Genomic DNA, 72,089 nt, shown 5'->3' with positions numbered 1-72,089 from the left:
TGAAGTCATCGGAGCTAGGCTGATTCATAGCACCTGTGGATCCAGCTCAGAGACTCACTGGTGAATCAAAATGAAAGGAAAACACAATTCTCAATACATACAGTTTCATCGATCATTTAGAGTTAATTATTGAAATTTGCATGTGAATATTTGGGGCCAAAATTCGAAAGTGACTTTCCACCTGAATGCAATCTCCAACAGAGAACTGGAATCCACCAGGTTTCCCACTAAACACATCACTCAACATGTTTATTAAAGGGAGACCAGGAAGTTGGTTTAAATTAAACTGTATACAAATATTTCAGACTGGAGTGCTGGAAAGTGTTGCCATTATTATTATTATCATCATCATAATTATTTGCATTACAGTAGTACCGAGGAACTGTCATCAAGATCAGGGTCCAACTGATCTAAGCGCTACATCGAGACAGTGAGACAAACTGAAAAACAATTCAGAATAAATGCATCTGATGAAGAAGAAATGCAGGAGATGCATCTGATGAAGTGGGTTTCTGCCCACGAAAGCTTATGCCCAAATAAATTTGTTAGTGTTTAAGGTGCCACAGAACTCTCATTGTTTAACGCAGAAAAGTGGAATGCATTGGACAAGTAAAGAACTCGGGGCCTAATTCACCACTAGAAAGCATCCACTGCAGTTTGGCTGTGAAAGCAGTTTTGCACAAGGACTGCTTAACATTTTAACTTTGTTGCTGCTTTATAAAATAACAAAGAAACAAACTGACCAAATGAACGAGAGTGAATGTCAAAAGATCAAAAACAAAACATTAATGACCTTATAATAATGACCTTCCAGCAGTATCCTGAACAAAACTCACCTTATTTAACTACATTCTCTTCTCAATAGGCTTCAATCTCTTTTTTAATTAAGATCCAATCAGGCAACAAAAGAAATTATGATAGCCACAATGATTGTTACTTATGCAAAAAGTCTATATTCATCTTTCAAAATTCTTCATTTGCTGGTTGTTGGCCTGGTTCTCCATTGGTTATGTACCCCTTATATTTGTATTGTTATTTTGTTTCTACTGAGATATCATAGGAAAAAGTTCAAGATGCTAATCTGTTTCATCTTTTCAGTTCCATTTCTTTATCTTCTAAGGGCTTATCCCTTAGCAAGCACTTGTTACCAGGCACAGTGCTAGTCCCTTGAGACCACTCACACGAACGATCTGGTGGTATTTGCAGGGCTGAGCCCTGCTTTAGTAACAATGATACCAGGATGGGTGAACCTTGTGGAGTTTGAGGCTTTGAAAACCTTACATGTTTCTTCCTTTCTGGATATCTGAATTTGCAAACTTTTATGTCCATGTGTCCATGGTCAGTTCAACACCCTGGGTCAGATCTCCATCTGGTGTAACTCATTCAGTGATACGCTTCTGTCTGGTGCCTGGCTCTCAGGTTTTATAGCTAATAGGAGTTTTGTGGCTTGGGTTATGGATAGAAGAATCTTCCTTAAGCTAGACAGTCTTAAGTGGATACACTGTGCATGGTGGGTGGAATCCTGGAGTTTTGCCATGGACTTCAATGGACCCAGGATTTCACCCAGTATAAATATACTTTATTTCCCCTCATTTGAATTTTTCCCTCTCTCCATCTCTGTTCCTTTTCTCATGGTCTCACTATATTTCCTTTTTCTTTCTCCCCACACTTTGCTGAGTTTTTAACCATTTCCCCCCCTTTCACTACTTCCCCCCCTCTCTTTCCCCCAAATGAAACATGAACACCATTTTTAGTTGAACTTTCAAACTTTGTCTTATTTAGGGCCTGATCATACTCCCTTTGGAATCACTGAAAACACTCCCTTTTTTAATTCAATAGGGGCTGAATCAGGTTTCTATACTTGTCTGAATCACATGTAATGCCACTGAAGACAGTGGAATAACACTGGTGAAAAAGCAGTACAAATAAAATCAGAATCATGCTCTTTATGTATGAGTGGGTTTGAAAATGAACAAAACAAGCTCACCTATCCCTCCTACGAACAAACTGTATACGTGACCTTCCTCATAAAGTGCACCATATTTTGAATTTCTCTCTCTAAGTAGTAGATCTTCCTCAAAGCCCTGTTTTAATAGCAGTGCAAAGTGGTAATGTAGGAGAGTTAATGCAGCTGCACCCTGAAGACCTGATTACTCACACTTATCTTAAAGCTCAGTATACACCTTCATTGTTCACATTTTACGGTGGTGATTTTGTGCTGCTGTACTTGAAACTGTATCAGCACTTCAGATGCAGCATAGATACCTCTATTTAAGACATTTAAAAAGCAACTGTACAAAAATGATCAGGGATGGATGAACCAGTAGGAATAAAACAAGAGGAGAACGAGCATTGTTGATTGGAACCAAAACTGTATATAATAAGGGGCAGTTCTCACCATTGAAAGAGACAAGACAGACAAGAAAGAAAGGAAGCATCTTCATCCCTACATTACAGATGGAGAATGGAGGCATAGAGAAATTAAATGACTTGTCGAAGGTCACACAGGAAGTCTATGGCAGAGCTGGGAATCAAACCCAGGTCACCTGAGTCAAAGTCCAATGACTCAAATGCTAGATCATCTTTCCTTTCTCATTTATGAATTAGAGTAAAATCTGGGTGACCAACAATGGGATTTGGGCCCATATCTATCCTTCAGACCGTCAGAATCCCAAATTCTTTCCAAAAAGTAGTTTTAGTGCAGAAGGCCTGCAAAGCCTATTTCACCTTGATCATCGTTTTTATTCCCAGTCCTGGAAGGCTGTTGCTTCTTGAAACTTTGTGAAATAAACCATTGTCCTAGATGTGCAAGCAGAATAAAATGAGGGAAATAATATTTTCTCATAGGATTTAATTGAAATCCAGATGCCGGTGAATTGGTATCCTGCATATTCCTGGATTAGAAATAGTAAAAGGCCCTTTTGATTCACGCTGGCAAAAAACTTTCAGATTCCTAAGGCCACCTCTGTTCTTTCCATCACAGCTTCAATGAAGAGGTTGATTTTCTTTTCCAGCTTCCCTTCCACTTACCAGAAAATGCTGTATTTTTCTGAAAGCTTTCATTACATCCAGGCTTTTCAAGTGATTGATTTTGTTTTCTCCACAACTTCATGTTTTTCATCAGATACCCAACACTTTACTAGATATACTAGTTGGAATTCTGCTCTCATTTACAGCAATGTAAATCCAGAGCGATTCCATTGCCTTCAGTGGAGTCACCTCAGTTTTAGGCCAGGTACAGCAAAAGCAAATTTCAGAATTCAGCCTGCTATTTTCTTGACTACAACAGTTTATTGATTGTTACTTTTTTTCAGCGCAATGGCATATTAGTAGCAAAAGCAATCGCGAAAGATAGGTAGCACTGCCTCTGTTGAATGAAAGATCACTGGGTCTTACAGAAGGAGGAACTGCCTGAACAACAAAACAAAACAAAGCAAACAAGATTCAATCTCTTTTTTTAAAATACTATCCTGATGATCTAACTTTATTGGGAGTAAAAGGGAGCTGCAGAGAACTGCACCAGTTCAATGACATTTACCTTTGTTGCTGGAGAAAATACTGACAGCTATATGGACATTCTTCCTTTTCACAAGGATTTGGGGCTTGTCAAGCTACATGTCGAGTGTTTTCTGCAATGTGCTAATAGTAATAAATAATAATATTAACCAGCTCCTAAACAGCACTTTTCAGCAGTGGATCTCAAAGTGCTTTACAAAGGAGGTCAGGATCATAAGCCAAGCACCTTTCACTGCTACTGATCTTACCATAACCATGTTGGATTTGACCCTTATCTTAGTTATAGCAGTGCAAATTAGGAATAACTCCTTTCACATTAGCTGAGTTACACTGGTTTAAGAGAGTGTAACATTAACGTGAATCACCAGATGGTGCTATTGCAGAGGGTCTTGCTAGCTCTGTTTATCTGGCTATACAGCAGTCAGCTCTAGTAGAAAATGCCTATTATCAGTTGTGGTGCAGGTCTTTTCAGGCGCTGAGTATGTGACTAGTAAAGTCTCTTGTCCCCACCCGAGGCCTTGTCTACACACAAATGTGTTAAAGTGGTTTGGTTAAGCCTGTGCAAATTCCTGCATGGATAATCTTATTTTGGTTTAGCTCAAATCTATCCATAATTTCTATATTCATAGATTTAAGGCCAGTAAGGATCATTATGATCCTCTAGTCTGACCACTCACATCATCTGCTGATCTAGTGTCATTCCTTCAAACAAAACAGAAATACGCCTGTTTTAAACTAATACAAGAGTGTTTACATAACCTTTTTCACTGGTTCAATCAAATCAATGTAAAATCACACCTCAGGTTAAACTATTTCATATAGACAAGCCCTGAGTCTCTCTCCCTCTGAATAATTCTTAGAGCAGGTCTACACTGCAGTGGGAGGTGTGATTGTCTCAGGGAATGGCAGATCTGCTCTAGCGTTAGTCTAGCATGGGTAAAAATAGCAGCGAAGACTCCATAATCCTGCAGTGGTTGCACAGGCTTCAGTCTAGACTAGCAATGTGCGTATGTACGCAGGGGTATTGGGTAGGCTCGTACAGCCCACAATGAAATATCTTCACTGCTATTTTTAGCCATGCTAGCTAGATTAAAGCTAGCATGGATATGCCTATCTAGCTGCAATCACACCTTCTACTGCAGTGCAGACAAGCCCGTGGTAATAGCCACAGGGGCTCATAAACAAGGGATCATATGTGCCAAAAACTCACCTGGTGTGAGAAGACGTGTATGTGCAGAAGCGGACTAAGAAAGGAGAAACTGTCCAGAATTATGGAATCTTCTGACATTCAGTTGCCCAAATTCAGCTCCATGTCTACTAAGTATGACACTGTACTGGTCATGAAAAGAAACATTGTTTGCTGATACCTCAAATAGCTTTTCCTCACAGAGCCACATGACAACCTGGAGGAGTCACATGAGGCATGACATCATCTTGCAGTGACCTATTTACCTGTGCCAGAAGAGAAATTAACAAAACTAAGGCCCAATCTTGCAAAGACTTCTTGTTTAACAGAATTAAGTGTTGCAACTTTGCAGATCCCCAGTTATCCACACTGCTGGATTTCCAAAAGAAAAATCTGTCTGTTTGCTACACGTGACAGAATTCTGGATAGCCTGTGAAGAATGAATGGTTTATGGATAATCTTATTTTAAAAGGTTAAATGGCTTGTGAGTCCACAATCACTGAGATAGAAAATTACAAAAATCATTCATTCGGGACACATGGGAGAAGAGTAGCATGAGGGCAGGACCAGATTTGATATTTTGGCTTGGTATGAATGCACACATTGAAGAACAGATTCACCAATCCAAATATTACAATAAGAACACTAAATCCTCCCCTCTTCTCCAGGAAGGAGAGTGAGAAAGGCAGAGCGCATGCAGAATTCTAATGGTTAGTGGCAGCCTGGCACTGCCAAAGCCAAGTTACACACATGAAGATCTTATCTGGTTGAAACAGCCAACTGAGGAACATTGAGACATAATCAAAGACATTTGCAGGGAGCTAATTTTAGTCTAGTTCATTCTGATTATGACTTAGGAACCTGTGGCTTGATCCTTAGCTGGTGTACATCATCATACCTACACTGAAGTCTCTGGAGCTGCACCAATTTATGGCGCAGGTGGATCCAGCCTCAGTTTCCAGATAGATAGCGGTTTTGTTTAACAAGGGGACTATATGACACCTTTGGACACACCAAGAGAGTGATTCTCATTTACATCAGGGCCAAATTATCCTGCCACATAGGTGTAAAGAGCCCTTAGTGAAAATGAGTCAGACCTCTCCAGTTTCCCTTCCCTTCTTCCTCCCCCCTCCCCCTCCCCTCCCCCCCCCCCGAGTCAACAGGGAATCAAAAAGACACAGACAGAGTTCTTATGTTACCCATGCTGGCTATGTGATATCACCCCCTCTGGGACTGAATTTTGGCCTGAAGTTAATATTTGAATATCGTGGTTTGACGTTAAATAGCAACGTTCCAAAATATTTCAATTCAGATCCTTATTTGCAAGAAACCCAATGGACAAAAATAACCGATCAGGTTGGCACGCTTGTAATTCCTGAACGGAAAAACAATAACGGTAAAGTTGTGAAGTAGCTGACGAACTTCACATTGTTCTTATAAACAGTACGTATCTTTCTAATGCATATTAGAAAAAGTCTCACCTGATTCAGATACAGAATACTGTTTGTGAGCTCAGTTCTCACCTCAGGTTTGTGGTCCTGCATCAATGTGCATCTTGAGAAATCTGAGGTGAGAATCAGGACCAATCATGTACATTATATGGGCCTGATCCTGAAGGATATTGAACATCTCCTGAGAAGATCAGAGCATCCTCCAATCACATGGGAAGCAGTGGGAATCAACACTTAAAAGGTGGTCAGCATCTTGCAGTGCAAGGCTCTGTGTTTTGGTAGATGGCCAAAATGACACTAGTGTTTGCTTCATTATTGTAAAGGGGCTTGTTAACATTTTCATCATGTTTCTTGTTAATATATCCAGAACCCGGTGAATGCAGACAGTGGAAATGTAGGATGCTATCCTGCAGCCCTTATGCAGTAAAAAAATCCCATTCAGCTCAGTTGAGGATAATGGGAATTTTGCCTAAGTAGGCACTATTGCATTGAGCCAGTAAAGCCAATACATAATATTTTGTATACAAAATCTCAGGAAAAGGTTGACGTCAGAATGGACTCATCACAACAGTGCTGAGATTTTCTATTGCAATAACTGACGTGTGAATTGGTCTTTGAGTTTGTGGGTTGTGGAATCCAAAACTTGAAGCACAACAACCAAAAAACTTCCAAAGATTTGTCTGTAGATTTGACAAAGCCATGCAAGAAGCACATTTTCCATCAAAACAATAGCACATCCCTGGGATCCATTCATAATTTGGAGCATATGCAGATTTGTTTAGGCAGCTTGTGAACCATGGGAAATCTTTTGTCAAAACTGAGCTGATATTTGGTTTTGTAATTAAAATTTAAAGTAGGTGATTTTTGCCTGCTTTTTCTTAAGAAAATTTCTTAAGACAATTTTGTCACATCTTTGCAAACAAAGTTGTGTATTGAGATTACTTACCTCTCCTCTACTTAGTTCACCAGCATACACTGGTGTAATTGCATTGACTGAGACACTGATTCAGAAAAGCACTTAAGCACTTACTTATTTTAAGCAAACTTAAAGATAAGCATCAACTTAAGGGTATGGTGGATTGGAAAATTATGGACACATCCCTGACTTACACCGGTGCAAGTGAGAAGAGAAGCCGCCTGATATTTCCATATATTAATTTTTTAAATCAGTTCAGAGTTACATTGCTAAATCACTTTGCTAATCTGCAAAGTCTGTAATTTGTTTTTTAAAACTGGAGGTCCCTCTGCATGTTTCCAGCCAAGCATTAACAGCAAGGCAACAGTTAGTTCTTGTAACTAAGCCCCAGAACATTTACTAGACTACTATGCAGCATTATCCAAAAAAATTAAAACCAAACTAAAGCTTGTCAAATCAAACACGTACATGTTTGTAATGCATCATCTTTGCTTTTTTAAAATGTGCTTTTTCACTTACTTACTAATTCACAAAATTGGCTACGCCACCAGTCTTTACTGTGACTTAAGGGGGCTGAGTGAGGGTTCAACACCTTTTCAGATACACAAGTGGACATTGCTATTTATTTGCTAAAATAAACTATAGCACAGGCCTCTTCCATGGTTTAAGGGTACAAAACACAGGATGTTATATACTTAGACTAGCCTGCATCTACTTTGCTATTCAAAATCCACAAACCCACTGTGCAATTGTAGCCCTGTCACTATGCTAAACCTCAGCAAATGTTTGATATGTTAATATCAGCAAATGGATTCTATCAGTTCAGTTTCACATCTTATCAAGTTGGAAGGACTGTCAGACTTTGTGTGAATGGTATAACTGTTAGAACCCCCTAATCTTCACTTCTTGAATTTCCACATTTGAAAGCAGGTGTTATTTTACAACAAATTGCAAATTTATTCATTGAGATAAAATTCACCTAAAGATTTTTATGGTAGAAAAAAATGGGCTCATCTTGTCATGGATAAATAGATGGATTTTGTCATTTTCATGGAGACAGTAAGTTATTTTTTGTATTATAATAGCCCTTAAAGGATTCAACCAAGCTTATTATGTACTGTACCTACACATAGTGAGAGACAGGACCTATCTTGAACAGCTTTCAATCAAAATAGACAAGACAGATCAAGAGTGGGAGGGTGCTCAGAGGTACAAAGAGGTAAAGTAACATTCCCATGGTCATACAGACACTCAGAGACAGAGCTGGGAATAGAACCCCGATCTCCTTGATCCCAGTCTAGTGCCATATCTACTACATCATGCTGCCACCCCAGATGTATAGAAATGCACAGAGAAACAGAAATTGACTTTACCTAGAAAAATGACCTTTGCTTTACACTGAAAACAAATACAAACTATACAACCAGGTCATCTGTTGCACGAGCTTCTGCTCAACACAGCTGGAGAGAGAGAAGAGGCCATTTTTCAGTTTCCCCAACGCTGAGGATGCCTGGGCCTAAAACATTCTTGACATAAATTTGAGCGGCTCAGGTGTGCTCTAAGAGATGCTGCTTAGAAAGGCCCAGCCTTGCCTTTCCCTGACCTACACACCAGAGAGGGAAAAGCTAAGGATATAAATCCAGCACAGCTGTCCTCATGACACCCGAGTATTTCCCAAAAGCATCTCCATTAGGCCCTGTCTAAGGGCCATTTGTGCCACTGCAACTCTGTAAAGGGACTTTAGCAGAGGCCGAGGATCTGGTCCACGAAGTGAAACCAACAGAAATGTGATTCTTTCTCTGGCTTTGCCATTTCTATAAATTGTTTTCCTGGGTGCAGTTGTTTGCTTTTTTAAAAAATAATCAAACAACCCAAACCATTAGTCTGAAAATAAATATTAACAAATATAAATCAAAGCCAAATAAGTACAGCACCAACCTGGTTTGCTAGAAGTGACCAAACAAGAGAGTTCCTGTGCCTAAATATTACAGCATAGTGGTGAAATTCCCCATTGCTGCAGAGAGCCAACACAAAATCTGTGTATCCCTGGAACACCTCTGGACAATATCTTGCAATATACTGCATAGAGACGAGCCCAAACCATAGCTCCAAAGTTCAGGTGTATTTGAAATCCAGAGCTGCATTAGGACTGGAATATTTTGCAAATGTTTATAATGAACAAACAAAACCATGGGTTTGATCACCCCTGAATTGTGTGCAGACTGCTATTCAGGTAGAAGTTGGCACCTTGAGCCTCTCTCTAATTCACAGACTCTGGGCAGGGTCTCAGGAGTCTTCTGCTGGAGTGATTTCTGCTCAAATAGCTCCACTGAAATTAATGGGGCTAGTCACAGAGTAAGGTAATAAGCAACATGAAGAGTGACAGAATCATACTCTAGGCAGCAGCTGAGATCTTGACTATTCTCTCTAATTAAAGTGACATGTAGCGTTGTTTGGCTTTTTTTTCTTGACTGGAGATGAGTGTGATCCAGTGTTACAAATCTGAACACCCAGCCTTTGAAGATAAGAGGTGGTATGGGTAATTTGAAATCCAGATCCAAAACTGGATCTGAATTTTGCACGTTAGGTCCACAGATATAATGGTCTGATCCAAACACACTAGAATTATGGAGGGTTCCAAATCCAGGTGCAGAGCTGAATTTTGAGCTCACTCCCCATCTCTCATATAACACAGGTGTTGTTTTAATACCATTTGAACAACCATACAAGGTGAAGATGATGTTGCTGATCAGTCAATCTTATGGACAGTGAGTGAACTGTCTTTCAGCTCTCACATTTATAAATAATTTACTTCCATCCAACCTGTGCCCTGAATAACAAACTTGGTGTCTGAAATCGCTGCACCTGTCTTGGAACAACTTCTGCAGAACCATCTACCCGGAATTCTCTCTCATCCGTTGGGAACGTGTCTAGGAAAAAGTGGTGCCAAAATAGATTTGATCCTAGTGGAAAAGAGGCATTGAAAAAAACCAAAAAAACATCCCTTCAGATAATAGCATTAGAACTTCTGCGCTGCGGATGATTAGATTTATTTGCCTTCCTGGACAGGGTCTGTAGCAGTCTATAGCTGTGAAGGGCTGCAGAGCTTTTCTATAAAACAAATGTGAGGGAGGGGAACTTTTACAGCTCACTTGAAAAGGAAAAGCAAAGCACACAGATCATGGCTGCTGATTTTGACACAGCACAACATATAGTGAATGTCATTACTTCCCTTCAATTTTATGTGCACAAGAGCCCGGGTTATTTCTCCCTGTTCAGCCCCCCCTCGCCCATGCTCTGCCTCCCCCCCAAAATACACCACAGCAAAAACAAACATCTCTGATATTTACAAATCCTAGCTCCTGTACCCTGGTCTAGTGAGTCACTAGGACCCTGGAGATCTCCCAGCTTGGCAGCTGTAAAGACTGGTGAGCAGTGAGCATGTGCAGACAGGATATGATCTCTTGCTGCTTGGTTAGTTACTGATATAAACAGCTGGAGGTATTGAAGTGCAGAGCTTAGATACAGGCAGAGCCGTGAGGGGATACTCAGGAGGATTACAGCCCTGTGTACTGAAATCTGGGAGACGGAAGAAGGTTTAGTGGGGAAGGGCAAAGAGAGCAGGATTTATCAGTTTTTCAAATATGCATTACAGCTTTTCCTAATATTTCACTGGATTGTCTGAGACTTTGCCTCACAATAATAGGAGTTCCTTGACCATAAAAGAAAGGTGAGTTTTTCTTCTTCTATTTCTTATATAGAGGCATTATCTTCTTCTGCAAGCTATTCATCTGCTGGCCCTCAGACAAATAATAGCCAGCCAACTTTTTGCAGGCACTGGGGCATTAACATACCGTACAGTCCCAAATGGCTGTTTGATTTATTAAATTTATCCATGCCATCTCAAGCATGTAGGGCTTAGCTGCATTGTTGATGAAGATTTCAGTTTGCTGCCGAGAGGCTCTTCCCAGAGCAGCTAGGAAATATTCCACTTCAAAAGTAGGAATGGATAGGATGTATGTGTGTGTGCTTTATTGCATGGCAAGGCAAATTAGGAAGCACTGTTTCTTTAAGCAGTTTCAGAAGCCCCACTCTATGGTATAAATAGAATCTAATAATGTTGGGTGTGCTACCCTTGCAACAGTTTGGATGCTTAGAGTTTTGTCAGTTCAATGTATTTTATTGCACAGAGAAACAGTTCTCATGTTTAGCTTCTGTGGGATGATGCAAATCAATACACAGTACATTTTCTACAACAGTCTCTTGGAAAACTTCCGCCTGTAGCAACAGAACCATATTGTTTTTCATAAATTTCATATAAAAGCATCATTTGCTGTGTCTTCATTTGAGTTTCTAACATCAAAGAGATGTATGTTATGCTAATGTTATTTACCATGTGCTAAGGACTTTCCAGCCTCCAGATGACTGTTTGCAGATATGTCTCTTTCTGTTGTTGTTTTTAAAGACATGGGACAGGTTACATGCACTCTATGTGTCTTTGCGGTACACATCACTCTGTAGACACGGCGCATATGTATGTGCATGTCTGTGTTTATTCCACAATGGTGTGGATTCATTCTATCTGCTAATCATGTTATTTAATCACTGACCTATAAAAGGTGTTGAGTGTTGTTTTTCATTAACCCAATATATCACTCTAGCACATTTAATGTTACAAACCTGTCATTTTAACACTTTCCAATTCACTATTCTATCTCAAGCTAAACATTCTTTAACTTATTGTAACCTTCTGTGTGATCTTCTGCCATTCCTTTCCACAGGGCAGGGTGATTGTTTGGACATTATTGCCTTGACCGACATTTACTTATAACAAATTAGCCTGGTGTAAGTGGAATATCCAATTGGAGACCTGTTATGATCAGATTTGCACAAGTTAAATGCTGGTTTCACAACCCAGTTGGGTTGTAGCTCCATGATATTTTTTAACATCACCATTTACTTTAAGTCAATGAATATGGTACCAATTGTAACACTGCTTGTGTTGTATACTACAGTATATACCACCTCCATACAGTGTGTAGCGTTTAAACACGTCTTTTAACACTGACGTGACAGGTTAGGGATTTTGTACATTTTTGCTCTCTTACATCTCTGCATCATTTTTTTCTGCTTTACTTAGATCAGAGTTCATAATTATTTAAAAGCTTTGACATGATACCGTGTTAAGGTAAACTTGGTGTGCAGATTAAATTATATCGCATGTTCACTTAAAAATATTAGGGAAAAAAAGGTAAAATCATGAGGCATTCTTCACCAGCTGCAGCATTTGCACTTGTATGTGTGGAAAAACTGGGTTGCTCCAATCTCACTTCTAGTTTGCTGATTGACATTATATTGTGTTTATAATACAATAATTCATGGGAGATCTATTCCTCACAAGACTTGCATGGGCATCTGTCACCCTTTAAAGTATCAACAGGACAGCGTCACTTGGGGATTAAACTTCATTAATGACTTGGGTAGGAGGGCCCTTTTACAAAAGAGGAAAGAAGTAATTACAGTTAAGGCGAAGACAGCCAGGTTAAGCCCACACGTGATGTGTTGCACCTGCAGCTTCCATTGGTTTCAACTGGAGTTATGGGTGCTCAGCGCCTTAATGTGAAGGCATGAAGGTCAGATCCTTACCTGGGATAAACTGACTTAGATCAGGGGAGTTGTACCATCTAACAGCAGAGGAGGATCTGGTTCTCTACAGTCACATCAATGCCTCTTTGAAAAAAAAAAAGATTTCCTGCCCAAAAGTTTGCAAAAGGAATTCATTGAGTGTTTCTTATTATCATTAGTTTCTTACTGGAAATACTCATCGGATACACTGATTTCTATGGAAAGGGGATGGCATAGTTAAAAATATCATATTTCTAAAAATATTGAAAATCAATATTTTGTTTTTATCTAACTCATGCTACTGGGGGTGACTTTGGGGGGGGGGGAACCCACCCCAATCTTAACTGGATCGTAAATAATTTTTTAAAAAAATACATGCATACTCAAGCAAAAATAAATGAAAAGATTTAGCAACTGTCAACTGTACACTGTGGTTGACAGACTGTGGTCCTAGGAGGCTGTATGAATGGTGCACTGTGACTAGTTGTTAGCCAGATATTTTTAAACTGGAATCGTTGCTTGAGCCACACGTGAAAATGATCTTGGTTTTCTGCTGTGCAAAAGGGAGGAGGACCTGGGTGAGAAAACCAACGAACAATGCAACCAAACTAATATGGAATGCACTGAGGTGCATTGGTAGAGCTGTGTGGGGATAGCTTTCATTGCACTTGTTTGCAACAAACCAGGCTCAAACCATTGCTGTTATTCTGTCTCATGAACACTGTATCCACTGGGATTAACTAAAGTGCATTCCTGGGAATGTTAATGAGTCCAATACTTAGTCTTAATGCAGGCAAAAAACCCTTTGACTTTAGGTGTGAACAGGAACTATAGAATTTAGCCCTATGGGGCTACACTGATTTGTACCAGCCAAGGATCTAGTCCTATGTTAGCTGATAAAGAAAAGTCCATTTGTCCCTGTATCACAATCCTTCCTTTTTGTTTATTCATGCTTATGGGACTTACAGTTTTCTGAGCTCCTGAGGCATGATCACCCCGCCCCGTAGCTCCCATTGACTGCAGAGAGAGTTGTACCCACAACTGACTGGATAGTCAAAGACCTGAACTTTAATTGTGAAGTTGAGACATTTTACATGCCTCCCTATATCACCACTTCCTCCCTCCATCTGATCAAGTAAAAGCCTCTCTGAGACTTTCCTTTGTTATTTTCTCAGTGTATAAACTTAGATTTATGCCTAGAACTGAGCCAACTACACAGCTTGTCATTAATGATTTAAGCCACGATCTTGCTCCCATTGAAGTGAATTGCAAAATGTTCACAATCTTAAGTGGTGTAGCACCAGATCCTTACTGGGCATCATCCTTTTGCCTGATGCTGTACCTTCAGGGTCTTTAACTTCTGGCATAAGTGCTCTGCCACCAGGTATGCTGCATGCTTGACCAAAATGCTTCAGTGAGAATACCAATCCTGCTTTAAGACATAACGATCACTTCTAGAAAGCCTCCTCCCATCGACTAAACCAAAATACACTGTAAAAGCCAATTTGCTGGATTCTAGATGAGTCATATTTGAACATAATATTGTAACTGCTGGAAAAGTCAATTATCAGCTTATCTCCTACAGACCTGTCTCTTAGATTGTTTCAAGTAAATGAGCTATTTCAATAACTCTTAGAAAACCTTTGTTTTTGTTTAAAAAAAAAAAAAAAAAAAAGAATAGCGGAAGGGGTGCTGGAGAAACCACCTGTTTTTCTTTCATTTGCATCAACCATCAGAGAATACTGTGCAACAGCTGGGACAGCTATGCTAACCCCTTCTTAAGAAGCTTGATCCAAAGTCCATCAAAGCCAATGAGAGTCTGTCTTTAGATCAGGCTTTGTAGTAGCAGGATTTTTCTTATAAGCACTCTTTGTCATGTTTGTGATTTTCTGCTCTAACATGAAATTCTCCATCAAAAGTATATTTCTGATCCTAGGCAGCCGCAAGCCTTTTTTACCCCCTCTGACTTGGCCACTGGGAGAATGTGGAATATTCCCAATGTCCCAAAGTGGGAGGGTGGGAGGCTGGAAACATCACCTCTGTGCTCTCCTTCATTTGATTTCTGACAACTCAAACGAAAACCCCACCCACACTGGAAACTATAGGATGAGCTTGCTATTCACTTTTGCAGCACTGGTAGTGCCAGATGTTCTGCGACGTAATTCAGTCATTTGGAGCTTTACTCCTGATGCAGCCACAAATTAAACTTAACTTTAGGCAGGAGGCTGAATCAACTTTGTGGCTTTTCCCTTTCTCACTAGTTTGTTTTCGGCCTTCTACGCTCTGTGTGAGTCTACACGGTGTTATATTAATCCTGACCCACCCCGCCCCAATAAAGCCTTCAGAAAATGACTGTCTATATCCAAAAGACAAGCTGCAAGCCAAAATCTATTTTTGTTAGCCTTGAAATCATTTCCAAGCTGACTACATTCATCTTCAAAGAGAGTTGACAAAGTAGAGGAAAAACATAGAAGAGAGACAGATTTTTTTTTCTAAAAATAATGTTCAGGCGCCCATTTCATTTAGTTTAGGATACAAAATAGAACCTCACCTTCATGCCAAGAACTCTGAATGTGTAATATCCAGATGTTCTTTACCTACATTATGGTATTTACCTTAGTCTGCGTTGTGCCACACACATATTTAGTGACAGCTCTGAACAGGGTACAAAATTCACCTGTCAGTCAATGACGCCTCTTCTTCAGGTTGTCTTCTCTGAAGCCTGGAAAAAAAGAAGTAGTATTCCCCTAAGGTTTCTGTGGTTACCGTTTGGCTGGGAAGATAGAATCTCCACTGTCTTTTTTTTCTGTTTTTTTAATGGTGCTAATTCAGTTGCCTAATGTGATTTTTTTTGCTTTGTGATCAATAAGAAAAGTGGCTAGCGCCTGTCAACTGAGGTCCTTTTAGAAGCATATTATCGACCTGCTTTTCCTTGTATCAAATTCTTTATGGCATGGCTATAAATCTGGTATTATATATGTGCTGAAAGAAAATCAGAACTGTAAATGCCTCAGGTCTGATTTTTAGCACTGTCAATGCACAATGGGATGCTAAGTGCTGAATGTTTTAGAGACGGTGGGGATTAAATGTGCTCTCATATTTCTTGACACTGTGTGGAACTTATCAGCATTGCAGAGACACTAACTACAAGGCAAATTTTCAAAGCTATTCAGGAAGAGCAGTACATACAAATCCTTCCAAAAAACCCCAGCCCTCACTGTGCACATGTTAATGATGTGTGGGTGTTAAAATATCTGTTACTCATGTCATTGCTATTAAACATTTATAGAGCACTATAGGACACTTTATAAGACAGAGGCCTACTGCTACCAGCACTAGGGAATTGGACTCATAGGGCTAGATCCTCATTACAGTGAATGGATCTACATTGATTTACACCCACTAAAGTTCTGGTCTACAGGTTGTGAACGCTCCAGGGCATAGAGTGTCTCATTCACATATTTCTATAATCACCACCAACTCTAGTATGTTACATTTTTTGGCATTACAGACCTAGAGGGAAATCTTGTCTCTTTGCACCATGGCTATGGAGGACTTGAAACTACATGGAGTTGTATAAGATTTCTAGTGACTGGGCTGGGGAACATGCCTCTTGGCTGCTACAGAGCCCAGGAGAGTAGGATATAGGGAGGGGGTGAGGTGGTCTTCAGAAGTCGGAGGGCTGGGTGATCCACTTTTTGCAAAGTAGAAGCGTAACACCAGCTGCAAGGGCTAATATGTCCTTTGGGTTTCAATAACCACCATTGTACTGCTGATGTAAGTGCTTTGTGGATTGTAAGGTTTTTAGGACAGGGTCTTTTTATTACATTTATGTACAGCACCTAGCATTATTGTAAAATAATAATTAATTAATTATCATGTTTGGAGGAGGATTCTTTCTCAACCATCCCCCACAAGCTCTCTTATGCCACCTCAGGCTGGGGTGGAGTGGGAGGACTTGACCTGTAACAAATTAACATATTTGGTATGATTTTGAGACATTTTCTTTTTTGAATTGCTGTTTTCAGGCCTGGTGGAAAGAAAAGTGACTTTACCTAGTTTAGGAACCAAATTTGAACCATATAAATTTTGAAGTTCTGAAGTGTTCTGATAGGGGGCATTTTCTTACTTCTGGTATCTTGCTAGGAAACATAGTGTTGTAAGATTCTCATGGTATTTCCACTGAGTGGCCAGAAGCAAGAAGTAACAGACAGCTCAATAGAAAAACTAATTGTTCTTGTGAAATTTCTATACAAAATTCTGCAGGCACAAGCTGTTAGAATAGGCTACAGCTGCCACAAGGGTTCAGACATGTTAGCAATCTGATCTGAATCTGACCTATGAATATTTGGAGATTCACCCATTACTAATGCAGTAAGTAAGGCTGTGGGTTTTTATATGTTAGGAACAGAGGAATTTTCATACTCGATCAGACCGAAGGTCCATTTGTCCAAAAACCTCTCTCTGACATTGGCTAAAATCAGAGTCTTCAGAGAGATATAAGATATCCTATAGTGGAAGATTATCCATAGAGGGAATTTCTTCCTAAATCCTGTCAGTTAATGCTTGGTTTAGGATCTAAATTATGGGGGGTTATATCCCTTCATATACCTTAATTAATGTCATGGTGGATGTTCTCATTAGGCACTTAAACGTTGATTGCTTTTTTCAATCCTACTAAGATCCTACCTTCAATGATATCTTCTGGCAATGAGTTTCACAGGTTAGTTATGCTTTGTGTACACGGGCATTTACTCTTTTAGATTGCACAGTCTTTCACTGTCATTGAATGTCCCTTTGTTTTTGTATTATGAGAAATAAGAGCACCCAATTTACCTTTCCTATACTATTCATTGTTTTTATGCCTCTATTATGTCACATCATTTGCTTTCTCTCTATCCTGAGCAGTCCCAGTCCTGTTCATTCTCTCTTCCTTAGGAAGTGTCTCTATCTCTTTAATCATTTTCACTGCCCATTTCTATCTCCCTTCTGTTTCTTATATAAGGTTTTGAGATTGGGGGATTAGAACAGATCCTGGTATTATAAGTGTGGGTGTACCCCAAGTACATAATCACTTATTTTCAACAGTATTCTCTATCCCATTCATTATACATCCTGAGAGTATGTTTGCCTTTTCTGACTGCCATGGGAATTGTAGCATTCCTCAAAAGGAATTCCAAATCCATGCAACCAAGCTGAGTTGTCAATTAATCTGGGGCTAATAGGCATAAAAAAGGATAAATCTCCTGTCACACGAAAACAGATACATAGGAGGAAAAAGACTCTCTACTAAGGAATGCCTTTTTCATATTGATGTTTTTTCCATTTAGATTTCAGTAGTTTAAAGTGAAAATTTATATAAACATAAGACATAAGTTTCCGATTAGCAGATCACACCATGTCTGTCTTATTCCTTACTTTCTAATATAATCATCAAAAGTGATGTACTTCAGTTTTAGACATGCTCTGGAAATACTGGGAAAGTTTATGGGGAAAAAATTAAATGGCATTTTTATAGGTCAGTGGCAATCTTTGCTAGTGGCACTCCTCTGTTTTCCATTAACAGAAAGGTTTAATTTTTGTCAGTTGTACATTTTCAGAAGTTGCTCCAGTGGAGTATTTTTGCAATTTGACCACACTGTACTTTCATGACAGCTGTATTGAGGGACGCTGGATTTGGGGATAATTTACACACATTTACATTGCCTGTGCTAAAATTCACAAACTTTTTAAACAAATGGACATGATTCACTCTTTATTCAGACATATGACTAGTGGAAAGGAAGCTAAAACAGACAGTATGTGAGTCTCCCATTTTATAGTAATCCAACCCTATTCAGGAAGATAGGATTTGATGTTAAAATTATTTTGCAGGGGAATGACTTAGTGTATCTCTTTTTCACCCCTCTGTGCCTCTCTGTGCCATGGAAGAGAGAGAAGAATGGGATTCATCTTGTAGTGCCTGTCAACTGATGGCTGGACGTGAGCAGTGTCGTCAACCCCAGACATTAAAAAATGGTGTCATTCCTGCAAAAATCATGAGATTATTTTAAAATCATGAGAGTAATGCATTTTGGGTCAATTTTATTTATCTTCTGATTTCTAAGCCGCTAGATCAGACTTGTGTCACGTTTCTAAGATTTTCTCTACAGCTGTGCGGGCTAGAAACTGGCTGTTGTTTTTTTTTTTAAATGAAAGCTGAGATTCTCTTGTAATCACCAGACTTGAACTGAGGCTTTATGAAAAATATAATAGATTGAGAAGGCTCATGATGAAATCACAAGAGTTGGCAACAGTATGGGAGAGTGGATGTAATCAATATAGCTGAGCTCCCCCTCAGTACCCGCTCCTCTCCACTCCCCAGTCCACCTACCAAATCTGGCCTACGGGATAAATGTTTGTGAAACTCTTGGGAAGTCCCTTGACGGTAAATAAATAACAATAATAAGAAAGAGCTTCCCTCTTAGTCAACTCAGTGGGAGCTGTGCTAAGCTTCTTTTAGAAAGAAGTTGTTCTTCTGCATATGTTAGAGGTCTTGAGTGTTCTTTGCATGCTCAATAACCAGGTGGCAAACATGAGGCTAACCAGGCCCTCACATGGGGGGTGGAGGAAGGGTACACTTTACCAGGGCCCAGAGGCCTTGGGGGAGCCCAGTCCAGGCTGCAACCCCCATTACCATGAGGAAAAAATGAAGGCTAAATAGTAGATCATGCCTGAGGATATTTATAGAAACTTATTTCCCTGTAGCTATGTATTTATTGTCCAGATCTTGTGAGATTTGCTGGAGCCAATCAGAAGCAATGTTAGAGCAATCTCAAGCAGCATTGTGAACAGGGAGTTGCTGGGCCTGCTGGAGCAGCCCAGTCCTGTCTCTAGACTAGAGAGTGTGCGCTTGTGCAGTTAAAGTAGGACAGGGGTGGCCAACCAGTCAGAGACGAAGAGTCAAAAAATAGATGTAGATATCGCAAAGAACCACACATCTCTTACCCTCCCCCGAAAATTCAGGCTGCTGTGTCTATTTCGGTGGCAGCTGGTCAATTTCACTTACAGTGTCAAAGAGCCGCAAAGACCAAAGATCCGCATGCAAAGAGCCGCTTGCGAGCCGCATTTGTATAAGCAAAGAGCTGCATGCTGCTCGCGAGCCGCGGGTTGGCCACCCCTGAAATAGGACTTGTGGTTTGAGGCTGAGAGAGATTTGTGCTCCTCTCTGTGACATGGTCTATCGTTTCAAGAACTACCAGTCCCAGAGTTCCTTGTGCATAGGCAAGACGGGGGGACAGCTGGTGGGAGGGGCAAAGCAAAGCACCTTAAGAGAGCGGGAGCCAGTGATGCTGCTTCTTCTGGTAGGATTTTCAGGCCCAAAATATATGTGAATAAGCGTCTAATTCACTCACAGTCACACACACACACCCCATACTGCCATGTCTGGTGGTGGCTATAAATACAAATCAGGCAGCCAGAAACGTAAGGAGGTAAAAGAAAGGGAACTAAAAGAAGCTAAAGGACACCAGTCTCTCCTCCAGTTTTTCAAATCAGACAAGGCCTTTCTGCAGGCAGGCAAAATATTAACTAGGGAAGCAGATGAACAAAATCAAGATGAACATGATGATTTTGATATAGAGAGTGTGTCTGTGCCACTGGCAATTGATGACAAAGAAAAGTTGCCAGAACATGCATCATGTGACTCCAATCTAATGCTTGAAGATAGTCAGGTAGTATCACCATTAGCACCACCACGTTCAGAAGGTTTACAAGAAGCAAGAGAGAGTAGTGCTACACTGTCTGATTCTTGTCTTTTCAAAGATCCAGGCTTGTGGCCTGAAAACGTAACAGATTCTATCTGGTGTCCACACTGTTGAAGAAATGCAGAAGCTAGCACAGTCAATGCCAAAAGATGTTGATGGGCATAATTTTCCTGAATTTCTTCTCAAATGTAAGACTTCCAACAAGAGAGAAAAGATACCAAGAGACTGGCTTGTTTGGAGTGCTACCAACCGAGCACTGTATTGTTTTCCATGTCTGCTGTTTCCTGAAAGGAGACTTAAATAATGCAGTATGCTGGCAAAAAATGAAGGATATTCACCGATTGTGAAAAAATGCCGTAAACTATATACTAAACTTCCTGAACATGAAATGAGCCTAGAACATAAAACTTGCTAGCGATTACAGCGGTCACTGTCAGGTGGACATGGAGTGGACAGTGAGATTCAAAAACAAATATTAACAGAAGCTACATGGTGAAAAAAAATATTGGAAAGATTGTTGGATATTACCTCATTTCTTGCTTCACGAGGTTTAGCATTCCAAGGAGATAATAATCTGATCGGTGACCCACACAATGGCAACGTTCTTGGAACTCTTGAGATTATAGCGTTGGGGAACTAATTCATGATTTTGCAATGAAAAAGGCCAGAAAAATAAAAGCTTTAAAGGGAATTGGCCTAATTATAAAATGTTTGCAGTCACATTGGTCCATTAGAATAAAAAAATCAAGACATTGACAGGATATAATATGTTTGTAATGACCAAAAAGTTACAAAATAGTCAGCAAACTTGTAGGACTCTCAGGCTGGGTGTTATGTTAAACAAAAATAGCAAGGGGGGGGGGGGGGCATAATTCAGAAATGTAGAATGTGTAACAGTAATTTCAGAATTCAAACTTTTGTCATGGCTCATGAGATTGTATGTATGGGATGAGAGATTGTGGTATGTGTGTGGGCGGGGGCCTGAGTTACAAGTTTGTACTGGGCCCGAAAAAATTATGCTTGGGCCCTGAGGCTAACTAGTGACTTTCTAATGGGTGGGTGGAAAGAGAGAGTGCCAGTAGCCCCTTTCTAACAGTGCCCTGACACAGGAGGTATCCATAATGTGGGTCTTTGTGCTCTGAGTGGAAGAGCAAGGCCTGCTAACACTACTGGTGGCACTGCGTAGCCCAAAGGGATTGTATCTGGGTGGACTAGAGATGGGGCTTTGGCCAGACCCTTCTCCCCAGACACGTGAAGGACATCACCAAGGAGCAAGCACTATGCCTTGTGGAGGCAGATGCAGCAGCTATCGCTGTTGAGTGAACCACCCTCAGTGCCCGTAGACATTGGACTTGCTCTGACTGTTTTACATGGTTTCCGTAAATATGGAGTCACTCCATTGAAATCAGTGGAAATACAGCAGAATCAGGCGCATTATTTTGAGTTTGGGCATAACGCCTCCCTCCACTATCATTCAGCTTCTACAGCTGCTTCTGGCCACCACAGTTTCCCACCGTTTCTCAGAGCCATCATTTAGCTCATAGTGCATTGCATTATTGCTATGCCACCATTACACACCTGTGGAGAGGAGAAGGCTGAAAAAAAAGAGGTGTACTCTGCCAGAAGGAGACTTTTCTGTGATCAGCTGACCCAGAGAAATGCAGGTGTTTACAGTTCTTCTGCTAAGGGCAGATGGGAGACCCTGTCACCACTATTCCATTAAATATGACTTCCCCTCCACCCATTACTAGTAATACCCTAACCTTTCAGAGTCATTGGTGTTTAGCACTATCTGCAGGTTATGTCCCCATTGACATCCATATAGTGGATAAAGCTTATAGTGTTGGGAGTAGGTGTTTTTTCCCTCTGCCCCATAAACAGAAGTGTGAATACCTGTGTGTAGATAGGGCCTTGAATTGGGAGACCTGGATTCTGCTTCTGGCTCTGCCATTGCTCTGCTTTGTGGTCTCGGCAAATCACTTCAGCCCAGGTCCACAAAAGGTATTTAAGCACTTAATTACCTTTGAGGATTCCTTCCCAACCCCAAATATGGCCAATCAGTTCAACACTGAGCATGTGGGCAAGTCCCACCAGCCAGACACCTGGGAAAGAATTCTCCGTAGTAACTCATAACCTTCTCCATCTAGTCTCCCATCTCCAACTACTGGAGAGATTTGCTAATAGCTGTCACAGATAGGCCATGTGCCACTGTAGGCAATCTCCATAAACTTATCAAGTTCAGTCTTGAAACAAGGTAGGTGTTTTTACCCACACTGCTCCCCTTGGAAGGTTGGTCCCCAACGTCATTCCTCTCCTGGTCAGAAACCTTTGTCTAATTTCAAGCCTAAGCTTGTGGCCAGTTTATATCCATTTGTTCTTTTGCCATCATTGGTCCTTAACTTAAATAACTCCTCTTTATCCCTCTCATGCATTTAGGATTGCATTAGCACTATTCATAGACAAGTCACACTGGCAGCTCATAGTCATCCTGTGAGGGACCCAAGTCTTTCTCCTCCTCTGTCACTTCCAACAGATCATTTTTGCCATAAGCTGGGCAGTTGTTGTTAGTCCCTAAGTGCACTTTGCACTATTCAATTTCATACCATTTCTATCATTCCAGTTTTCTAGGTCATCTACATCTTCCCGTATGATATTCTGGTCTCTCTCTGTATTGGCAATACCTTCCAACTTTGTGTCAAGTGATGATTTTTTTTTTCAAACACACTCCCACTTTTTGTGCCATGGTCATTATTGAAAATGTTAAATAAGATGGGTCCCAAAACTGATCCCTGAGGAACTACACTAGTAAACTCTCTCCAGCCTGACAATTCATCTTTCAGCATGACCTATTGTAGCCTCCCCTTTAACAAATGAAATGGTGAGGTGTGCTATCTGTTCACAAACTGGCCACAAGGGTGTGCCTTATCTGATTCTTCTACCTGCAAAGCCTTTATCTTGAATGCAATAAACTTCAAAGAGTCATAAGTTCCCCACAATTCATAGTTAATGAATAGTTAACATGTGTTCCCAGCTTCCTTTGGTCTCTTTAGGGAACAACAGAGACATTGGAAATGGCTGAATGTTATGCACAAATAATGAATCAAATGGTTCTTGTGTGATTTTACCTCAGCATAATTATAATAGCAGTAATCTGCAATATATAATTATTATAGATAATCTTCAATTCATCTAGCTCGGTATTTATATAACCCCATTATTTCATTTCTGAGAACTCAATATTAATAAAAGATTTTAAATATTAAGGGTCAGATCTGCATCTGGTATAATTCAGCACTGCTTAATGGAGCCATGCTGATTTCCACAAGTTGAGGATCTGGCCTTAAATAGTTTAATGAAACATGATATGTCTTTTGGAACACATTGAATCTCTCAGAAGTTTGTCAGCTGAACTGTGGATCTGAGATGCAAAGTTCCACATTACTATTGGTCAGAAGATGAGAATTGCTTGTTAAGTTTGATGTTTGAAGAAAATAGATTGGCAGATATGAACACAGCAAAATCTTACCACCTGTTTCAGATGCTACTCAGCCCTGTGGGATTAAGAATTGGATACTTTAGTTTTAAATTAAAAGGTCTCTAAATCAGGTTGTGAAAAACCAAGTCCGCCTTATCTGCAACTTTAGAATGTACTGAGCCTTCTCCTAAACCCAATCTGTTATTTAGGAAAAACAGACTAAAAGGGGATTGGACAAAGAGAAAAGCTGGTCAACTGAACTGTAATATATTTTTGAATGAGGAAGGTTAAAGCTTTTATTGATTGGGGATTAAGCAGCAAAGAGATTACAAAACTAAGAAAAAAGGAAATGTTAAAGAGAATGAAAGAGGAATTTTACATGATCACATTTATTTTAGCAAGAGGCATATAGAAGGATCCTCAGATATTTAATCAGGAACTGTAAAGAATGGAGGAATGCTATGAAAAGAATGGCAGATGAGTGGACAGCAAGTTTCCTTGTCTGGGTGCTTGTTTGAAGGGTGCTCTGAATGCAAGTTAAACAAGAGCCATAATATTTTCTTTTCCAGAACAAACTGCATCTTTTCTTAGTTCTTTCATGGTTCCACAGAGGAGCGATTGACCAGGATCTCAGGGAACTTATGGCAAGATGCCCATTTTTATTTGTTACAGGAGGTTAAAAGGTTACCTAGAACATAAAAGAGCTTTTTCTTGCTTGGACAATCCCATCACTGTGTAGCTCAGCAAAACTAACAGTTGGGCAAAGCCCAGAAATACTCTAGAGATATTTGACAAATTTGAAAAGAAAATATAAAATTCCATTAATTTTAATCTATATGTATATACATACCCCCCCCCTCCACTCACAAAAGGTGCACAGAAACATACCCTAGATTTAAATTAGTGGAATCTTTAGCTTCTTGTTAAGTTTGGCAAGTCTCTCTCCCACACACACGCACCACCCCTCTCCCCATATCCTCTATATCGGAACTAGAGATACATTCTCTCCTTCCAGCATAAAGCCTCATTTTATTGTAATTCATGGAGATTAATAATTCTCTTATCCTTTGAGAGCTGATGCCATTTCTTTTTTCTTTACCATACACCCACACTGCTGTTTTCTTCTGATCTAGATTTGTAGCTTAGCTACTGTAACACTGAAAAGAAAGTATCCAATAATACCGTCCTATAAAGATACCTATATTGTGAGTATATGATCCAGTCAGTAGCAACGACTGGAGATGTCAGCTATTTACAAAAGGAAAGAAAGGACTTGCTGTTCCAAATATCCTGAGGAGAATATCCTAATCATGAAGGTGTTTCTTGTACATTTCAAGTTAAAATAAAGAAAAATGTAAAATTAGAAATCTGTAACTTTTTAAATCTATCATTCGAATGGGATTATTGTCTTTAAAGTGTACAATTACAAACAACAGATGGGAGAAATGCCTAGCTAAAATAAAAGAAGGGGGAAAGGAACTCAACATGACAACAAGCGTCTGCTACTGGGATCTGAACCACCTTTTTTACTTTTCTTAATATTTCAGGTTTCCTCTCCTTTTGGAATCTGATGTTATGAAGTGCAACTGGCCACAGTCATGGAGCTGTTCATAAATTCACCTGAACCGGATCAATTGCCCAGAAACCCCATAGTTCTATGGACATAAAGCATGACGCCATTGTAGTTGCTGCTGGCCCTGGAAAAAGACCATTTTTGTGGGGAGGACACGTTAAAGTGATGGGATGAATTGATGGGAGGAACTAAAACAATTTCAAACGGTGATTCGGGGGCCGTTCTGAAGGCGTGAAGTGCCTAGTTTTAGTAAGGGCATGGCCAAAGCTTTTTTCAGACTACAGAAGTTTCTTCGGCGGACCCAGTTTCTGCTCTTCTTTCTCACAGCAGCTTACCTAATGGCTGGCAGCCTTCTCTTGTTGCAGCGGTCCCGCTTGGTTATCCAACAAGCCACACGGGGGACCTCGAATATTCAGGTCTCGCCGGTTTCAGATATGGTGATTGGAGTTGGAATCCTAGATACCAGAATAATGCAAAGTCCTCGTTTGAGCTCTAAGTTTCTGGTGGACATGGATGTGCTCCATGACCCCATGTCAGATCAGAGGTATGGGCCACGGTGGCTAATGTCCCGGAACTCAGAACTGAGACAGTTAAGAAGAAGATGGTTTCACAGGTTCATTAATGAACAAGAACCCGTGCAAGCAATGGGATCTAAGGTGATGAAACACACAGCTAAAAACAAAGGTAAGGGCTTTTCCCGACTTCCGTTTTCTGTCACGTAGGACTTGGTTTCAGGCAAAGATTGATACATTTCATAAGCGTGTGAGAAGCATTCTGGCTGCTTACAGGGATGTATTTCTGTTTACCTCTTGAGCATTTACAAACCTATTTGTACAAACTAAGTATATGTCCACCTGAAAATATTTAGGATTCTGCCATCCTCACTTTTTTGAGCAGTACCTTACTCCAAAAGTAGTCTCACTTAATGTAATTGAACTTCACATAGAGAAAAGTAATGCTTAATGTGCCGTTAAGGGTGTCAGAATCCGGCCATAAACGAGGAAACATTTACAAGCAGTTCACCAACCATATTCGTACTCTATGATTGAATATTCCTTCATGTATGTAAAGGTGTAGATTCTCCTCTCTATGTACAAGTGTTTTGCTGCCAATGCATCCTTCTGTGAATGGTTTCTCAGTGGGTTGGACTGTATAGCAAAGATTTATTTTGTTCTTCCTTCAAGCAAGTGGAGATGAAAATGATTAAATTGGACCATCACAAAACGACAACAAAATCCTGGAATTGACTGAACTCTTCCTGGGCATTAGAAGAGTGCGCTGGAACATAACAACATGAAAGCAAACTGTAAGGGAATGTACGCATCAAGGCATTCCAATGCTGTGAATTAGAAGCCAAAGCACAGGGCCCAAGACTGTGTGTTTTCACCTCATGATTTAATAGTAATTTAAATGGAATACCATCCAGGTTGCTATAGACTAAATTCGCCTCACTGTGAGCCTGATTCTGCCACCCTAACGCAAGCTGAGAAATGCAAGCGTGTGCTTCCCCATTGAACTCAATGGGGAAACTGGCATGACAAAAAGCTACTCAGCATGAGTTAAGACAGCAGAATCAGGCCTTATATTTTCTGTCTGTGTTTGTAAAACATAGGCTAGTCTCCTTGGGCTTGATTGTAACTCTAAGGCCGAGCCCGGCTTTTGGGTCAGTGCAGAGCTGCACCACCACTGTGGGGGTACTGGAAATTATCCTGCCTCTCTGAGCAAACTGGTGCAGGGAAGGGATGAGTGCAAACTGCTACTCCCCTTGAAGCGGTGCAGGATGCTCTGCCCACGTGACTGTCTGGCTACACAGGCTGGTGTGGCATGAGGGGAATGGAGCCTTGTCTCGCTGTTTTCTCAGCCCTTTCTTCCCCCCTTTTGGGCAGTGTGTGACCTTGAGGAAGCCCTACATTCCCTCAAGTGCATGATAGAAGCTGCCATTCTAGCCAGCCTTAAAGAAGGCATCACAGAGGGATGAAGGCTCTGTATTCCCTCCCCACACCTTACACAGCCAGAATCTCGTAATTCACGATCCTCATATTTTTAGGTCATCCCCAGCCAAACACTCAGGATGCTCCCTGAAAATCCATAGTAAAAAGTTACAACGATTTTATACAGAATATCAACAAGATGTCATAAAACATTCTTCTTGAATATCTGACAATGGGGGGGGGGGGGGGGGGGGGACACAATGGTTTAAACAAAGTGTCATACATAGAGCTGAGGAGAATTTTTCAGATGGAACTTGTTTTCACTGAAGAATGACCATTTGGGTGAACTGTAATATTTCGTGAATTCATGTTGAATTCACCAAAACATTTTGTCTGGAAAAAAAATCCCCAACATTTCATTTTGACCTTCTTGAAACAATATCTTTCAATTTTTCGATTCACAGTGACTTTTCATTTAAAAATTTACCTCACTTTTTTTTTGGGGCGGGGGGGGGGCGGGGAGGGGGGGAAGAAAGAGTTAAAAACAAACAAAAGGAAACCAAAAAAACAAAACAAACAAACCAAAAATCCCAGACCCCAGACCACATTGCAAAACCAAAATGAAATGTTTTATTTTGGGAGGAACTAAGCATTGAGTTTGATTTGAAACAAGTATTTTTTTCCCCTGCAATTTTTTTGGTTTTAGCGACCGAACTGGAGGGTGGGGGGGAAGTGATTCGCACTGCTCAGTGATTGGTACAGTCATACTAAAAAGAACTGGTTCAATGGGAGTTAGGCTCCTAACCCGCTGAGGCACTTTTGACAATCCTATTCGATGCCCATCTGCATCTTTTGGCACCTAAAGATCTTGGAAAAGCTGGCCTTAAAAGCCTATTAGAGTAAATGGAAAGACCCCCATTGATTTCAGTGGGAGCTGACTGTAATATAGCAAAGGTCTCTACAAAGCAGCAGTGTCAGATGTATTCAACCAGCCACATTAAAGACAGTCAGGATTAAAAGGAGGTAGGGCAGGAGTAATGTGACCAAACATGCTGCTTCACTCTGAACAAGCTGAAAGTGGTAGAGGAGCCATGTTCAAAAGCCCTACTATCAGGGATAAAATAATCGGAAGGATTTGAGTGGCTGTTGCCAGGTCACTACAGGATAAAAAAAGAGCACAGCCATTATGTGTACCAGTATATGCTGAGTCCTTTGTACCAAGTGCAAAGTCCACTAGGATTCTACAAAAGTGCACGTGAGTTTTCAACACCCATGGACAGGGAGCTGCATCTTGCCTAAGTATGTGAAAATAGTGGCAAAGGCTGCCCTAATAACATGACTGCTACAGATATGCAAGATGCTGATGACCCCATCTATCCTTTCCAAGGGTTCGGAACAAAACTTCACCATCTCTAGGCCTACTGAGAAAAGCTGTGTTCTTCTGGTATGTTCCCTGGTCAATAAAGACCTAGAGGAAAGGGACTCTGAATATAGACACCACATTACTAATATTAATCAGCAAAATGAAGAGCATGTAATCAAAAGAAATGATAATATTGTCTGAAATTTCCCACAAAAAGATGCCAACTGGCTATGCCCAAAGTGCACATTTTTGGAAACTGAGACAAGAAGTTAGGATTAATGGCGCATGATAGATGGATCGAAGTACTGCAGATGGAAATCCCAGGTTCACAGAGAACCAGCTTCTAGCAGTGTTCAGGGCTTTATTGAGTAAAACTTCACAGTTAACCAGTTTTGGCTGCAAAGACAAGAAGGTTTTTGCAATTTAAATACTGGGGAGCCTAAGTGAGATTCAGCAGACTGCATTGTGTCTGTAGACATTGGGTTTCAGACTCCAACAGTAACTCCTAGACTAGTAAAAAACACAAAGCCAAGCTATTCCTAACACATATTGTGGTTGACTCAAACTAATGACTGACCTTAGAATGTACCAAGACTTGTTGACACATAGGTATGAAACCATTTTTTCCCAGCTAATAATTCTTCCCTAACATTGGTTCCCAGATACTTTAATGTACTTTTGTCCAAAGGTTGATATTTGGTAAGAACCAGCAGAATCACCTGGGCTATCACTTTTCTACTTATACTCTGCATAAGGTTAGTATTTAACAAGTTCATAGGATCTCTTTTTTGATTGTAAAGACAGTACACGCCCTGTTTTTGCTCACCCAATAGATGACTAGTGATTTATCAAGGCAAGGGCACATCCAGTGCATGGGCTGAATGGGTTTGTTGTATCATGTGATGAAATTTGGGGGTGGCGGGGAGACCTTCATGAAACAGGTTCACATTATGTTCATTCAGATTCCCTTTGATTTGAACTTTCATGCTGCACATTGTCACACCCCATATAGTTTTAATGGGTTTCAAGGTGCCCTCTGAAATAAACCTGGCTTGCTGACTTTGATAAACGTCCACAAGCTCCATGACTTAGTTTCTTCCATTGTCCAGACTTTATCAAGATGAGAGGTCTGATTCTCCTCTCGCTCATGACAACTGTGCACTGTTCTTACTCGCTTGACTTCAACTGAGTTGTTGCTGATTGGAGAACTGAGGAAGGATGGCCTACGTGTAGGATGCTAGCCCGATACGTAGGAAATAATTATTTATTTCCCTGCTCCACACTAGACTAGCAAGCCACTTAGTGCCTCAAATCCCCATTTTAGAGATTGGGCAAACAGCACTGCCCTACTTCACAGAGGGGTGTCGTGAGGATAGATACATTAAAAATTGTGAGGCGCTCAAATATGATGGGAATGGGGGCCCTAGAAGTACCTAATATATGTAAGTATCTAGGATTATACAGTGTTGCCACCTACACTTACCAAAGATTTGACTTCCTAGCTATGCATATGCTATGCTTGAACCCTGGTGGGGTGGACGCATCAGCTAAACATATGAGCAAGCCCACACGCTATCAGTGTGAAGCCAAGAAGGAAGGTGTGTACAAATAAAACAGCCGCTTTAAGGCGATGTGACATTCTATTGAAAGGAAATCACTGTGTGAAGTTGAAACTTCAGCAGGCATTATAATCACTTGGTATTTCATTATCTTGGAAGGGATCCATAGTGAAATAAAGAGCCAGTAAGTTTAGTAGGAGCGGGAAAAAATAGCACATGCTATAAATGGAAAAGTTTAATTTTTAATTGATAGTAATTTCCAAAGGCTTGTTAACAATGCTGTTTTTAATATTGTCCCTTCATGTTCATTTGAATATTCAAATGATGCATATTCAAATGTGCATAATCCAGTGAGAGGCAGCAATAAATAATCTTTTGGCTCCTTTTCAGCTAGCAATAACAACATGAGCAAGGCACTAGATTAATGGCTGGTGCTGGCATTGGCATTATCTAATTTTATGGAGATTTTCAACATTAATGTATTTTAATGTAATAATTTGAAGAGCTGATAGTTCAATAAAGCTAGGATTTTCAAAGGAGTTTAAGAGTAAAATTTTCAAAAGCTTCTAAATCTCATTTTCAAAGGGATTTATGGCCAGATTTTCAAAGCTATTTTGGCCCCAGAAGAGTCTGATTTTCAAGGCATAGAGGGATTTTCAAAGGAAGATTAGGCTTTGGGAGTGGTCAGTTATACATCAATGGGAGTTAGGTGCATCACCTACTTATGTGCTCTTGAAAATCACTAGGCACCAAGCCTCATCTTTGAGCATCTATATACCTTTGAAAATGTGACCCTAAGGAAATAAAGCACCCAGGACCAGATCCTCAAAATGATCTGCCTAACCTCCATATCTGGGCCAGACCCCCTACTGAAATATGGGCCAAACTCACTTTTCTTCACTGAGTTTCTTGAGCAACAGTTTAGATTGTAAAGACACCGAGGTCTGAAAATACTGTCAATACAATACAATATACCTGATATGAAAATACTGTCAATACAATACAATACACCTGATTTTTTTTTTTTTAATGCTGAGGGGGAAAACTAGCAAAAGGTCTGCTTTCCTAATGAGATCATCACAGCATCCATTATGCTTTTACAGTCTTATTCAAAGGGCTGGAAAAAAAAATTGATTTAAAAGGGGGAGGCAGTGTTTTGTGGTCAATAGGGTGCTAGACATGCTTCTATTCCCAATAGGACTGGGCACATTTTTTTACCAAACTTTTTTTGTTTTTGGCAAAAGATGTAGATTCATGTAGCATATGCACAATTGGAGAAAAAATGTATACTTTCAAAACAAAATGAAGGTTTTTTTTTAAATTCAAAATGACCTTTTTTCCAAATTTGTTTTATTTTTTAAAAAGTTTTTTAAAAAGCTCAAAATCAAAAAAAAACATTTAGTGTGACTCAAAACTTCCCCTCCCCCCCCGCCCCAATTTGAAATTTTTTTTTGAAAAATTTCATTTCTGGGTCAACTCAGCAATTCCCCCCACCCCATTTTTGTGGAACTGCCAGGTAACTGAAAAAATCAGTTAGTCACACGGCTGTAATTTCCAGCTTTGCCACTGATTTTGTGTGACCTTGGGCAAGTCACTTCACCCCTGTTTCCCTCCACCATCCTTAACTTTCTTGTCTATTAGGATTCTGAGCCTTTAAGGGCAGAGAATGTCTCTTCCAAGCATTTATACAAGACCTAGCACAATGTGTCTCCCAAGTACTACTTCTAAAATAAATAATAATAAATGGTGTGTTGCTTTGCAGTACAAAATATTTCCAGTTCATAATAATGCATATTTGCATGATGGTTTTTAATAGATCATATGGCTTCATCAGAAATTATTGTCCCCTTACATATTATTCCATATTTGATGGACAATGAAACACCATTGCATTCTAAGGTTATATGATCTCAGTGATATAAATATAAGGTTAGGATTAAGGTAGATATTGATAAGAGAATTAGAAGAGTCTACAGTGATGGAAAAACTCAGGGGGAACTAGAACCAGCTACAATTTACATTAACTTACATTCTCTTACGCGATCTCTGAGTTTGACATGAGTCCCACATGTTACACTTTCAGCATCAACTGGGTGGAAGTCAAAAGTCTCCAGTGAAATAAAGAAAAATTCTTATTGCAGGTGCATAACTCAGATCTCATTAACTGCTTATTGTGGGTGTATAGTCACAGCTTGCAAATTTTCTAATTGCATGTTTGCAAATTACCAATGTGCAGTTCTTTGAAGCTCCTGTGGTGTTTGTACCATTGAAATGTTTGATTTATTTTCTTAGCTCCAAAATTTCCATTAGAATGTTGAGTAGCTTGCGGGGTTGTTTTTTTTTTTTTTTTTTTCTGTAGTTTTATTTATTACTTCTCAGTATGATTTTTATCAATTCTAATCTTATTTTCCCTTCCTGTCTACAGATCACATGATACTTGCATCCTCTTATATTCCCATTTTAATACTGATGCTTCCAGAATCAAATTTCCTTTCATCCTTTATACCCAATGACTCCATGTACTTAAATACATGTTGCTTTATGTTATAAAGCATCTCCATATTTCTTCCAGTGGTGAATTCTTTTCAATATATCACAGGCTACAAAAGATTTTTTTGTAGTCTGTTACTGACATCAGAAAAACAAGATGCTTAATATAGGGTTACAACTGAAATATTTTGCTTTCATATGCTGAGTAAAACCAGATGTATTTAAGATGTCTCAATAATTGCAACAGAGGGAAGGGGTTTGTGCAATAGGTCAGACAGACAGACAGCTCCATACCTAAGGCTAAAGTTATCTCTCCATTACAAACTCAGTTTTCTATACATTCTATTCTAAAAAGAAACTGATTTTCACCCTGAACATTTCTCCTAACTCTTTTTGATGCTGGTCCAAAGCAGTTACAGAGCTATCTTAGCTAGCTAAGGGGAATCCCAGGGTGGCATGGCCAACACTATTGTCCTGTGTAGGTGGGCTAGCTAGAGAAAGAAGGGCATGGCTGGAGCGCTGTTGCACTTTGTGACTGCTAGAGTGGCTTTTGACTGGTGGGAGCTGTTACAGCTAGGTGCAAGTTAGATGCTGCCATAATTCACTCTGGAGGCTTAACTTGGCCCTGGCCTGGTCCCAGGAGGGGTACAGAATTGGCAGTATGGACGAGGATGTAGGGTACTAGGAACATAGATGGGGCAGGGGACAGGAGATGTGGAAGTGTGGTGAGGACTCAGGAGAGGATGACATAAAATGGTGGGTCAGGGATGGTGACCGGAGTGGGCCACGACAGGTGGATGGAGGGCTCTGTTGCCATGGGTAATGGACAGAAGGAACTACAGAAGGGGGTAAATGAGTGTTCAGGGGTCTAGCAAAAACATCAACTGGGGACAAGGACAGGCAGGATCGTCTATTTTAAAATAATTTACATGGATAATTTTCTTTCCCCTCTGCATTTCCCCGTCCCCATCCATTCACCCCTTGTGCCACCAGATATAACCCCCACCAGCACATACAGTTATTCCCTTGCTAAAATGTACATGAAGAGCGCCTTCCTGTGGTGGGTCCGAACCTTAACTGTGCCCCCTAATAACGAACAATTTCTTACAGGAATTTAATGTCAACACAACTAGGCTGGGTATCAGCCCAGGCTGCCACACACACATATTGCTGTTACCTGAGCAAATAGCAAGGTGACATTTATAACTAAGGCCCTTGCATTTGCACTTGAATGTCCCTGCATGGAAGATTCCCTCTAACTATTGGGCTATTTACTTTAGGCACTTACGTTGGATGCTTCAGTGATGATTCCAGGGAGAAGACGTTGAAGGGAGCTGTGTTTTATGACTTAAGAAAAATGACGGTAGCTCACTGTCAAGAAGCTTGTGCTGAGAGGTAAAGAGAGATTTTTCACTGTCCTTGTCCCGGTTCTCCGATAACAAAGGGAATTTAGAATTGAATTCAGAAGAGGGAAGAACATGCATATATTAAAGAGGAGACACACCGTTTTGAAAACGGTGTTTACCTCAGGCCTCCAGACATAAGGTTGCTTGGCAACACTGCAAGAAGAGGACTCTTTCACCCCTGCCTATCCACAGGGGGTCAGAGTGTTGGCTCTGCCCCCGTGCTCACTGGCCAAATTAGCTGAGCCAGCCCGCGGGCCGGGGGTAGGAATTAATGGCTGGTATTGGCCTGCGCTTCTCCATCCCAGGGGCAAGAGGAAGCAGAGGAAGAACTGAGACTCAGAGGTGTGTCTCAGGCACAGTTGCTTCCTAAGCTACATCATGCCAGAAGTACCCTTATGCGCTACCCACTGTTCAGGGCCTACCTAAAGTCGCTGTGTAACCCTGTGAGACTCTCTCTCGGGATATGCTGATTCCTTTGGCTGTAGCGCTTCAGGTTAGAGGGGCCTGGCAGAGCCCCCTTATGAAAACTGGTGAGACGCTTCATGATTCAGGACAGGGTGGAGTATTGGAAGGGTTGATCTTGCTCAAGATTTAACTTGGTGCCCAGGGGAAGTATACTCCAGAGGAGGTGCTCATTATGGACTCAGGGCTCGCTGTATTCAAGATATTGTTTTGTTCCTACAGGGCTTATACCTATGCTGGCTTAGAGTATGGTGCAGAATGTTACTGTGGGAACAAGCTCCCAGTAACTATTGCAAAGCAGGAAGAGTGCAACAATGAATGTAAAGGAGAAAAAGGCTCCATCTGTGGAGGGGTGAACAGGCTCTCTGTCTACAGGGTGGAGGAGCTACAGGCGGGGGCAAAACGACGTAAGTAATGTAAAGCTATTTGATGAGTATTTCCTTCCAGCAGGGACAGGGCATTCCTCATGCTTTCCTGTGTGAGGGTCATCCCACAGACAGGGAGCATCAGAGATCAGTGGAAAAAAATAATTTTCAACTCACCCTCCCATCCTGCTCCAGAGAATTCTTCACTGAGGTTTTAAACATGGCAAGTGACAGCTGACATTGCACAGATCCTTTTAAAGGCTTGGGCCCATATCTTCAGAGTTACTTCGGCACCTAATTCCCATTGATTTCAATAAGAGTTAAGCACTGAAATGCCTTTGAGGATCTGGGCCATGATGTCCACTTATGGTTGGTGCAAGTAGCTGGCTCAGGCAGGATGGTAGTTTAACTGACCATTTAGGAGGCATGTGAAGCATCTGACTCACTTTCATCAGAGTTGCTACATAAAGAGTTTGAGTAACCAAGGGAACCAGTAAAATAGAGTGTGTTATGACTGTCACCTCATCAGGATTTTATCTGCAAAAAAATCCATCTTGCATTCATTGTCACAGGTCAAAATACAAGTGTATTAGAAATGTAGAAAAGCTTGCGTTCTCTTAAGCAAATCGCAGAAGAAATATATGTATTGATACCATTCTCCAGCCAAACTTTAACAAAATCAATACATTTCTGTTTCCAGTGGTAGAGGAATATATGTATATATAAATGCCTCTGTCTCTTCTAGATGAGAGCTAGACATGATATGACACAAAGATTTGCTAGTTCCTAAAGGACATCTATTCTCCTAGTAGCTGGGGTTTGTGGGGAGTTTTGCTTAATTTAAAGCCAATTGTTCTATTTGCCATTCAATGAGGATTTATCATGGGAGATAAAATAGATAAACCTTCAGACCATCACAAACCACATACATTTCTAAGCAGCTGAGCAGGCTTTAGGGAATCAGAAGGTTTGTAATGTTGCTATTTGCTGAGAACCCAGCAACAAGGATCTTAGCTACCAGCAAATATGGTGAAAGAAGAGTCAAGATTTGTATAATAATGCAAACTGCTACACATTAATTATAGATCACAGGTACACAGACCTAGATTGCTAAGGTCAGGCTGACAGGCGCATTGGCAGATTTCCCAGGATTTGCATCATTGTTTAATTCTACGCTGTGTGTGTGTGTGTAAATATAAACTAGAATGATATTTCACTGGAAAGGCTAGACTTATTTTTTCTTAAGTATTAGTGAATTACAGCACTGGCAAATGGCACCTAAGAGCTAGATTGTGAGATCCTTGCTCACCTTGAGTAAAAACTTATTCTTTGAATGGCCCCATTGAAATCAGCAAGACTACTGGCCAAGTAAGATACTGATCAAGGTAAATAGGGGTATCAGAATGTAGCCCTGGGAGCTCTGTAGAATGAAGTGATCTACAGAAAATAACCCACAAAGCAGATACAGTGTATGCAATGGCAACACATGCTTCTACTTGCTTCCCCACTATTTTGCCTCTAACCTGGCCCAAAGGGTCAGAAGTAGAGCAGGTCTAAATTTTTCCAGTGGAACCGTTTTCCCATCGGATAATGCTGATTTGACAGAATCCAAACAGAAGAACGTGTCTATTGTATCTAAACTTTCCATGGAAACCAGGAAGGCAGGCCAGCCTCCTGTCAGTCTGCAAACTAGCCCATGAGATGGTGGGTGGGCACAATGCCTAGGTCCCCGGCTCCCGAGCAGCCAACCTGATGGGTTTTCTGGATTCCTAGCATCCCTCGGCCACCTGATTCCGTAACAGTCCAGCTGGTGGGCTTCCTGGGCATGTCTACACTAAGCTGTGGTCTGAGAGACCTGGGCTTAGGGACTCCGGATCTCACAGCCATGCTAACATGTGCATACTGCACCATGCAGACCTTCTAACTTAGGCCTGAAGCTGGAGCTGCATCCACACTGCAAAATGGCAGGGCTTGGATCTGAGTCACAACAGGACTTGGGCTCTGATCCACCTCCCTGGCAGGATCCTAGGATATGGGTCCCGAGTGCTTGCTGATCCACGTCAGACTGATCTGTGTGTGGACAGAAGGGGGATGTGGGGTCAAAGGTGAGTCAGAGCCTGGGCTTAGTGTGCAGTGTAGACATACCCCAAGGCTCTCCAGGCGGCCCAGCTCCCAAGAAGCGCAGCTGGCACCCAGCTTGTCAGCCTGGAAGTTTTCAAAAAATTCCATTTTGGTTCCTCCCACTGAAAATTTCACATTTCCAATATTTCCTTCGGATTCAGAATGAAAACAGAATTATACAAATGTTGAATTTGTCCACTGGATAGCAATTCTGGTTCCCATACAGCTCTGGACAGAAGTTAGTTCAGTCCCCAGGGTTCATTCACTCCTTGACATATCTGTTCCTCCAAGAAAGGTAGCAGGATAATTTCTCCAAAGAGCTCAGGCAGCAAAGTCCACCTGTAGTGTGTAAATCTTCAGGCTAATTCCATAGGTGGAAGCTAATCTTTATCAAGAGAAATATTTGCACCAACACTGTCAAACTAAGGTGCCTAAATTTAGGTGCTTAAAACACAAAGGAAAATAATAAACTAGTTACTGATTAATTACAAGACTGACCCCATCCACCATTGACAAAGACAGGAGGAAAGTTGGTCTCTCCTTTCTTTCAGTAAAAAAACCAAAACCACTACTGGAATCCACTTCTTTTCAGTGTTGACTTTGCTTTCCGATGGCCATCTGGGATTGTTTCAGTGGCATATTTATCAGCATTTCCTAAGTATACAGTGCCAGTGAAATTCACTTCTTTACACCACTTCAGGCCTCAGAATAGCGCTAGTGTGATTTAAGTGATGCATGGGCCATCTACTGGCCGTCTGAACTTAGATGAATATTATTTCGTAGGGGTAAAATCATATGCCCCTTATGCTGGAGGAATTCTTATCTGGGAAGTGAGGACCACATCCTGGCCCCTTTGTGCCACTCAGAAAGGAGAGTCTCTCTCCTGCAGTGTGGCTGCAATTCACAAAGTGATCATGGCTCCTGTCTTTGTGGGGTGCCTGGTGCCAACGGAGGCACTTGCATGATGCTCTGGGTGCTCAGAGAGCAGAACATAGAGCCTAAGCTGGGATGCTGGATGGTGTAGGCCAGGGCTCTGAAATGACACTGAGCAGTCTCTCTCGAGTGCTTGACTGGCTAGTTCTTGCTCATGTGTTCACCACATGTGGGGCCTGGAAGGAATTTTCCTCCAGATCAGATTGGCAGTGACCTTGGGGGAAGTTTGCCTTCCTCTACAGGGTGGGCGGGTACGGTTCACTTGCCAGAATTGTCTGGGTGTCTCTCACTTAACCATTGCCCTGCCATTGCGGGGGCCTCAAATACTGGTGCAGCTCAGTCCCTCCTATTCTCTGCCTGGGGCACATAATAGCGTAGTCTCCGGTGGGCTGCAGTGTGTTGGTTTCATTTTGGTGGCTGGGATTAGCGCGCTGGGTGCAGCTGGTGTCCTGTGATACACAGGAGATCAGACTAGATCACCTAGCAGTCCCTTCTGGCCTCACACTCAACGACTAAGTTACGAGCGCATGCTCAGCATTCATTAATCAGTCAAACAAATGAGTCCAAGCAAGTGAGGCCCCCTCCCTCGGCTTGGGGACCACGGCTCTTCTTCCCATTCGCTTTGTTTGGGGAAGGGCCTTTGGAACAGCCGGAAATCATGAATGCCTCGGGCAGGGCCTTATGTAAAAACAGAGCACGTATCAGGCCTGAGGTCTTCCACCCACCTCTCGTACTCCTCTGCAAGGCCTCCTGCGACCAGGCAGTGCAACGCCTGCCATCTTGGTGGACCCCCGCCGACTGAGCTAGAGCCCTCCAGAGTTAAAAGCATCAGTCTCCACAGCTTTAAAGCTCTATACCTACATCTCTCGAGCTGAGAGTGGTAACAGACTCACATCCCCTGGAGACCGGGTACAAAGAGGGGATGTATAACACACACAGAACCAGTAGTAAACAATAGCCCCGGTGGGGGCAATGTACCTTGGCACTGTTCCCAGTGTGCGGCTACGGCTGACCGCTGTAGAGCCCCTCCTTTCCCTAGGAGCAGAATTTGGCCACTTGTTTATAAGACTTCTCCCCTGCAAATCAGGAAGATTAAAATAGAGCCATGGAATATGCTTCAGATATTATCTGCTGATTGTGTACAGATCCCGCTGCCCTCCAGTGCCTTGAGAAGGTTGGTGTCGGCTGCTGGAGCTCTGCTCCAGAGCATATTTGATAGGATTCTCCATATGCTCATAGAACTTCCATTCCATGAATAAAATATTAATGTGGGATTTGGTGGGTAGCAATGAGCATTCTGAGGGGCAGGGAATCTTCTGGGTTTTTTTCAATCTGGTCCTAGGGAAACTTCTTTCTCCCTCAGCTTCTGTAATTTTGCTTGCACATTTCTTGAGTGGTCCCACAGATATGACAAGGCCTCTAACAATTATTCCAAGGGCTTCCTGCGATGTAGCTGGTGTTATATCCTCTGTTAAAGTTCCAGATGATCTTTATGGGTGTCACTAGTTAAAGGAACAAAGAACTACGGCAGAGGAGCACGCAGGTCAGAGCGAGGGTTGCTGTGATGCTTTCTAGGCATGTCCAGAAATGGAAGTCACCTTGTTACCACTCTGCCTCAGCATAAAAGGTGCTGGTGCTAGACCAGGGGTTCTCAAACTGGGGGTTGTGATCCCTCCAATGGTCTCAAGGTTATTATGCGGGGGGTTGCAAGCTGTCAGTCCCCATGCATATTGATAAGGGTGGCATGGCATGGGGGGGGGGCGGTTCATCACTTTTTTGGGGGGTGGGGGGGGGTCATCACAGCCTGAAATATTTTCAAAGGGGGTCTCAGCACAAAAAGTTTGTGAACCCCTGTGCTAGACTGTGTGGCAGCTGCCTACCAGCCCAGTCTGTTAGCTGGCCAAGCAAACTCTTTAGGATTCCACCAGTCCCAGTTTTGGCTTGTAGGTTAATCCTTAGTGTACTTCAGCTCCCAAACCCTCCAGAAGCATCTCCCTAAAGCATCGAGCCCGTCACCGGATACTTACAGAAATGATCGAGTCCGCGGCCTCCAAAGAGAGAGAACGCACACACTAGCCTGCTGGCGCAGCTGATGATACACATCTCACTTAAATATAACAGCACTGAGATGAATTTATCATAAAACAAGAGCATGTTTAGTATCTGATTTAAGTGATACTAAAACAGAGGCAATAGAAACAGGAAATGGTTACAAATAAAACAAAAGTACAATCACACTTCCACATGACTAAAACTTAACTCGGCAGGCTACAATCCTTGACGAAGATAAGTGTCTTCCTACAGCAATCTTTCAGTATCACCAGCTCCACAGGGCTGGGGATCCATCATTCATGGAATGCAAATGCCTTTTTGTTCCCTCAGTGATGGATAACAAAGGGGTTCTTTCCCCTTATTATTACTGCAGTGTATATCTTTGAAATGTATTCTTTTGAAGTGTGTCCCCAGATAAAGCTCTTCTCCATTGCTGTTAGTGCTCATAAGAACAAAAGACCACGTAACACCGATTTTTTTAAAAAGGCTCCAGAGGTGATCCTGGCAATTACAGGCCCGTAAACTAACTTCAGTACCAGGCAAATTGATTCAAACTATACTAAAGAACACAATAATCAGACTCAGATGAATATGATATGTTGGGGAAGAGACAAGAAAGCTATTGTAAACGGAAATCATGCCTCCCCAATCCATTGCAATTCTTTGAGAGTGTCAAATACGTGGACAAGGGTGATCCAGTTGACACAGTATATTTGGACTTTAGGAGAGCCTTTTTGACAAGTCTCTCATCAAAGGCTAACACGAAGTAAGCAGTCATGAGATAAGAGGGAAGGTCTTCTCGTGGATCAGTAACTAGTTAAATGAAAGGAAAGAAAGGGTAGGAATAAATGGTCAGTTTTCACAATGGAAAGAATAGTGGGGCTCTCCAAGGATCTGTACTGGGACCAATGCTGTTCAACATATTCATAAATGACCGGGAAAAAGGGGTAAATAGTAAGGTGGCAAACTTTGCAGATGATACAAAATTACTCCAGATAGTCAAGGACAAAGCTGACTGCGAAGAGCTACAAAGGGATCTTACAAAATTGGGAAACAAAATGTCAAATATGCAAAGTAATGCCAACTGTACCTACAAAATGATGGGGTCTATATTAACTGTTACCACTCTAGAAATGGATCTTGGAGTCATCGTGGATAGTTCTCAGAAAACATCTGCTCATTGTGCTGCAGCAGTCAAAAAAAAAAAAAAGCTAGCAGAATGTTAGGAACCATTAGGAAAGGGACAGATAATAAAACAGAAAATATCATATTGCCATTATATAAATCCATGATACACCCACACCTTCAATACTGCATGCAGTTCTGGTCACCCCATCCCCCCAAAAGATATATTAGAATTGGAAAAAGTACAGAGAAGGGCAACAAAAATGATTAGGGGCACTGAACAGCTTCCATATGAGGAGATTAAAAAGACTAGAACTGTTCAGCTTGGAAAAGAGATAACTAAGTGGGAATATGACAGAAATCTATAAAATCATGAATTGTGTGAGAAGGTGAATAGGAAAGTGTTATTTTCCCCTTCACAAAACATAAGAACCAGGGGTCACCCAATTAAATTAATAGACAGCATGATCAAAATAAAAGTATTTTTTCATGCAGTGCACAGTCAACCTGTGGAACTCATTACCAGGGGATATTGGGAAGGCCAAAAGTATAACTTGGTTTAAAAAAGAATTAGATAAATTCATAGAGAGTAGGTCCATCAATGGCTATTAGCCAAGAGCTCAGGGTTACAACCCCATCCTCTAAGCCTCTGACAGCCAGAAGCTGGGACTGGATGACAGGGGAGAATCCCTTGAGGATTAGCTGTTCTGTTCATTCCCCCTGAAGCCTCTCGCACTGGCCACTGTCAGAAGACAGGATACTGGGCTGGATGGACCATTGGTCTGACTCAGGATGGCTGTTCTGATGTCCTAAGTCGTGGCAGCTGCCTATGGCCCGAAGCAGTCACCATGTCAGGCAAGTACCAGCAGGGTATTGAGAATCCCCTTTCCTCCGACCATAGCGAGGACGAGGGTGGAGCAGGAACTACAACACTTCTACATCACCAGAAGATCGGTTGTCCAGCGGTGCTCCTCCCACGGCTGTCTGTGTTGGCATCCAGCCATTATGAAGTGGAAGGTAGTCACACCACAGTCCAGAATCTAAGACAAGGTCTTTCCACCAAAGATTATCAAATGTCCTAGTTCAGGCTCCCTCTATTAATGCCCGCAGGCTTTATCCTATGAATACGAACTGGGGTAAGGTATGACAGCACTACTATTTATAGGAAACTACAGTTTTATTGAGCAAAAGTCAGACCGTAAGCACAAGCAATCTTTGTGGACCCATATTTTGGGGTCTGAAGCAGATCTGCAATTCACAGAACAGTCCAATCTCCCCTTCCAGCATTTGAGAGGCAATTCTCAACCGGAGTCACCCTTCCCTGGACAGGTGTACTTGAGTGGAAGGAATTTATACCTCAGCCAGGGTGAATCATCACTGATCTATACCAGGCCAAGGATCGGGACCGTAATTTATTACACCTCTCATACAAGGAAACAAATAGAGCCCGATCTCAGCCAGTGTAAGGCGGTGTGGCTCCACTGAGGTCAGTGAAGCTGAGCTGATATTCACCAGCTGAAGATCTGGCCTCAAAAGATTTGAACAAGAAGAGATGCAAGAGTTGCAGCTCTGACAGATTCATTCCCCTTCACTGCCACACCTTCCAGCTATGGTATCATCAAAGGTAGGGGCTTGCTGGGGGATTGGAGTTGGTGCAGGACTGGGGGATTGTTCTTCGTTAGGGGGTCCATTTAGGAGCATGCAAAAGTGCTAGAATATCAAAGAGGCTATTGGAGATAGAGGAGGGGATGCTGGTGGTGGGGCATGGGAGAGAAGGATGAGATTGAGGGGAAGCGTCTGGTCAGTTCAGGTGATGGAAAGGAGGATAGGAAGAAGGAAAAGGGAAGTGCGAGAAGACAGACATCAAAATGTGTGGAATAAATCAGATATGTTTCAGATCAGCCTGTGAATGGCCTGATAATCCTTAACTAAACTAGTAAACTTGGACAGGTTTGCCCAGTTCTAACCTTGTAAAGGGCATTATAGGAGGGGGGGTTCCTTATAACATACAGGCATGTAGAAGGGATGCTCTTTATAATCAACAGTTGTGATGCACGTTGGCATGTTCTCATGTGGGGCACCATCAGGGTACAGCTGATTGAAAGCACTGGGGGCAGCCACCATGTCGTCTCATTTGCACGGTACTTATCACTTATCTGGAAGCTCTTCTAATATACTTAGTAAATAATTATACCACTACAGTAGATGGAAAAATAGTTCATCTTGATCTAGTATTTTGAACTGGATTTTTTTGGGGGGCGGGAATCAGTGTGGAATTCCAGCAGTTCTTGTCTTTATCTCTGTCATTCCCTTATCTTTGTCTTTCTTTCGCTGATGTTCTCCCTATATCTTTGCCATCTCCCGCCTACCCCTCCCTCCCCCCATTTATCTATGTATGATTCTCAGCAGTGCCATGGATATACAGGACTGAAAGGGAGCAATGTGATAGTGATGGTGTATTCAGATCACATAAGATCACCCTTCACTGAGCACCAGTACCCTAACCATTTAACCAAAGCAGGAAGCCAAACTGAGCACATCAAAAGCTTCCCTACTGGAAAAATAATAAATTATTTCTATGAAACATTTGTCCCATATCCTCTCAGATAGTACAACTGTTGGGGTAAATTGTAAAAGCCCTGGGGCAGGGTTACATGGCCCAATTCATTATGAATTGCTTGGAAAACATTCATTTTTGTCTTGGGGCAAATGGAGGGCTTATGAAATTGAAGTGCAGACAGGATCTGGCTGGGTGAAGATGCATGTGTATGTAAAGAGAGATCTAGCAAGGGGTATTGTCTTGATCTGTCTCCAAATGCAGCAAAGAGAACACATGTTGCAGTTGGGGAATTAAAGACACTCACGCAGGCATAAACACTAGACCTGCACCTCTTCTCCTGCTGGTGTAGATCATCAGAAGAGTTCACTGAACTCTAATGAAGTTACACACATGGAGTGAGATCAAAATCTAGCCTAAGGGTGATCTCATCTGTGCTGGATTCAGACTTTCTCAGGGGCTGATTCAAAACTGTGGAATGGACTCCCACAGAACCTGAGGACTATGACATATCTGCCCACCTTCCACCCGAAGTGCATTTCTTCAACCTACCTTTTCTGATATCATCACAGAGAAGTGTGGACATTTCAAAAACAAAATACTAAAGCTCCACTGCACATGCAATTCTCCCTCTGGTTGGAGGATGAGAGTAGGGTGACCAGGTGTCCCTATTTTATAGGGACAGTCCTGATATTAGGGGCTTTTTCTTATATAGACGCCTATTACCCCCCCTGTCCTGTCCCTCTCCTGTCTTGATTTTTCACACTTGCTATCTAATCACGCTAGATGAGAAAGAGAATGAGCCACATGGCAGATTTTACTTGTGTCACTTAGTGCTCTAGTGGAAGGTGCTCATATACTACCCTGTTATAAAAACTTACGTAGAATAGAATGGATCAGACCCATTGCCTCCTTAGTTTAATCATGTACGTGTGTATCCTGCTCCTGACTATTTTACTCCTTGTTTCCTTAGGCCTGTTGACTTTTATCTTGGACTCCACTTATTTTTTTAAGCACACTGAACTCATTTTGTTTCCTCCTGAAAAAAACAAAGAGAAACATTTTGCCCAGGAATTTCAGAGCTGCCCGGTACTATTTGGATGTGCAGTTTTCCCATTCATTTCTAACTGTAGTTGGCATTCAAATCCTGCAGGTCACTTTGAAAATGTCAGCTTTTTAAAAAAAAAAAAAAAAAAGTCATTCAGTTCTGCGAACGAAGCAGTTACCATTGCCAGGCCAACAGAGAGATTTGGCACCAGATATTGCAGCGTGGTATCTGGGACTAGCATGTTTTCCTGTATTTAAAATAGGAGATGGCTCGGCGTGAGAACTGTTGGTACGTGATGGTTTTTAACGGTGATCACTATATGCTGATCATCAAGCTGTTGAAACGCCAACACAACAGTTTAGCTTATCAAAAAGATCAAGAGATGACTTGATTATGGCGTAAAGCTACCATGGAGAAATAAGCCTGTGGTGAGATAATAATGGGTACTAAAGGGCTCTTTAATCTAGCGGAGAAAGGCATATCAAGAACTAGCTTGGAAATAAAAGCCAGACAAATTCACATTGGAAATAAGGCATACATTTTAACCGGTGAGGGTGATTAGCCACTGAAGATTCCCCATATCTGATATATTTAACTCAAGACTTTATGTTTATGTTCAAGACTTTATGTTTATGGGAGATATGCTTTAGTCAAACAAGTTTTTGGGCTAAATACAGGGTAACTGGGTGAAATTCTTTGGCCTGTGCTATACAGGAAGACAAACCAGATAATTGAATGGTCCCTTTTGGCCTTAAAAAGATATTATTTTATGCACAGAAGGTTTTGTGTGAGTGAGATGATGCAGGCAATGTGGCCTTTTCCAATTCCTAATGGGAAACAAACACACCGCCTTAAAAACTGTACCTCAGTGACTGCATCTCTGATTTCTTCCTCTCGCTGAGTAACGTAAAATTTTAGGGTCCAGATTTTCTCTCATTACTCCTTCATCAGTGAGGAGCAACTCCTGGGAAATCTGTGGATTTTCTCTGAATTCACAGGGGTGTCCCTGAAATTGGGAGCTAGGCCATGTTGCCAGACAGTCATATGCATGTAATCCAGCATTGTTCTCTTCAAAACCCCAAACTACATCTCCTATTAATCCAGTCCAGTATTAACTACATTTGCCCATTTACCATGTTTTGTTTTGTTTTTTATGAGACACGCTATTGCATTGTTAATAGAGCACTGAACTAGGATTCAGCAGACCCGAATTCTATTCCCAGGTCTGTCACTGGCTTACTGAGTGATCTTGGGCAAGTTGCTTCACTTCTCTGTGCCTCCGTTTTCCCATCAGTAAAATTGGCAGACTGATATTTGCCTCCTTTGCAAAGTGTTTTGAAATCTAGGGATTAAAAGTGATGTATAAAAGAAGCAGGTATTGCCGTGTGGCTGGGTTAGTTAAATATCATTGCTTTCTGCATTATCCATTTACCTACTCAAAGAGCAGACAAGTCAATTGTATGACTGTGCTAGTAGATTTCCAGGACAACTTTGCAAGGGGATGCTTGTCCCTGTATGATAAGTGAGAATGAACTCTGCATTGTACGTACTAGCAAGACTCAGGACCAGATTCTGATCTCAGTTACTCCGATGTAAATTTGGAGTAACTCTACTGATTTCTATAGTTACTAAGCATTTACACTGGTGCAATAGAGATCAGAATCTGCTCCTTAGGATTTCAGCAAACAGCATACATTCTCCCTGAATAATTTAGAAAAACTGAGTTTAGATTTTGAAGGCTGCAATGAACTCCTTTGCTCGGAAAAGAATGCAAGTAAATAGGAAGGGGGGATGTCTTAGTAACTGAACAGATGTGCACAAAGGTGGGTCCCTAAAGGGCCTTCTGAACTCATTTAAATTCCATTTCTTTTCTGGTGCAGATCATAAGAAGCTTTGTAGATTTTTATCAGGGCTTTTAAGCCTTTCAGGGGAAAAATATCTTCAAAAGAAAACTGGGATTTGCAAACAATAGGAATGCCCTCCACTGGCGGAATTTAATTTAAACTCTTCTCTGCAGCCCTACTTTCCATAGGTAGTGCAGGGCTAATGGGAAGAGTTCATTTCAGTATACAAGGGTTTGCAATACATTTTCTCAATGTCTCTCTCTCTATTTCTCTTATTTCTAAAGTACTCTGGAAATACATATATATATAGAACTTTTTTTAAGGATTCAAAATGAATATTGTTCTTTGTGATAGTGACAGGCTACCATGGATGCTGTTTTCTCAAGAGAATCCTATTTCATATCCCTGCAGGGAGGAATGTTATCTATCGAGGATGTTTTAGAGCTCCAGAAAATTTAACAATCACCTTTCCAGCCTCTTTGATACAGTCCAATTTGACGGTGGAGATGTGCTCTGAATTTTGCTCCAAGAAAGTAAGAACAGTTCTCATTTCCCTTTTTTTATTTTTTATTTTTAAATTAATTTATGAAGTGGATAGAGAAGCTTAGTGCCTTTGGAGCTGGATTCAAAAATTAGTTTCCAAAAGACAAATTTCTTCAAAGGAAACTCCCAGTGGCTTATTTGGTCCAATTATTATTGTTGGATGGGGGGAGAAATCAGAATTCTGCCACTAAATATGATGTACAGGGAAACCAGTTTTGAGTGACCATCCCGCAGTCCAGCAGAAAGTCAATATTGTGTCACATTACTAACAAGTACAGACCTGAAACTGATGCCAAATGGGACAAATTATTTTCTTAGAGATTCAAGTTCAGCACCTTTTGTATTCGAAGTGCATACTGAATGGAAGAATTATGTCCAGTTACACCTCACTCTGCACTGCTTTGTACCCTCTGGGCCCGATTTTGATCTCCCTTGTCCTACTGTCAGTCACATAGTTGAACTCGCTGGAATTGCAGCAGTGTAAAAAGTAGTGTATGGGTGATCGGAATCAGGCCGTGCAGGGCTAGATCCTCCACTGGTGTAAATTGATACCAGCTGAGGATTTCAGCCTCTTTAAAAAAAGAACCTTTTTTTAAAAAACCTTTAAAAAAAGAACCACTATTATGAGTGGGGGAGAAATATTATCTAGTAGCATTTTACACCAACTGTTCACAGGGGCAAGAGGGTGGAGAATCAGATCCAAAGTGCCTAAAATAATTTGGATGACAATCTGATCACCATTGCTTTGACCTTATTCTCCTTTTGCACTAAGTTTACCCAGAGGTACCTCTATTCAGTTCAGTGGCGTTACTTCCCGTTTACCTGAATGGGAGAAGTTTACGGTTCAGTTTGACTTTGGGAATGACTCTCCACTCTTTTGCATCTTGTGTAGTCATTTTTACTCTGTCCAAGGGGACTAACAAAGGGTCTGATTCTCATTTACACTTGGGGCCTTAAGGTGGGTGTAGATTACATTTATCCCCACTTGAAAGCCCCTTTATACTGCCATAGTTGTGCAAGGAAGCCTTAGTAACTGACAAAGTAACTGACAAAGTGATTCTCATTTACAATAAAGACACTTTGCATAGCTCTGGCAGCATAAAAGGACCTCAGCGTGGAAGTGCACTGCATTTACATTCAGTGTACAACCCCTTTACACTGTCAGAGTGGTGCATAACAGGTATGTCTACACTTCAGGCTCTGCGGCGATCAATGCAGCAGGATCAATTGAGTGGGTCATGTAGACCTGCTCAATTGATCCCAGATGGCCTCTTTGGTTGATGCTGGTAATCCACCTCTCCGAAAGGAGTAAAGCTGTGTCGACGGGAGGGCGTCTCCCATTGACACAGCGTTGTAAAGACGCTATGGTACATCACCGTAAGTAAGTCGACGGGAGATATGCTAGGATATGTAGCTTGCATATCTCCTGTTGAATGCCAGCAGCAGTGTAGACCAGGCCTTAGTTTAAATGAGAATTAGGTTCTACAACTGTTATAACTGATGCCTAGTCTGCACCCAGTTTTTTGTACCAATCTAACGAGTGAGGTTAGCGGTTCCTTTTTTTTACTGCGAATAACCATCCTGATACAACCCCGCATGTGAATTCAGTTATACCAGCACAACGGTTCCTCATACTGCTAGCTCATTTCTCTTCTAATATGGAGATAAGCACCTTTATATGAGTATAATTGTGTCCACACTGCAGTCAGTGGTGTGAATGCAGCGTGGGTAGACCTGCCAGCTTTGATCTAGCTAGTTCGTAACAATTGCAGTGAAGACACAACAGCATGGTTTGTACAAGCTGGGGCGGGATCCTGGCTGGATGGGCACTTGAGCGACTAATCTGTGCTTCCACAGCTATTGTTACCTAAGACAGCTAGATGAAAGCTAGCTCAGACCTGTCTATATGTGCTGCAGTCACACATCTGATTGCAACGCAGAACTAACTAAGGGGGTTGTAGTGACCCTATGATGGCATAGTTAAAGTGATTCCACCTGTCACATGGCGAATTCTGACTTGGTAACATTTTACATCCACTGTGCACTGGTGCAAATGACGGGTGCAAGGCAGTGGCTAATAAAAATTCCGTTACTTATTCATTGGCCGAGAGACTGATGTAGAGGGGATAAATCTTCAGTGAGCTGGGTTTACACCAGCCTAACTCATTCTATTGATTTTAATGGTGATAAACTGATGTAATGGAGTAGAACATTTGGCCCAGGCACTGTCTATTTAGAGGAGGTTTTTTTTTTTTCCTTTTTGTTTTTTTCCCCTTCTTTCCTCAAGTTGGGTTGTATCTAAGTGCAGAGGAAGACTTGTTTGGTGGTCAGATTTAGCCTGAAGCCACACTCAAACTACATGGAGTAAACCAAACATTCAATTAATTTGTCTTCTAGTAACACAAATTGATTAAAACTATTAAGGCGTGAAAAACAAATCTTCATAATCACTAGGTAGAGTAATTTTAGCAGCTTTTATCCCATGATGGGAAGTGGGAAGTGTTTTTCCAGTCAACGTATCCTTTATGCCACCTCCTCAATTCAATGTGTTTTGAGAAAATGCCATTGAAGCTTTGTTCTGTGTTAATTAATTACCATTGTATGTGTGCATGCATGTGTAGTTCCGATACAGGGAGTATGTGGGAATATGGGGTAGAGCAGAGCACTGAGTAGAAAGACTCCTGGGTTCTATTTCTAGCCCTACCCCTTTTTACACAGGGACCATGCAGGAAAATTAATCTGAACTAACTAAAACTGTGAATTTAAAATGGATGAGTTAAACCGCATTAAATTCCTGTGCGAACACACTTGTTTAGACTTAATGTGGCCTTAATTCAGTTTGGAAGTGAATTAAATTAAACCAAATTAAGGCCACTTTAATTTGGAATAAAAGTGTCCATGCAGGGATTTAATGAAGTTTAACTAATTCATTTGTGAGATGTAATTATTGCTTGTCAATCTCAGATGATTGTATGGAAAACTCTGGAGAAGAAAATGCATCATCATTGAATGCACACAAACACTGATGCCTACATTTTCACAAGTGACTACTGATTTTGGATGCTTCTGTTTTTGGGACACCTTAAAGGGGCCTGATTTTCAGAAAAGCTTGAGTACCTCTGAAAATCAAAGTCCCTTTATGCTGTCCCAAAAATGGAGGTACCCAAAATCACTAGTCACTTTTAAAATTGAAGCACAAGAAAAAGAAAAGGCAGAAATGGATTGTATGGTCTGGCATCCTAGGCCAACTAACATTGATATTTGGAACCAGGAAAAAATGGATGAAACAAATCCTGATTCCACCACCATCTCTTGCAACACAGTTCGTACTGTTGCACTGTATAGAGCTAAGGAGCGAGGATATATGCAGCCTATCCTGGTGCATAGCCCAGCTGTGTGAAGGCTATAGAGGTATCTGTTCACTGAAGCTTGAATGGTCAGCACAGGGACAAGCCAGATGTTGGACAGGGCCCCTCTATTTGGACTCTCCCCACGTAGGAACAGGTCATAAAGACTGCAGAAGTTAATCTAGTTTCAAGGGAAGTTCCACTTTCCTTCTGCAAACTGGCAGGGGAGAATTCCTTATTCCTTTCCCTTCATGGTATCCCCAGTTATTGATGCTGGGGCCTGGATGAGGTGATTATGATGCGTGTAAGACTGTCCAAAGTGCCTCGCAGGTGGTAATTATGGGCAAATGTTGAGTCTTTAGTAGCAGTCATGCTTGGGTCTATGTTCTTGTATAAAAATGAGAAAAACAAACAAATAAAAACTAATGTTGTGATGGAACAGGAAGAGAAGTGAGCAACAAGACAAGGTGGGAGGAGAGAGTTATAAAGGCTAAGGCCCCCCCTCATGGCCACCTTACCACAGGGAAAAAAAAAAAAGCCCCAAACCAAAACACTGATGGTGACTTGGACTACGTGCCCATGTGAGGGAATGCTGAGGGATAAGAACGTTAATCCATGGGCAAGTTATACAAGTCTGTGGTCTTGGCCCATAGGCTAAGGGGTGGATACCAGTGGTTAATTTGTCACTAGAGAGGTGCCGGGGCTCAAGTAATTTTTTACATTCGTAACAGCAAGCCCAGAGGTGCCGGGGTTATGAACTTCCAAGCCTAGAGGTACCAGGGCTTAGCCCTGGCACAAATTAAGCACTGGTGGGTACTTAACTCCCACTATGTTTTTTTCTTCAGTGTCTTTGGTTGGTGGGGAGAGGGAGTGGAATGTTCCAAACCTTGGCTCTGCCTTAAACATTGGCCTGTGCAGCCGAGCCAGAAAAAGGGATGGTCACAGTTTGCTACTAGCTAAGGCGAGCGGCTGGCTACTAACCCTAGAGCGACGGGGAAAGCAGAGAGCGAATTGTGCCTCAGATGCGTCTCTAAAGCTCAATGCCTCCTGAGGCTACTTTCAGGGTTTTGCAGCTGACAGAACATCCCTTGCTCATGGCAGCATCTACAGGCACAATCCAGTCCACAGGGAATAAACCTTGAAAGAAGCATTGCACTTGTACTACGCCCACCAGGAACGCTTGACCCCATGTTCGTTCTTTGGTGACTGCCACAAAGCAAACACAGCCCTGCCTTTCACACACTGCAGTCCAGCTGCCTCGAATGTGAACTCAATGCCAAAGGAAGATGAAGAAAAGAAAAGGGATACTTTTTGTCCAGGTTTAAATAAAGAATAAATAAATAAAAGGGAGGTTAACTCTGTTTACTCCTTTTCCTTTAGTACTTAGCCAGCATTCTCTTACATAAAGTGACAAATTCTAATTTGCAAAGAAAAAGTCTGCAGAAAGACCAGCAAAGCCTACATTCTGTCAACTGACAAGGTACAATCACAAATCCAGGATTCCACTTAGTACATGCTATTTGGAATATCAGAGCGTTCCATTTTTTTTGTACAGTAATACTGCTTTATACCTTCGAGCAAAATGCTACTTGACACAAGAAACAACAGAATTACACGTTTACAATTTTGCCTTTTTCCTTAGCTGGCCTCCCCTCTTTCCTGAAGCATCTCAGTGGTAACTGTGCCATTTTTTGCTGGGTGCAGCTGATGAGAATATAGTAAGTTGAGCATTATTAGGAGCAGCTAAATAACACCCGGGGAAAAAAGACTTGGAAAGATATCTGTTTGAGTTTTTTCAATGAATCCTGAATAAATTACTCTGATTGCATGTTCCTTGTGGTCGGGACTGTTTTATTCTGTGTTTGCACACAGCCTCGCCTTGTGGAACCCTAGCCTCTTGTTGCTACATATTATTACTACTTCTTCCAGGCGGGGGGGAGAGAAGGATTTTTTTGTATTCACTTTCTGCAAACATTTGAGTAGAAAAGGAGAAACCTACTTAGAGCCAAATGGGCCTGGTTCTGGATCTCAAAACAGTTTTCCATGAAAGTAACTACATACACTTCTATATATATAGTTTAGCATAAATTACAGTGCATGTAGTTGAGGCTTGTACAAATAATGGGGAAAAAAATCAGGCCTGGATAGCTTCAAAATCAGCAACTATGGGAAGAAAATACAGAATAAACATAAAATAAGATTTTAGAAGAATAATAAGAGCAAAATCCTCACTCTCACTCATGCAATGACTTCAATGAATGGGAACTTAGAATATGTCCAGAAAGGTGATTTTGAGCCTCAAGTATATAGCATAATATTTTTAATTTTTTCTTTATTGTGGCTGTGATTCTGTGAAATAACATTGCCAGATTCTCAGCTGATGTAAATCAACACAACTCCATTGAGATCAATAAAGTTCTGCCATTTCACAGCAGCTGAGAAACTGGCCCATTATTCTTAAAAAATAATAAAATAGACTTGCCTTGTGAACGTAATGGCTCCTCTCTAGTTGTGCTGGTTAGGAGACCAGTCTTTCAATGATACTACTCGCATGGTTAAAATTAGGCATGAACATAAAAGTCTCTTGCTGAACTGGAGGCTAGAAGAGCAAATTAAGCCCAGAACTTATTTGTTAGCCTTACAGTTTGCATTGAGCAACTGAAATGGTAGATCCAGCCTTTGGAAACATTTTAGACACGAGTCTCAGTCCTAGTCTACACTTACCGGGTGATTCGGTGGCAGTGGACGGGAGTTACGCAAATTACACAGAGTAGCTTGCGTAACTCCCATCAACGCCTGTGCTTCCCTACCAGCGTTGACTTCTGGATCGACTGAATGGGTCTAAACTGACCGCTCAATCGATCCTGATAGGTCAATCCGACAGCGGCGACTTTGCCGCCGTCTGTGTAGACGTACCCTAAGGTAACAAATATAGGTGAAACATGCAAAATATAATTATCAGTTTCATTCTTTATATAGAAATGGCATGGATTAATAGCAACCCACAACCACCCAACACTAGAGCCATAAATACATTTCTGTGCCAGATAACTTGGCCATGAGCTGTCACTTTCACTTATAGACCAATTTGCATATAAGATGAACCACCTCCATTTGAGCATATATTTTAGAAGACTTGACCTGTTTACCAGTTATCTGATATACATGACCATATATATTGTGGTATTAATGGAGCCTAGAAATAACACCAAGTCCTGACTAGAGCTCTCAACATCTGGGCAGAGCAAAGCCAAAGCTTACTAAGTCTGCAAACCTCTGTGGTGGTCCTGACTTTTTCTCAGGTATAGGCCAAACTTCCTACTTCCGAAGTGGGCAGCAATTATGGATTCATAATGCAGCTAATTTATGAGTACTGAATGAAGGCAAGGCCATTAGGGACCAGATCTAACTCCCATTGAACAATATGGGAGGCTCTCCATTGACTTCATTGGAAATTGGAACTTGTCTTAACTCAGTGAAATATCAACAGATTTTCACCTGTATAAATCATCGTAACTCCATTAGCTTTACTTATATCCCAGTAGCACCTCGAGAATCCATTCAGGATCACAGCCCCATTGTATTATACACGCTACAAAGATATAAGAATTGCTCCCTGCCCCAAAGAGCTTGCAATGTAAAATAAGCAGAGATTTTTATTTCAAGGGGAGAGCTAACGTCAAAGTGTTTTCCTTTTTCCTTTTGCAGCAGTCAGGTTGATAGAAATTTGATAAATGCTGTTTGACTTTGTTACAAAATGAACATGCTTATTTTCAAGCAAACCCCAAATCATCATCACTACTTGAGGATTAACTTTTTTCGATGACTGGCACTGCCTTTCTTTGCACATTTTTGCATCTCTCTATGCTTTTTAGCTTTGACAGTCTTCGATTTGTCCCTACCTTAAGGAAAGCTGCATCAAAGGCTTAGCAGTGATCAGAGTTGAACTAATTACATATGTTCTTGATCTATTGGTAATTAATTAATTGAATGGGTTCATAATAAGAAGAGTTTTAAAGTCTAGGGTTAGGATGCATTTCTGTAAGTGCTGAAGAAAATGCGGTTTAGAAGGCAAACAAAAATAATTAGAATGGTTTGTAACCCTATATTACGTGTTTGCGTTAACTTCAAAACCGATGTTAAAGTGCATGGGCATTGATAGCAACGGGACTACTGGTGCGAGTAAGAGCTACTCATGTGAGCAGTGAGGGCTTGCAGGCTCTGATCCTGCAAATGCTTACACATGTAGGCACTAGACATAAGATGCTAGATTCTACCATTTGGGGGCATGTCAAGTAGTAGCTTACTCCACACAGGAAATCCTTGCGCCATTGAATTCAATGGCAGAACTCCCATTGATGTCAACAGAGTCAGGATTTCACCCCAGGTACCGCAAGAAGTCCCATTTGTTTTAGTAGGACTGAGTATGCAATCAGGCTGGATCCAGCAGAGCACTTAAGCACATGCCTAACTTTAAGTATGTGAGTAGCCCCTCTGACCTCAGTGGAGCTACACTGCTATAGAACTGGAGTAAAGCGGTAGAGAATTAGGCCCATTGAACTGAATGTTCACAAACTTAAGTTAATGCATGTGCTTATGTCCTTTGCTGGCTCACTACTGGAGGTGAGGTTGACAGAATGTGACTGGCTTGTAGTTGTTGATTAAATAGAAAAGGGAAATCATGGCTGAATATATTATTTTGCAATCATTCCATTTTCTGCATAAGATATGTACAAAATCTGAATAATCAAGGGGCTGAACATAAAGAGTTTCAGCGCTTCACACCAGTGCTTGCACTCCTGCTGTGTTTCCCAGAACCGTTGTCATGCTCTCAACGAGTGTAGTATATTTGCTGAAAATTGTTCAGTGATGAAGCCAGCTCCCTGTTTTTTCCCTTCTCCAACACATGTTGAAGCCAGAAAAGGAAGATTTTATATATATTATATTTAATTTTTATGGAAATAAGCTCTTAGAAATTCCCTCCAGGATTGAAAATTGCTCTGCATTTTCAGAATTAAAGTCATGTTGCTGAAACCTTAATGTTGTAAATAAAGTAACATTATTATCTGAAATTCTCCAGTCATTTTGAAAACGTACAGAGATGTGACAGTTTAATACACTTGATGAAACAAAACAGTTCAAGCAGTTGAAGGGGAGATCTTCCTCTGATTTAAAAATTGCCAACGTATTAAAATCAGTGGCATTGAAGGCATGGAGAAGGAACTCTTATTATCTTGGATTCTCTTTGTGGCTGGCAAATGCGCAAGGACTTGATGCGTTAGTGAAAAATGCACGCTGCGTGCTGAGCCTAAATTGGGACTAAAGCATGTTCTCAGGCTGAGCAAGGCAGCTGACATTTAATGTTGTTGGGGGAGCATTTCCTGAAATGAGGTAATTGAATGGCTTGACAGGTTTTCCACTTGTTTACAGTCCTCATCGGGGCTGACACGCCAGCCCACGGTATGAAGTAGGGATGAGAGAGTAAAACCTTGTTTGTGGTTTATTTGGGAATAACCTTCACAGGGAGCCAAATTCTACACCCAAAATGGCCATTTGTGTTAACTTCAAAAACAGAGTAAAGTGCACGAGCATCTGCATTCCAGCTAGTGGGAAAGCACTGGATACCCCATCCTCACACATAGTGATGCAGCCACAGAAAAATATTGGTGCCACCAGGAGTGAGAATGCATTAACACAGTTTCTCAACCTGTGGTACGTGTACCCCTGTGGGTACGTGAGACACAGGCCGGGGGTATGCAGTGAAAAAGCCAGTGAAGGGAGGTGAGCAGTAGCCGCCAACTTCTGGGGAAGGTGGGCGGCAGCCACCTGCTTCCCGCCCGGTCCCAGCTCCCAGCTGGGAGGTGGACGGCAGCCACCCCAGTCCTGGGAAGCTGGGTGGCAGCCGCAGGCTTTTTGGGATCCCGGGCAGCAGCCACTGAATTTTTGGGAAGCCAGGTGGCAGCTGCCTGCATTCTGCCCGGTCCCAGCTCCCAGGTGGGAGCCCGGCGGCAGCTTCCTGCACCCTGCGAGCTGGGCTCACAGCTGGGTGGCTACCATCCGTGCCACGGCTCTGAGCCAAGAGACAGCCTCCCACGCTCTGGCTTGAAGAATGGCAGCCTGCCGCCTGCCCACATCCCCGGGTCCCAGCCTGCACGGAAGCCTCCTCCGCCCCAGCTCGGAGCAGGTGGCAGTCGCCCACTCCTGGGCTGGCAGTCAGGCGGCAGCCACCTGCAACTTGCCCAAGTGGTAGTTCCCCTCCCCGGCTCAAAGCCCAGTGCCCAGAAAACCAGGCGGAGAGCCCAGCGGCTTGCCCAGTGCTGGAGCCGGGCTCTACCTGCCGGCTTACTTTGTTCTAGTTGAGCAGTGAAATTGACAACTCTGACATCCCCGGATTTTACCAGTATAAAATGTTAAGAGGGGCCCACAGTGTGATTTGCCCCAGGGCTGCACCCCCCTAGGGATGGCCAGGGGGAGCGCTGCTATCCACTCTGGTGGGCCACTACTGCCTGCTCGTACCTCCCAAGTTTCCACTTGTGTGACGAGAACACCATGTGACCCCACCAGTGATTGGCTGGCATTGAGCTTTGCTCCCACACGGAGGAAGGGGAGGAGGAAGGAGGGGAGAAGCAGCAGGGGGTTTTGTGATCTGCCACAGCCACACAGCACTGCACAACTCAGAACTCTCCTGCTTTATGATAAATACAGTCGTCCAGAGGTAAAGGGGGAAAAGATTGTTTTTCTCAGAGTGGAAAATTGAGTGTTGGGGTACTTATTCAAATTTTCAGAAGTTGCTTGCTACTTAAAAGGTTGAGAAACACTGCATTAACACAACAGCTGCACTGGGTGATATCCCCATGATAATAAAACGACGGGGGGGGGGGGGGGCACATGTCCTCCATCTTCCCTCAAGGTGGCACCGATGCTCACACACCACAGACTGTTCCTGTTTGGCAAACAAATAATAGGCATGGAGGCATAGATCTTGGGGTTGTATCTGGGTCAAGTTGGGTATGTGCATAAAAAGAGATCGTAACTCTCATGTACCCTGGGCTCTGCTCCAGATAGCTCCTTAGGGAGAAACCATTCTAAAGGCTTTCAACCAGAGGATCCAGGGTTTGAAAAGAAAGTTTCCAGTCCCCTCATCCCCTTGCTGGATATGAATTCTCTGATGGGTGTTTACGCTCTGCCAGAATTGCTAGCAATATGCTAGAATTTTGCCCATTCACAAGACACATCTAGTGGAGGTACCAGGTACATTCATCCACGGGATATAAAGATTAGTTCCAAGTTCTACCACTTGTTTGCTGAGGCCAAGGCTCCACTGACAGTAGAGAACCCTGGGAAAGGCACCAAAAAAACAGCATGGAATAGAAACAGCTACAAGAAATAGCTCCTGTAGTCAGTGGAGTCTGACTAGAGTGATCAGTTGTCCCAATTTTATAGGGACAGTCCCATGTTTGGGGACTTTGTCTTATATAAGCACCAATTACCCCCCACACCATCCCAATTTTTCACACTTGCTGTCTGGTCACCCTAAGTCTGACCAACATGAAGCTAAGCAAGAGTTGAATTGGACTTTTCATACCTTGCACAAGTTTAAAACACTGAACCTAATTCTCCACCACACCATATCTTACACACCAGATCAGAGTGGCAGCATTTCACACTCATTTTGTGCTGGTGGAAGTGACTGCACACGGTACAAAAGAGGGAGAATCAGGCCCGTTTGCTTAGCTTTGCCTACACTTTCACAAGCTTTCCCTAGGTGCCATTGTGCTAAGAAAATGATGAAATTTTATTCTAAGCCAAATTTGCAGGGGAGATTTATGAATTTACCTATGCTGATAAATTACAGCTATGTTTGCAAGCAGAAATGGGACCATTATGCCCTTGGATCGAATCTGCAAATACTTTTTGACAAATCTCGTATCTGACTCAGTAAGCAAATGTTGGTAGTTTGGGTACAAATGGTGCACGCATCTTGTCTCCTTATCAGAGGCTAAGCACTGGGGTAGAGCAAGAGATAAGCCACTCAGCAGTTTTGTCACGTGCTTCCATAGATGAGAATCATGAAGATTTTTAAAAGGCATTTACTAAAAGTGTAAAGATAGTGGCAGCTTAGCAAGCCATTCAAATAAATTCAGTGGAATTCAACCCTCTGTATGCTTGAACAACCCTGTGAGCTTCTTTTAAACAGTTGGTCGTGGACATTTAGCTTCCTCGCTACAAGCACATGCAAACACACCCACATTTCATGCAAACATTTATTGAGGTCCTGTCTTTAAAAATATTCACGACATCACTTTTCTGTGGCAAAAAGGAAAACTCACAGATTTCAGCCATTTTGATTCTATAGGTTCAGCAAAGCACTTAGGCACATTCTGTACTTCACTTTAAGCACATAAGTAATCACATCCTTATTCAGAAAAGAACTTAAGCATGTGTTTCACTTTAAGGCCCAGCTTTAGTCCCATTGACTGCAACATAACAAACAGGCTTAAATGCCTTGCTGAACTGAGGACACAATGGACACATAGCCAGTCTAATGCACCAGCTTTATACCAGTGTAAATTCACTGAGGTCAATGTTTTCTCCGGATTTACATCAGTGGAGAAGAATTATCTGGCCCACCAGATTCTTTCTTTCTTCCAGAATCTTTTGGAAAGTATTTCCTTTGGGAAAGAAGGCCTGGCTGCTTCTTCAGATCTGAAAACCTAGTGCTAGTCCTGGTCCTACTACCCTTGCTTCTAGTCCTCACCATTGCATGATGCAGTAAGAAGCCATCCATGCTGCTTCTCTTTCTGCTCAATCTGCAGGTTAAACTTTGCAGCATTTCACCTAGTCTCCCCATTTCCCAAGATACCTTGCTATGCTAACAATTTAATGCATTACCATTAGAGTTGGTTAAAAATTCCAGTTTTTAACTGAAAAGTTGCATAGGGAAAAATTCTCTCATTTTCATTGAGATTTCCTACATATTCTTTCCAGTTTTTTGATGAAAAACTGAAGCCAAAAACTGACGTTTTTGAAAATGGGTTTTGGTTAAAATGTTTCATAATTGAGGGGGGGGGGGATCAAAAGTTTTGGGTTTCGGTATTTTTCATTGAAAAAATGGCATCAAAAATGCAATTTTCCCATGAAAATGTTGGCTTTTTACTTAAAAGCCATTTTTCTTCAAAATTATGTTTTCAGAAAAAAATTTCAGCCAACTGTAATTGCCTTTTTTTCCCCCTAATGAAAATGCTGGGTTTGATACAGAGCAAAAAATCAGCGTTTACTGTTGCATATCACATGACTCATCACATCTGGCCTATTTGACTCCATTTTTTTAAAATGCTGTGAGCTCCCTCTCAGAAAGAGAAGCACTTTGCAGAGGAATTTTAGGATAGGAGCCTCTTAACATTGTAGATGTTAAAAAACACCATATCAGTTTCATTCATGTTTTCTTAGGCAAGCATTGGTTTAATTCCTCATTTCAGGAACTAAAAGATTTCTGTCTCTCACTGTTACAAGGACGTTCACAACTATAATCCAACAGGCTGTATTGGCATCCAAATGGCAAGTGTTAACCCTCATGCCCAGAAGCAACTGGATTTCATTGAGACAGATTTCCAGAAGAGTTCTGCTCCCTTTTAGATACCCAAATAAGGGCCATATTTTCAAAAGTGCTAAGCACACAAGTGTGACACTTAATTATTTAGGTTCCTGATCTTGTATTTATTTGCAAACACTATGCCGTTCTCCCCCTCCCCGCACCATTCTCATGTCTAAAATTAAATATGCAAAACCAGAAATTTGCCAATCCCCCTGTGCAACCTTGCAAAATACAAAGCTTTGTCCTTGCAAAGTGCCTGTGACCTGAAGATCTGAAAATGTATTACACTCACTAATTAATATAGCCGCAGTGTTCCCTATAACACTAGCATTAGACCCAATTTACAAATAGGAGCACAGTTGATGTTCATAGATTGTAAGGCTAGAAGAGATCATTATGATCATCTAGTCAGACTTCCTGTATAAATCAGACCATAGGATTTCACCCATGCTATGTTACCTGCAGACCTAAGCACAGTGTATCACGTGGTAGAGTCAGGAATAGAACCCCAAAGTCTCCACATGCAAACTGGTGTGCCAATTCCTACACCACAGTCCCTCTCCATAAAAATTCCTAGCATTTCTGTCTCAAATGCATATGACAAAAGAAAAATCCTTAAGGGAAAAGAAATATCCAGTTTCAAGACTGAGGAGTTATTTTATAAACAAGAGTCCAAAAGAATGATATTTTAAAAGGACCAAAAATGGGTATGTTATTTAAATGAAGAGAACTTGCTCATAAAAAAAAAACTTACAATTTTCCAAGCACTCCCCATCCTTCTGCTCCATTCACACATCCAAAAATAAATCATGTTGTTATAACGCTTCCCAACAGCGTACTTCAAACGTGAAAATACACTAGCTCTGTGCAGTGAAGCAAGCCTGCCTCGTTCTAGTAATTCCATTGAAGTCTAAGAGCCCGATTCAACACTGACTCCATCCCAAAATGTGCTGTCAAACAGAAGGGAAAGATGACATCGGTCCAGATATTCAACAGACCTCAGGGACAGACTTTTAGGTGGACTCAGGTTTTCAAGAGAGCTCAGCTCTCAGGTAGGCACCTAAACAAATGTGCAAATTCTCAAAGAGCTGAACTCTTGAAAATTTTGCCCCTGAACATCACCCCAGGAGCTCCTGGGGGGCTGAGAACTTTTGAAAGTGGGACCCTTGTTTTAGTTCCTAAATAGGAGCTGAACTCTTTTGAAAAGCTGCCCTCAACTGCAGATACGTTTAGTTTGAGCTCTCTTGAACATCTGGTTCTGAGTGTCTGGGTGTTTTGTTTAGTTTTAGATATCCCAGTCACACTTCAGTGGGAATAGGAGTGGGTCTTTGATAGCAGTCTGGTAGGTTGTGACCTTGTGATCCATGATTTTCAAAAGTTCCCAAGTCACCTAGGAGTCACAGCCCCGTTTTTCAGAATGACTTAGGTGCCTGCAGAGTTTAGGCACCCACCGGGTGAGGCAGCAGCTGAGCAGGCGTTTTGTGAATGCCTGTTGTGCCTAAATGTTAGTCTCTCTTGTGAATCCCATCCTACATGCTGAGGTTTCCAACATTAAAGTCCCTGAGGTGCCTAAATTTCAACAGCTGGCCATGCACAGTCTTCCAAGTCCTGATACTACCAACAGCTCAATGCCTACCCCATATCTAAACTCCTGTGAGTGTCTCAAACAAGCGTTCCCCTGCTCATATTGCATTTGGCAGCCACATCTGGTATGTATACTTTAAGAGAGACATAAAATAAACTTGCAGCATAAACTCCTAAGGGCTAGTCTACACTGAAAAGTTACATTTGCGTAGCAACATCTCTCAGATGTTTGAAAATTCGACTCCCTTGAGAGACATAGTTAAGCCGACCTAACCCCAGGTGTAGACAGCGCTAGATCAACAGGAAAACTCTTCCGTCTTCGCCTGTTGGGGAGGTGGAGAACCTCTCCCGTTGCTGTAATAAGTGAGATAGTACAGCAGCACAGCTGTGCTAGTGTAATACTGTAAGTGTGGACGTAGCCGAAGACACAAAGGAAGCGGGAGCATCTTTAACTCCACCCTGTAGTGACTGCATATTGCTGTGCATATGGTACTATAGATCTCCCTCTGCCTCTGGAAACCCTGATGAAGATCCATGTGTGCTGTTATTTCAGTCTCTTTGTCTAAGATGGATAACATTTCTTCCTACTATATTTTTAATAGAGTTTGGTGTAAAACTGATTGGCTTTGTTTTTAAATAATTGTTTTCTGCTCATGATTCATCATCTTGGGAGATTCTCTCTGAAAGACATACAGAATAAACTCTTAAACACCACCACCACCACCACCGTTTGGGCACTCAGGGGTGCAAATGAGTCAAAATAGGAGATATTCCATTCTTTGTGGTCTTCCATTGCTTTTGTAAACAGCTGAGGACGTGGCCTTTGAAGTCTTTAAATTGAGGGAGGATATCTTTGTAAAAATTATACTCCAGGTCAGCAACAAATTATTGGGATTAGTAATGTTGTCTATTATTAGTAAAGAAAAGCCAACATCCTCCACTGCATGCATTACCAGATGGAACTCCATGGCCTGTGTTCCACTGAAAGTTAGAGTGGATGACTATAGGGGTTTCTTCTGGCCTTAAATTCCATGAATTAGTAGTAGAGATGGAAAGTGTTTTGAATCTTTAAGTTCTCAGCAAAACAATCAGAAAAAGATTTGTCCTGAGAAATGGACACCGGTTCTAATAGTGACACAGGTGTGAGATTTTCAATGAAAACAGTAGACAGCTTTGATCCTGCCAGTTGGACCTTGGAAGATATATTTTTTGCTTTCAGATTAGGAGCATCCTCTGAGGATTGTTGAGGCCATGTCATTTGCATTCTGATCGGTTTTTTCTCTTGGATAGGAATTTCCCTTGGCAGTCATCGGAGGGCCAGAATGCTACTGTGGCTATCCCACAATGCATTTCACTCTTCACGACAGCGTGAACCGGTTGTTCTGCAGCAAACTGCAGAATGTCAGTAGTACAGCTGAGGGGCCAAGAGAAGAGAATTACTATCATGTCTACCAGACTCCAGTACAAGGTAAATGCCGCAACTCAACAAGAGCCTCCTAAAGCCAATGAAGCTATGCCCATTTACACCAAGGGAACACCTCGCCATAGAATGTCCAGGCCAAATTCTGATTTGAATCATTGAAGTCTGCCTAACCCTAAATTCCCCATGCAGTTTCAGTTGTAGGTGGCAGTCTTCCATTTCCTTTACTAAACTGATGTGATTTTGTCAGGCACTGTTGAAAAATGATTGTTTTCCAGCCCAGAGATGGTCGCATTTCAATGGCAGATAAAGTGGTTTCTGGATATATAAATACACATAATCAGTACAGTGCCGTAGGATTCTTTGCTGTGTCTGTGTATATATGTGAATTTGTGTGTTAGGTAACATTAACCTATGTGTTTTATACACACATTGTATATAAATGTAATATAGAAATTAACACAGATGTATATGATGTTTATAAGGATAAAATAGTCATGCAAGCAAAACAAGATATTATGTATACAACATGAATAAAGTAGTAGTTTTTGGAAACTCCCAGCCTTAAAATATGATGGTACAGGTTCAGTTTCATGGGCTTTAGATTTTTCAAACTCCTTTATCTATACAAATGAGAACTTCTCCATCACCCTAAATTAAACTTCATTGATAATGTGTTGCACTTCAGTAAACCTCCTTTCAAAGGAGAAATTCAAGGCATTTTTTTTTTTACAAACAGTGAATTAAGCCTCACCAAACCCCAGTGGGTGTAAGCAACTATTTGTAGGTGGGGAAATTTAGGTACAGAGCTTTGACTTCACTTATACTCCATGACTGAGGCCCGAAGGGGCAACCAGATCATCCAATGTGACACCCAGTATATCACAGACCTGCACCACCACCCAGGACCTGCACCCTGAACCCAACCACCCCCCACTTGCCCAGAGCCAAACAGCAACTACGTGACAATCAAAAATAAAACCTAGACAGCTAGTTCTGTGCTTTAACCACAGACTATGCTCTCTCTGGCTTATACATATTGCAGTTATAGCTGCATTAAAACCAATGCTACCAGCATTTCTAATTCACTGTAGACATCTTCATCTAAATGCCCATCTTCATAAGCATCTAGAAACAGGGTGGTGACGTTGACAATCAGGCAGCAATCCAATCCAGCAAAGCCCTTAAAATTAACTGGATACTTCTGCACGAGTAGTTTCACTGATCTCCGAGGGACTACTGACATGCAGGAAGCTAAGCACATCTCTAAGTGCCTTGCTGGACAGGGGCCTAAAGTGGTGAGAATAGGCAATGGGCAGCAACAGATCAGATTCGAAGAAGAGTAGGTAAGTGCCCCCTTCTGAGCATTTGTTGGTTCAAACACCTACTGGACTCCAGCCCTCTGAACTGATCTGAAAATACAGACGTTCACTGGCACACATTTCAAGGTGTTTGGAAATTCAAGTTAATTTGGATGAGGCTCCAGGATGTCAGGATGGAAATTTTCCAATTGTCTTCTGTGAGAGCAGCTCAGTGTTCCTAACATCGTGGCATCCTCCATGCTGAATCACGTGCAGGCTTTCATCCGTGGCAACTTTTAAATTGATGGCATTGCATATGAAGTGATAAGGAGCAGCGTGCAGCATTTCTTCTTTTTGTTCATTAGGGATGACCATACATAGCCCTTTCATGGGTTATCTTCCTTCCTCACTCTGAGGGTTATGCAGGCATTAATAGGTTTACGTACAGAATGCCACGCTCGTCTATAGCACTTTTCACCAGGAGATATCAAAGTCCTTTCCAAAGGCGGTCAGCATCCCCATTTTACAGATGTGGAGAGGCAAAGGGACTTGCCCCAGGTCACCTAGCAGGCCAGTGGTGGAAATGGGAACAGAACCCAGACTTCCTGAGACCCACTTTTGTCTGCCATCCACTAATCTACACTGCCTCATATGTGAAGGCAATGCCACTGAAATAGCATAATCATTCTGAAATCCTTATTTCCACAATACAAGATGTCCAGACAGATTCTGAAATAAAGGTAGAGCAAGCAGCTCATAGACCACCACTCTCTATTTTTAAAGCTGAATCTACTTAATGTTAATATAGATATGGTCAGGGTTTGATGCTTTCTCCCCAGTGAGAAAAGCTCACATGAGAAGGGCTGACGTCGCCTTCCACAGCACCCCTTCCTTTGCGGATTGAATTTTGAGGCTGTCATTGGCCCTGGTTGCAGGAGACCTGATATAAGGTGCCCATGAGAGAGGTTCTGCCCAGCCTCTCTCAAGTACCAGAAGGCCTCATTTCTTTTGATTTCCATTTCACCACAAGCCTCTCGGGAACGATGTTGAGCTGGAGTCTGAAGCTTAATCCCTGCCCTCTCTCTCTCCCCTCAAACCCATTTAGATTATGGCCAATTGACTAATTTTCAAATACAATGGGAAGATGTTTTTTATACACACATTTACAGGTAGAATGTGGCTTTGAAGAGACTGCCATGAGTTAGGGGCGGTCCACCACTTCCCTCACTGTACAGACAATGGCACAATGTTTCTCCAAGGTGGACAAGCAATCCGCTTCAGCCCACCCTTATCCTTTGCATTCATTTATGGCGGTTTCCTTTGCAAGACGTTCCCCCGGAAGGTGGCAAAGGTCTCTGAGATACAGTTACATATGTAGGGCCAGATCTTCAGCTGGTATAAATTGGCACAGTTTCATTTTTGTGTGGTGCTGCGCTGAGTTACCCTAGCGGAGGATCTGGCCCATATACTGTAGGACGGCAAGTGTGCACAGATGCTGCTTGACATTTGACTGTTGGAGGAGTAAGGGCCAAGGATGCATCATTCTGTAATACTGAACCTGCTTCTGTAAACAGAAAGAGCTACATCTTCTGCTGGTGCTGCTGATTTTTAGTGACACTTCTTCTCAAGCAGGGGTCCTGATTCCCCCCTCCCCCCAAAATGTACCCACATCTTTTTTGCTCTATATGGAAATGTGCAGATTCTTCTGTAAATGGACACCATAGCCAGCAATTGTCACCTAGATGACATTTACACAGATACAAAAAGAATGAATGTGGCTGTCCTTAATAGCAATTATATTTTTAAAAACACAGCATGTGCAATCTGTCTTCTGTTTGCAATACTTTAGCACTGCTTTTGCAACCAAGAAGGGCCTTCAGATCATGGAATATTGCTTTACTTTTGAAAATCCCAACCTAAGAGGTTGAACTGAACTCGTAGTAAGACAGTTTCCTATAAGACACTTGATTCACAAGTCTAATGGCACATTCACAGCCAGCTTGCTGGGCAAATAACTGTTAAGAAACATACGTCCAGGGGCTTTTATCAAAACTTGCAGGTAGATGCAATGCTTTGCTGCAGTTCTAATAATAAAGCATAGCCTAACATGACATCAGTCTCTTGAATGCCTCCTCTAAGGATAAACTCCTTGGCCTTTTAAGGCTGACTTGGTTTTGAAAAGGGTCTGAATCACAACTGGACACAAACTGATATCCTATGATATAAACAGAAAAATGAAAACAATAAGCCCTGTAATCAGTAGCTGTCAGTAAAATTATTAAGAAGCCACTATGCTTACAATGAAATATCTTCTGTACTTACAGACACCCGATGCACAGATAGGAAATTCCTCACTACCAAATCCAAAGTGTTTGTTGCTTTGTCTAGTTTTCCTGGGGCTGGGAATACCTGGGCTCGTCATTTAATAGAACACGCCACTGGATTCTACACTGGAAGCTATTATTTTGATGGAACCCTGTATAACAAAGGTATTGTTGTCGGAAACATGTGAAAACACAAAATCATCTTTAAACATGAGTGTATATTTACTTGTCTCGAAATTTGTTTCTGTTTGGAGTGAATAAGTCTGTCAATATTATAAACACCCTTGCTAAAAAATAAATGCCTCTTTGGAATGTGAGTACCAGCCTTTCACATGTATTGGACAGTGTACAGAGACTGGTTGAATAGCATACATAAACTGATTCACAAAAATTTTCATGAATAAAAACTTGCTCTGATTTGTGGATAAACTATGCAAAATTGAGCATCTATTATTATCCTGGTCCGTCACTCTCTCTCTCAAACACTCCTTTTTCTTCCCATCCTCAGAACTGGCTCAAAGAATTTTGTAAGCAAAAAAATGAGCTAGATTCTTAGGCTGAGGTTTTCAAAGGCACCTATAGAATCTGGGCCAAGATTTTCCAAACTGATTAGTGGCTGTGGGTCCTAGGAGAGACAAATTAAGGGTCCTGATTTTTAGAAAGTTTTGAGCACCTGCCCTCTAAAAGTCAGGCCCCTTTAACGTTTCTCAAGTTGAGCACCCAAAAATCACTAATCACTTTAGAAAATCAGAGACTGATAGAAATGTAGGGCTGAAAGGGACCTCGAAAGGTCGTCAAGTCCAGCCCCCTGCACTGAGGCAGGACCAAGTATACCCAGAACATCCCTGACAGGTGTTCATCCAGCCTGTTTTAAAAATCTTCCAATTACGGGAATTCTACAATCTCCCATGGAAGCCTATACCAGTGCTTAATTACCTGTATAGCTTTTCCCTAATAGCTAACCTAAAACTTCCTTGCTGCAGATTAAGCCCATTACTTCTTGTCCTGTCTTCTTTAAAACATCCCTTAACATCTCTGCAGGCTGTTGTTATTAGGTCCCACCTCAGTCTTCTTTTTCCTAAAAGACTTAATATCCCCAATTTTTAAAAAAAATTTTTTTTAACCTTTCCTCATAGGCCCAGTTTTCTAAACCGTTCATCATTTCTGATGCTCTTCTCTGGACTCTCTCTAAGTTGTCCACATCCTTCCTAAAGCATAGCGCCCAGAGTTGGACACAGTGCTCCAGCAGAGGTCCAACCAGGAGTCAGGAATGACCCTCACTAGATATATGAATCATATATGAATCATGTACAGTCTTGCAAGCAGTTTTGCATCCATCTTATAGTAATTTTATTTAGACCACATTTCCTTCATTTGCTTCTGAGTCTGTCATGTGGGACTGTGCCAAAAACCTTACTAAAAATCAGGATATATGATGGCTACTACTTCCCCCCCCCTCCATCCACTAGGCCAGTAACAGTGTTATAGAATGAAATGAGGTTGGTTTGGCATGATTTGTTCTTGTCGTGTCCATGCTGGCTATTCCTTATAACCCTATGATCTTCTATGTGCTTACAAATTCAATAATAATTTGTCCCAGTATCTTTCCAGGTATCAAAGTTAGGCTGACTGGTGTATAATTCCCTGGGTACCCTTTGTTCCTCTTTTCACAGATAGGTTCTATATTTGCCCTGCTCCAGTTCTCTGGGACCTACCCATCCTCCATGAATTCTTGAAGATAAACACTAACTGTTCCAAGATTGCTTATCCAAGTCTCATTTATTTACAGTTATTACTAATCTTGTGGTAGCCCCAGGCATAGACCAGGACCTTATTGTGCTACGAGCGGTACAAACTCAGGGGGGGGAAAAGACGGTTCCTGCATGAAAGAGCATACTGGCCAAGTAAAATTAAGAATTAATAGGCACATGGCTGGTCATTGAGAGAATCAGGAATAGAACCCAGATCACGTGAACCACACTCCATCCACTAAGTTACTTTGTCTCTTGTAGTTGTTTGAATTTTACACCATTAGAGAATCTTGTTTATAATGAGAAACCTGAATTTTTAAAAATATTTTAAAACAGGTTTCAAAGGAGAAAAAGATCACTGGAGAAGCAGGAGGACTCTCTGTGTGAAAACACATGAAAGCGGCAAGAGAGAGATTGAAATGTTTGACTCCGCCATCTTGTTGATAAGGAACCCATACAAATCTCTGATGGCAGAATTCAACAGGAAGTGTGCTGGCCACCTGGGATATGCAACAGATAGGAACTGGAAGAGCAAAGGTAATGTGCTAAGCCATTGCTAACCAATCAGTGTCTGAAAAAGGCCTTCAAACAATAAGGCTTGAAAGTCTGACCTTAAAGTCTATGAGTCTCTCAAGTGGGATGCTATGCGTGTTGCTGGGAAAGCAATGCACTGAGGGCCTGGTCAAAAGCTCATTAAAGTCCATGGGAGTTTTACCATTCACGTCAGTGGGTTTTGGATCAGGCCCTAAGCAGAGAGAGGCCCCCAGAAACCTCAGGTCTGAAGTCTGGGGTTTAGTCAGAGTCTTAAATCACATCACCTGTCACAGAAAGGGAGCACAGACCAGGATGACCACAGCACTAATGTTCCAGTAGGCATTAAGGAGAAGCAGCCGGGCAGAGAGACTCTCTCTTTGCAAAGTGCCCCAGCTCACAACCCATTTAACCAGATTGTGTGCTGTGATGAGAATTTGCCCACCACAGTATCTAACAGGTGAGAGCTATTAGACTGATCAGATTAAATCAAGGGTGTGATGAAAAAGGCTTTTGCTGGGGTGAGTTTTTATGCATTCTACAGACATAACTGTAGCACAGATCAGTAATTACAGGACTTGTAGACTGCTACTCAGACCCCGGAACAAGTTTGAAAATGCATCCACCATACTTCATTTTTTTCTTTTGATATTTTCGACTGGCAAAGCAAAGGACAAGTTTAAATGGCCCACTGAATGCATTGCTGCATCCATACTTTACAACGCTAAGGAATTCAGCATGAGCTTCTCCTTTGGTATATCCTAAGCATTATAATTAGGGATGGACAAACCGCACAAGCTCTTTTTCAGGTTCACCAACATAGTATATTTCTATCCTGAACCCATGGCTCCCCCTTATCCCCCACAACCAAGGACCTTTTTTTTTAAAAGAAAAAGATTGTTACATAGAATAGAGTTTCCTTTAGTATAAGGGACAAAAGAATTCTCACGCCGCCCTGCACCTGAAAGGTGGATTCTATATATGTAAAATAGATGCTTATCAATTTGTATTACAGTGCACCTAGAGGCCCCAACTGAGATAGGGGCCCCATTGTGCTAGGTGTTCTACAAACACATAGTTAGAAACAGCCCCTGCTCCAACTCAGTTTGCAGTCTAAACAAAGAGGACAGACCCAGGGTAGGAGTGGAGTAGAGGCACTGGGTGAAAGCAGCTGACCAAGATCACACAGGCCAATGGTAGACCTGGGATTAGAACACAGATCTCATGACTCACAGTCCAGTGCCCGCACACTTGCTCCTCCCTTTTACAAATTGAGACCATACCTGAGCAGCAGGGTTACACCAGTGATTTCAATGTACCAGTGTCCGACTTGTGAAGAATTAGGCACAGGTTCTCTGGTTCAAGCAGGAATTAATTCAGTGAAGTCCTGTAGCTTGTGTTATACAGGAGGTAGACTAGATGATCATAATCATCCCTTTGCTTAGGAAAACCTTTTATAGATTTCCTTCCCCCACTCCAGCAACATGCCTCTTTCTCTGCTCCTGTTTTTCAATTGGTTTTCTAAGCAACATGCAACCTCAGCAACTTTCATATTCAGACCAACACACGGTGTTAGTAGAGGTTCAAACTAGAGTGGATTTTAAAAATGGAATATTTTCCACTAAAAAGTTTAACATTTTTCGGTGAAAAAAATGCATTGAAATGTCAAATATTTGAAGAAAAAAAAAATCTCCCTAGGTTTAGGTCCAATTTAGGCAAAAGGAAGTAAGCTGTCCCTAACAAACAGAACAAGTGCAGCTTCAGGTTATATTTTCGCTCCCCCATTCAGCAAGATCAGAATTTGCCCCATTCTGCTGCTGCTCCAGGAGAATGTTTGGGAAATGATTAAAACACAGTATGGATAAGGTCATCTAATATTTTCCCCTCCCCATTTCTTTCCCCAATGTTTAGAATGGCCAGACTTTGTAAACAGCTATGCCTCCTGGTGGGCGTCTCACGTCTTAGACTGGTTAAAATATGGAAAGCATCTTCTTGTTATTCACTATGAAGACTTAAAACAGAACCTCATCCCTAAGCTGAAAGAAATGGTGGAGTTCCTAAATATGACGGTGACAGAGGACCGGCTGCTCTGTGTCGAAAACAACAGAGATGGGAATTTCAAGCGATCAGGTGCTAAGCAGAAAGATTTCGAGCCATTCACACAGGAAATGAAAGATCTTATCAACAGATACATCCTGACGGTGGATGAAGCTCTGAAAAGAAGAAACCTGACAGGGCTTCCAAGAGAGTATGTGCCAAGATGATATCCCAGCAGCAATTAGCTATGTTTTTAAAATAAAATAAAAATAAATAAATACAAGACCAGAGTTTTATAGCAGCAAAAGCAAAAGATGTTCGTGGAGTCTGCTGAGAAATGAAAATTCTCTCCACTCTTGGATGTTCTTCAGAAGCACTAAGTGCTTCAAAAGGCAAGCAATGAAGGATGGAAATTGGGTTATAAACCAAGGAAAAAGCTATTTGTGTCTGCCTATTGTGTCCTTCTCTATATAAATGGCTACAAATTTAACAGTTGTGCACTGCTAATTCTGGAAAAGGGTTCCTTCTTCTCATCCTTACTGCCTACCTGTCAAGAATAGCTTGAGATTTTGCAGTGTTTGAGTTGGAAATTCATCATACATCTGTATGGAAAACCCTCAACGCTGATAAATCTTTTCATCCAAGCATTTAAGAAAGTTCGTTGCTTTTTTCTTAAATTTTTTCCCCCCTCCCATCTCCTAAATTCTCTGGTTGCCATCCACTCACCCCAATATCCTCAGACTAGACTTTTGTTGGTGTGCAGGGCAGCGATAGAAATATACATGCAGCGAACGCTTCCGGAGACACATGAACTGTTAGACAAACCTTGTCTAAGGCTTACCTTAAAAACCGAGGCTTGGGCTGGTCCACTGACTTCTCAAAAACGGTCTCAGTCTGACTCAAGACTGACCTT

The 72,089-nt window shown here is 41.6% G+C and overlaps 1 protein-coding gene across 1 annotated transcript; it reads left to right on the top strand.

Moving 5' to 3' along the window:
* The first annotated feature begins 25,744 nt into the window (after positions 1-25,744).
* Positions 25,745-71,774, top strand: WSCD1 (WSC domain containing 1). The gene is made up of 8 exons (XM_067537697.1): positions 25,745-26,171; positions 34,111-34,225; positions 34,921-35,105; positions 47,155-47,276; positions 63,103-63,280; positions 66,858-67,022; positions 68,945-69,145; positions 71,051-71,774. The coding sequence occupies exons 1-8, from the start codon at positions 25,745-25,747 to the stop codon at positions 71,401-71,403; spliced, it is 1,746 nt and encodes a 581-aa protein (XP_067393798.1). The 3' UTR covers positions 71,404-71,774.
* Positions 71,775-72,089: the final 315 nt, after the last annotated feature.

The sequence above is a fragment of the Emydura macquarii genome, unplaced genomic scaffold (genome assembly GCF_026122565.2).
Source record: "Emydura macquarii macquarii isolate MOO-44397 ecotype Brisbane River unplaced genomic scaffold, CSIRO-AGI_Emac_v2 contig_450, whole genome shotgun sequence".
Taxonomy (NCBI): Eukaryota; Metazoa; Chordata; order Testudines; family Chelidae; genus Emydura; species Emydura macquarii.
The sequence above is the reverse complement of the archived record's forward strand: the minus strand, read 5'-3'. Positions and strand labels throughout refer to the sequence as shown.

Excerpts from the sequence above, each read along its gene's own strand:
- WSCD1 (XM_067537697.1), top strand. The coding sequence starts at position 25,745 with ATGGCCAAAGCTTTTTTCAGACTACAGAAGTTTCTTCGGCGGACCCAG. Across the intron at positions 63,281-66,857 it reads CTACCAGACTCCAGTACAAG|ACACCCGATGCACAGATAGG; the intron begins GTAAATGCCGCA and ends CTGTACTTACAG. Across the intron at positions 69,146-71,050 it reads TAGGAACTGGAAGAGCAAAG|AATGGCCAGACTTTGTAAAC; the intron begins GTAATGTGCTAA and ends CCCAATGTTTAG.